Source organism: Cyrtonyx montezumae, unplaced genomic scaffold (genome assembly GCF_038088225.1).
Source record: "Cyrtonyx montezumae isolate F1298 unplaced genomic scaffold, pur_monq_1.0 scaffold_125, whole genome shotgun sequence".
NCBI lineage: Eukaryota > Metazoa > Chordata > Aves > Galliformes > Odontophoridae > Cyrtonyx > Cyrtonyx montezumae.
Window position 1 is genome coordinate 1 of NW_027071854.1, and position 69,331 is coordinate 69,331.

At 57.8% G+C, this 69,331-nt stretch overlaps 4 protein-coding genes across 4 annotated transcripts in view; 2 read left to right on the plus strand and 2 right to left on the minus strand.

Annotated features, from left to right (window-relative positions):
* The first annotated feature begins 2,557 nt into the window (after positions 1-2,557).
* LOC136044878 (ceramide synthase-like) lies at positions 2,558-9,319 on the plus strand. The gene is given in 8 exon segments (XM_065730390.1): positions 2,558-2,600; positions 3,040-3,139; positions 3,249-3,282; positions 3,284-3,457; positions 5,819-5,914; positions 9,047-9,176; positions 9,179-9,255; positions 9,257-9,319. Coding segments are annotated over 8 exon segments (717 nt in total).
* A 5,645-nt stretch (positions 9,320-14,964) lies between these two features.
* Positions 14,965-36,384, plus strand: PPP4C (protein phosphatase 4 catalytic subunit). The gene is made up of 9 exons (XM_065730389.1): positions 14,965-15,040; positions 17,225-17,324; positions 18,896-18,947; positions 20,033-20,083; positions 20,730-20,831; positions 24,474-24,647; positions 28,964-29,090; positions 33,254-33,443; positions 36,255-36,384. The coding sequence occupies exons 2-9, from the start codon at positions 17,227-17,229 to the stop codon at positions 36,382-36,384; spliced, it is 924 nt and encodes a 307-aa protein (XP_065586461.1). The 5' UTR covers positions 14,965-15,040; positions 17,225-17,226.
* LOC136044879 (uncharacterized) lies at positions 19,019-20,015 on the minus strand (the record flags this gene model as incomplete). Its single annotated transcript, XM_065730391.1, has 3 exons — positions 20,010-20,015; positions 19,490-19,552; positions 19,019-19,078 (listed from the first exon to the last, which is right to left on the minus strand). Coding segments are annotated over exons 1-3 (129 nt in total), but the record flags the coding sequence as incomplete, so codon positions are not given.
* Positions 36,385-47,976: 11,592 nt separating the features above from the next.
* The window catches only part of LOC136044880 (syntaxin-1B-like), a 25,275-nt gene continuing 3,920 nt past the window's right edge, over positions 47,977-69,331 (minus strand). Inside the window, 6 exon segments of the mRNA XM_065730392.1 lie at positions 47,977-48,080; positions 52,185-52,295; positions 65,100-65,129; positions 65,131-65,238; positions 68,951-69,024; positions 69,130-69,238. Of these exon segments, the coding sequence (XP_065586464.1) occupies positions 48,000-48,080; positions 52,185-52,295; positions 65,100-65,129; positions 65,131-65,238; positions 68,951-69,024; positions 69,130-69,238 (513 nt within the window). The 3' untranslated portion in view covers positions 47,977-47,999.

A 69,331-nucleotide genomic window follows, 5' to 3' on the forward strand; every position in this document is an offset into this window, starting at 1 on the left:
CATAGCCGCCCCATAGCTGCCCCATGGTGACCCCATAGCTGCCACATAGCTGCCCCACAGCCGCCCCCATAGCTGCCCCACAGCTGCCCCATAGCCGCCCCATAGCTGCCCCAATGGTGACCCCATAGCTGCCACATAGCTGCCCCACAGCCGCCCCATAGCTGCCCCACAGCTGCCCCATAGCCGCCCCATAGCTGCCCCATGGTGACCCCATAGCTGCCACATAGCTGCCCCATAGCCGCCCCACAGCTGCCCCATAGCCGCCCCATACCTGCCCCATGGTGACCCCATAGCTGCCACATAGCTGCCCCATAGCCGCCCCATAGCTGCCCCACAGCTGCCCCATAGCCGCCCCATACCTGCCCCATGGTGACCCCATAGCTGCCCCACAGCTGCCCCATAGCCGCCCCATACCTGCCCCATGGTGACCCCATAGCTGCCCCCATTACTGCCCCATAGCTGCTCCATAACTGCCCCAGAGCGGCCCCACAGCCGCCCCATAACTGCCCCATAGCTGCCCCATTACTGCCCCATAGCTGCTCCATAACTGCCCCAGAGCGGCCCCACAGCCGCCCCATAACTGCCCCATAGCTGCCCCACAGCTGTTCCATGGTGACCCCATAGCTGCCCCACAGCTGCCCCATAGCCGCCCCATAACTGCCCCATAGCTGCCCCATTACTGCCCCATAGCTGCTCCATAACTGCCCCATAGCGGCCCCACAGCCGCCCCATAACTGCCCCATAGCTGCCCCACAGCTGCCCCATGGTGACCCCATAGCTGCCCCCACAGCTGCCTCATAGCCACCCCATAACTGCCCCCATAGCTGCCCCATTACTGCCCCATAGCTGCTCCATAACTGCCCCATAGCGGCCCCCACAGCCGCCCCATAACTGCCCCATAGCTGCCCCACAGCTGCCTCATGGTGACCCCATAGCTGCCCCATGGTGACCCCATAGCTGCCCCACGGCTGCCCCATAGCCGCCCCATAACTGCCCCCATAGCTGCCCCACAGCTGCCCCATGGTGAACCCATAGCTGCCCTACGGCTGCCCCATAGCTGCCCCACAGCTGCCCCATAGTGACCCCATAGTGGCCCCATAGCTGCCCCAAATCTGCCCCATAGCTGCCCTATAGTGACCCCATAGCGGCCCCATAGCCCCCATAGTGACCCCCGCTTCGCCCGGTGCCGTACTTCGTGTACGACGTGTACGCCATGTTCGTTGTGCCACCGCCATCCCAGTGCTCCCAGTGCTCCCAGTATGAGTGCTCCCAGTGCTCCCAGTGCTCCCAGTCCCCCCAGTGCTCCCACTGCTCCCATTGCTCCCCAATGCTCCCAGTGCTCCCAGTCCCCCCAGTGCTCCCCACTGCTCCCATTGCTCCCCTTTACAACAGCGCCCCCAGCGGCCATAGCGGGCACTGCAGCTCCCACTGCTCCCATTGCTCCCCACTACAACAGCGCCCCCAGCGGCCATAGCGGGCACTGCAGCTCCCACTGCTCCCATTGCTCCCCATTCCAACAGCGCCCCCAGCGGCCATAGCGGGCACTGCAGCTCCCACTGCTCCCATTGCTCCCCACTACAACAGCGCCCCCAGCGGCCGCAGCCGGCACTGCAGCTCCCCAGTTTGTCCCAGTTTGTCCCAGTTTGTCCCAGTTTTGTCCCAGTTGGTCCCAGTTGGTCGCAGTCTCCCCAGCCGTGCCCGTGTCCCGGCTGAGCCGCGTGCCCCCCCGCAGGCACTGGCTGTCGGAGGCGTACCCCCGCTTCGCTCGGGTGCCCGGTACTTCGTGTACGACGTGTACGCCATGTTCGTGTGCCACCGCCATCCCAGTGCTCCCAGTGCTCCCAGTATGAGTACTCCCAGTGCTCCCAGTGCTCCCAGTATGAGTGCTCCCCAGTGCTCCCAGTGCTCCCAGTGCTCCCAGTATGAGTGCTCCCAGTGCTCCCAGTGCTCCCAGTATGAGTGCTCCCAGTGCTCCCAGTGCTCCCAGTATGAGTGCTCCCAGAGCTCCCAGTGCTCCCAGTATGAGTGCTCCCAGTCCTCCCAGTGCTCCCAGTGCTCCCAGTATGAGTGCTCCCAGTGCTCCCAGTCCCCCCAGTGCCCCCAGTGCTCCCAGTATGAGTGCTCCCAGTGCTCCCAGTCCTCCCAGTCCCCCCCAATGCTCCCAGTGCTCCCAGTCCCCCCAGTGCTCCCACTGCTCCCATTGCTCCCCATTCCAACAGCGCCCCCAGCGGCCATAGCGGGCACTGCAGCTCCCACTGCTCCCATTGCTCCCCATTCCAACAGCGCCCCCAGCGGCCCATAGCGGGCACTGCAGCTCCCACTGCTCCCATTGCTCCCCACTACAACAGCGCCCCCAGCGGCCGCAGCCGGCACTGCAGCTCCCAGTTTGTCCCAGTTTGTCCCAGTTTGTCCCAGTTTGTCCCAGTTGGTCCCAGTTGGTCGCAGTCTCCCCAGCCGTGCCCGTGTCCCGGCTGAGCCGCGTGCCCCCCGCAGGCACTGGCTGTCGGAGGCGTACCCCCGCTTCGCGGTGCCGTACTTCGTGTACGACGTGTACGCCATGTTCGTGTGCCACCGCCATCCCAGTGCTCCCAGTGCTCCCAGTATGAGTACTCCCAGTGCTCCCAGTGCTCCCAGTATGAGTGCTCCCAGTGCTCCCAGTGCTCCCAGTGCTCCCAGTATGAGTGCTCCCAGTGCTCCCAGTGCTCCCAGTATGAGTGCTCCCAGTGCTCCCAGTGCTCCCAGTTATGAGTGCTCCCAGAGCTCCCAGGTGCTCCCAGTATGAGTGCTCCCAGTCCTCCCAGTGCTCCCAGTGCTCCCAGTATGAGTGCTCCCAGTGCTCCCAGTCCCCCCAGTGCCCCCAGTGCTCCCAGTATGAGTGCTCCCAGTGCTCCCAGTCCTCCCAGTCCCCCCAATGCTCCCAGTGCTCCCAGTCCCCCCAGTGCTCCCACTGCTCCCATTGCTCCCCATTCCAACAGCGCCCCCAGCGGCCATAGCGGGCACTGCAGCTCCCACTGCTCCCATTGCTCCCCATTCCAACAGCGCCCCCAGCGGCCATAGCGGGCACTGCAGCTCCCACTGCTCCCATTGCTCCCCACTACAACAGCGCCCCCAGCGGCCGCAGCCGGCACTGCAGCTCCCAGTTTGTCCCAGTTTGTCCCAGTTTGTCCCAGTTTGTCCCAGTTGGTCCCAGTTGGTCGCAGTCTCCCCAGCCGTGCCCGTGTCCCGGCTGAGCCGCGTGCCCCCCGCAGGCACTGGCTGTCGGAGGCGTACCCCCGCTTCGCCGGTGCCGTACTTCGTGTACGACGTGTACGCCATGTTCGTGTGCCACCGCCATCTGCCGCGGCTGAAGGGGCGCGGGGGGGGGGGCGGGGCCGGGCCGGCCGCGTTCGTGCGGCGCCGGCTGCTCATGCTGCTGCATCACGTGACCATGGTGCTCGTCTGCTTCCCCGCCGCCACCGTGAGTGGGGGAGGGGGCGGGGGGGGGGGAAGGGGGGGGAGGGATTGTGGGGGTGATGGGGTTTTGGGGTTTGGGGTTATGGGGTGTTATGGGGTTATGGGGTTTGGGGTTATGGGGTTATGGGGTCATGAGGTTAATAGGGGGTTGTGGGGTTATGGGGTCATGGGGTTTGGGGTAATGGGGTTATGGGGTTATGGGGTTTGGGGTTATGGGGTTATGGGGTGATGGGGTGATGGGGTTATGGGGTTTGGGGTTATGGGGTTTTGGGGTGATGGGGTTATGGGGTTTGGGGGTTATGGGGTCATGGGGTTATGGGGTTATGGGGTTATGGGGTTATGGGGTTATGGGGGTTATGGGGTTATGGGGTTTGGGGTTATGGGGTTTGGGGTTATGGGGTGATGGGGTTTGGGGTTATGGGGTGATGGGGTTATGGGGTGATGGGGGGTTTGGGGGTTATGGGGTTATGGGGTTAATAGGGGTTATGGGGTGATGGGGTGATGGGGTGATGGGGTTTATAGGGGACTCATGGGGTGATGGGGGGTTATGGGGTTATGGGGTTATGGGGTTTGGGGTTTGGGGTTATGGGGTTTGGGGTTATGGGGTTATGGGGTTATGGGGTGATGGTGTTATGGGGTTTGGGGTTAACGGGTTATGGGGTTATGGGATTATGGGGTTATGGGGTTATGGGGTTTGGGGTTGTGGGGTTATGGGGTTTGGGGTTATGGGGTTGTGGGGTTATGGGGTGATGGGGTTATGGGGTGATGGGGTTTATAGGGGACTCATGGGGTTATGGGGTGATGTTGTTATGGGGTGATGGGGTTTGGGGTTATGGGGTTATGGGGTTTGGGGTTATGGGGTTGTGGGGTTATGGGGTGATGGGGTTATGGGGTTTGGGGTTATGGGGTGATGGGGTTATGGGGTTTGGGGTTATGGGGTTATGGGGTTATGGGGTTTGGGGTTATGGGGGTTTGGGGGTTATGGGGTTGTGGGGTTATGGGTGGTGATGGGGTTATGGGGTTATGGGGTTATGGGGTTAATAGGGGTTATGGGGTGATGGGGTTATGGGGTGATGTGGGGTTATGGGGTGATGGGGTTATGGGGTTAATAGGGGTTATGGGGTGATGGGGTGATGGGGTGATGGGGTTTATAGGGGACTCATGGGGTGATGGGGGGTTATGGGGTTATGGGGTTATGGGGTTTGGGGTTATGGGGTTATGGGGTTATGGGGTTTGGGGTTAACGGGTTATGGGGTTATGGGGTTATGGGGTGATGGGGTTATGGGGTTATGGGGTTATGGGGTTAATAGGGGTTATGGGGTGATGGGGTGATGGGGTGATGGGGTTTATAGGGGACTCATGGGGGTGATGGGGGGTTATGGGGTTATGGGGTTATGGGGTTATGGGGTTTGGGGTTATGGGGTTATGGGGTTATGAGGTTTGGGGTTATGGGGTTATGGGGTTATGGGGTGATGGGGTTAGGGGGTGATGGGGTTTGGGGTTATGGGGTTTGGGGTTATGGGGGGTTATGGGGTTATGGGGTTATGGGGGGCTGTGGGGTTGGGGGTGTGAGGGGATGGGGTGATGGGGGTTATGCGGTGATGGGGTGATGGAGTTATGGGGTTTGGGGTGATGGGGTTATGGGGTGATGGGGTGATGGGGGGGCGTGGGGGTTGGGGGGGTGGGGGGATGGGGTTGTGGGGTTATGTGGGGTTTGGGGTTATGGGGTGATGGGGCGTGGGGTTAGGGGGGGGTTATGGGGGTTATGGGGTTATGGGGGGCATGGGGGTTGGGGGGCGTAGGGTGATGGGGTTGTGGGGTTATGGGGTCATGGGGTTAATGGGGTTAGGGGGGTTTGGGGTTGTGGGGTTATGGGGGGTTATGGGGGTCAGGGGGGTTATGGGGTGTTGGGGTTATGGGGGGGTGTGGGGGTTGGGGGGGATGGGGCGATGGGGTTATGGGGTTATGGGGGTGATGGAGTTATGGGGTTATGGGGGTGATGGGGTGATGGGGGGGGCGTGGAGTTGGGAACCTATAAGTGCCCCCTATAGCGACCCTATTACCCAAACCCCCCCCCCCCCCCCCCATCCCCCGCCACCACCCCCCCCCACATCCCCCCCCCCACCCCCGCCCCCATGGCCGCCCCATCCCCCCCCCCATCCCCCCCCCATCCCCGCCCCCATGGCCGCCCCATGGCCGCCCCATCCCCCCCCCATCCCCGCCCCATAGCCGCCCCCCCCCCCCGCCCCATGGCCGCCCCATTCCCCCCCCCATCCCCCCCCCATCCCCGCCCCATAGCCGCCCCCCCCATCCCCCCCCATGGCCGCCCCATGGCCGCCCCATAACCGCGGCCGTTTCCGTGCAGCTGTGGCGCGGGGGGAAGGGCGATTTCTTCGTGGGCTGCCTGCTCATGGCCGAGCTCAGCACGCCCTTCGTCTGCCTGGGGAAGGTGCTCATCCTGGTACGGCCCCACTGCGCCGCCCCATAGCGTCCCTGCCCCACTGCGTCCCTGCCCCATAGCGTCCCTGCCCCACTGCGTCCCTGCCCCCATAGCGTCCCTGCCCCATAGCGCCACCCCATAGCTTCCCTGCCCCCACTGCGTCCCTGCCCCACTGCACTGCCCCACTGCACTGCCCCACTGCACCGCCCCATAGCGCCGCCCCATAGCATCCCTGCCCCATAGCGCCGCCCCATAGTGCTGCCCCATAGCGTCCCTGCCCCACAGCGTCCCTGCCCCACTGCGTCCCTGCCCCATAGCGTCCCTGCCCCACTGCGTCCCCTGCCCCATAGCGCCGCCCCATAGTGCTGCCCCATAGCGTCCCTGCCCCACTGCGTCCCTGCCCCACTGCGTCCCTGCCCCATAGCGTCCCTGCCCCATAGCGCCGCCCCATAGCGTCCCTGCCCCACTGCACTGCCCCCACTGCACTGCCCCACTGCACCGCCCCATAGCGCCGCCCCATAGTGTCCCTGCCCCACAGCGTCCCTGCCCCACAGCGTCCCTGCCCCACAGCGTCCCTGCCCCATAGCGCCCGCCCCATAGCGTCCCTGCCCCCACTGCACTGCCCCACTGCGCGCTGCCCCACTGCAACCGCCCCATAGCGCCGCCCCATAGTGTCCCCTGCCCCACAGCGTCCCTGCCCCGTAGCGTCCCTGCCCCCACAGCGTCCCTGCCCCCATAGCGCCGCCCCCATAGCGCTGTCCCATAGCGTCCCTGCCCCATAGCGTCCCTGCCCCATAGCGTCCCTGCCCCACAGTGTCCCTGCCCCATAGCGCTACCCCCACTGTGATGCCCCACAGCACTGCCCCACTGCATCCCTGCCCCACTTCGCTGCCCCATAGCATCCCTGCCCCATAGCGCTGCCCCATAGCGTCCCTGCCCCACTGCGTCCCTGCCCCACAGCATCCATGCCCCCACTGCGCTGGCCCCACTGCATCCCTGCCCCACACAGCACTGCCCCACTGCATCCCTGCCCCACAGCACTGCCCCATAGTGACCATGCCCCTCAGTGTCCCTGCCCCATAGCGCCCGCCCCATAGCATCCCTGCCCCATAGCGCTGCCCCATAGCACTGCCCCCACTGCACTTGCCCCCACTGCGCTGCCCCACAGTGTCCCCTGCCCCATAGCGCTTGCCCCCACTGCGCCGCCCCACAGCACCCCCTGCCCCATAGCGCCGCCCCATAGCGCCGCCCCATAGCGCTGCCCCACTGCGTCCCTGCCCCACAGTGTCCCTGCCCCATAGCGCTTACCCCACTGTGATGCCCCACAGCACTTGCCCCACTGCATCCCTGCCCCCACTTCGCTGCCCCATAGCATCCCCTGCCCCATAGCGCTGCCCCATAGCGTCCCCTGCCCCATAGCGCCGTCCCATAGCGTCCCTGCCCCATAGCGCTGCCCCATAGCGTCCCTGCCCCACTGCGTCCCTGCCCCACAGCATCCATGCCCCACTGCGCTGCCCCACTGCATCCCTGCCCCACAGCACTGCCCCATAGTGACCACGCCCCCTCAGTGTCCCTGCCCCACTGCGCTGCCCCACAGTGTCCCTGCCCCATAGCGCTTGCCCCATAGCACTGCCCCCACTGCACTGCCCCACTGCGCTGCCCCACAGTGTCCCTGCCCCATAGCGCTGCCCCACTGCGTCCCTGCCCCATAGCGCTGCCCCACTGCGATGCCCCACTGCGATGCCCCGCTGTGTCCCTGCCCCACTGCATCCCTGCCCCACAGCGCTTGCCCCACAGCGTTGCCCCATAGCGCTGCCCCCTGCGCTGCCCCACAGTGCTCCCCCACTGCGCTGCCCCACAGCGCTCCCCCACAGCACTGCCCCACAGCATTCCTACCCCATAGCGCTGCCCCACTGCGCTGCCCCCACTGCGCCGCCCCACTGCACTGCCCCACTGCACTGCCCCACTGCACTGCCCCATAGCGCTGCCCCATAGCGTCCCTGCCCCACTGCGCTGGCCCCATAGCGCTGCCCCATAGCGTTCCCTGCCCCACTGCGCTGCCCCATAGCGCTGCCCCATAGCGTCCCTGCCCCACTGCGCCTGCCCCATAGCGCTGCCCCATAGCGTCCCTGCCCCACTGCGCTGCCCCATAGCGCTGCCACATAACCACTGCCCCCACAGTGCTGCCCCATAGCGCTGCCCCATAGCGCTGCCCCATAGCGGCGGCCCCCATAGCACCCCATAACCCCAGCAGTCCCCTATTAACCCCATAAACCCCATAACCCCATAACCCCCATCACCCCATCACCCCATCACCCCTATTAACCCCATCAGTCCCCTATTAACCCCATAACCCCATAACCCCATAACCCCATAACCCCTATTAACCCCATAACCCCATAACCCCAAAACCCCATAACCCCATAACCCCATAACCCGTTAACCCCGTTGCATGCCAGCTGGGCCGGCAGCGCTCTGCCCCTCCATAAGCTGAACGGAGGGCCCCCATAACCCCATCACCCCATAACCCCTATTAACCCCTATTAACCCCATAACCCCATAACCCCATAACCCCACAACCCCATAACCCCATCACCCCATTAACCCGTTGCGTGCCAGCTGGGCCGGCAGCGCTCTGCCCTCCATAAGCTGAACGGGGCCCCATAACCCCATCACCCCATAACCCCTATTAACCCCATAACCCCACAAACCCCATAACCCCATAACCCCTATTAACCCCATAACCCCATAACCCCAAAACCCCATAACCCCATAACCCCATAACCCGTTAACCCCGTTGCATGCCAGCTGGGCCGGCAGCGCTCTGCCCTCCATAAGCTGAACGGGGCCCCATAACCCCATCACCCCATAACCCCTATTAACCCCTATTAACCCCATAACCCCATAACCCCATAACCCCACAACCCCATAACCCCATCACCCCATTAACCCGTTGCGTGCCAGCTGGGCCGGCAGCGCTCTGCCCTCCATAAGCTGAACGGGGCCCCATAACCCCATCACCCCATAACCCCTATTAACCCCATAAACCCCACAACCCCCATAACCCCATAACCCCTATTAACCCCATAACCCCATAACCCCAAAACCCCATAACCCCATAACCCCATAACCCGTTAACCCCTTGCGTGCCAGCTGGGCCGGCAGCGCTCTGCCCTCCATAAGCTGAACGGGGCGGTGGCTCTGCTGACGTTCCTGTGCTGCCGGGTGCTGCTGTTCCCGTACCTCTATTGGGAGTACGGGCGCCAACATCGGGGTCCCCCTCTGGAGGGTCCCCACTTCCATCCCCCCCCCTCTACAACGCCGCCGCCGCCGCCCTCCTGGCCCCACAGCTCTACTGGTTCGGGGCTGCTGTGCCGTGGGGCCTGGGCGCTCTTCCGACCCCCAACCCCCCCCCGCCCGCCCTGAGCCCGCCCCACACTTATGGGGTCGGAAGGGATGGGGGCGTTGGTGGGGTATTTATTGGGGGGCTGGGGGGGGATATGGGGCGGCACAGCGGCTCTGTGGGTCTCTATGGGTCCCTATGGGGTCTGTGGGGGTCTCTATGGGGCTCTATGGGTCTCTATGGGTCCCTATGGGTCTCTTGGGGGTCTCTATGGGGTCTCTATGGGTCCCTATGGGTCTCTTTGGGGTCTCTATGGGTCCCTATGGGTCTCTATGGGTCTCTATGGGATCTCTGGGGGTCCCTATGGGTCTCTATGGGTCCCTATGGGTCTCTGTGGGTCTCTATGGGTCTCTGTGGGGTCGCTATGGGTCTCTATGGGTCTCTATGGGTCCTTTTTGGGTCTCTATGGGTCTCTATGGGTCTCTGTGGGTCTCTATGGGTCTCTATGGGTCGCTATGGGTCTCTATGGGTCTCTATGGGTCCCTTTGGGTCTCTATGGGTCTCTATGGGTCTCTTTGGTTCCCTATGGGTCTCTATGGGTCCCTATGGGTCTCTATGGGTCTCTGTGGGTCTCTATGGGTCACTATGGGTCCCTATGGGTCTCTATGGGTCTCTTTGGTTCCCTATTGGGTCCCTATGGGTCTCTATGGGTCCCTATGGGTCTCTGTGGGACTCAGTGGGGTCTCTATGGGTCTCTATGGGTCTCTATGGGTCACTCTGTGTCCCCATGGGTCTCTATGGGTCCTATGGGTCCCTGTGGCCCCCACAGCTCTACTGGTTCGGGCTGCTGTGCCGTGGGGCCTGGGGCGCTCTTCCGACCCCAACCCCCCCGCCCGCCCTGAGCCCGCCCCACACTTATTGGGGTCGGAAGGGATGGGGGCGTTGTGGTGGGGTATTTATTGGGGGCTGGGGGGGATATGGGGCGGCACAGCGGCTCTGTGGGGGTGTTATGGGTCTCTGTGCGGTCCCTATGGGGTCTGTGGGGGTCTCTATGGGGCTCTATGGGTCTCTATGGGTCTCTATGGGTCTCTTTGGTTCCCTATGGGTCTCTATGGGTCTCTGTGGGTCCCTATGGGTCTCTATGGGTCTCTGTGGGTCCCTATGGGGTCTCTATGGGATCTGTGGGGGGTCTCTATGGGGTCTCTATGGGTCTCTATGGGTCTCTGTGGGTCTCTATGGGTCTCTATGGGTCGCTATGGGTCTCTATGGGTCTCTATGGGTCCCTTTGGGTCTCTATGGGTCTCTATGGGTCTCTGTGGGTCTCTATGGGTCCCTATGGGTCTCTGTGGGTCTCTATGGGTCCCTATGGGTCGCTATGGTTCTCTGTGGGTCCCTATGGGTCTCTATGGGTCCCTATGGGTCTCTATGGTCTCTATGGGATCTCTGGGGGTCCCTATGGGTCTCTATGGGGTCGCTATGGGTCCCTATGGGTCCCTATGGGTCCCTATGGGTCTCTATGGGTCCCTATGGGTCTCTATGGGTCTCAGTGGGTCCCTATGGGTCTCTATGGGTCCCCATGGGTCCCTGTGGCCCCACAGCTCTACTGGTTCGGGCTGCTGTGCCGTGGGGCCTGGGCGCTCTTCCGACCCCAACCCCCCCGCCCGCCCTGAGCCCGCCCCACACTTATGGGGTCGGAAGGGATGGGGGCGGTGATGGGGTATTTATTGCGGGGCTGGGGGGGATATGGGGGCGGCACAGCGGCTCTGTGGGGTGCTGTGGGTCTCTGTGGGTCCCTATGGGGTCCTGTGGGGGTCTCTATGGGGGTCTCTATGGGGTCTCTATGGGTCTCTATGGGTCTCTGTGGGTCCCTATGGGTCTCTATGGGTCTCTATGGGGTCTCTATGGGTCTCTATGGGTCCCTATGGGTCTCTTTGGGGTCTCTATGGGGTCTCTATGGGTCCCTATGGGTCTCTTTGGTTCCCTATGGGTCTCTATGGGTCCCTATGGGTCTCTATGGGTCCATATGGGTCTCTATGGGGTCTCTATGGGTCGCTATGGGTCTCTGTGGGGGTCTCTATGGGTCTCTATGGGTCCCTATGGGTCTCTGTGGGATCTGTGGGGGTCTCTATGGGGTCTCTATGGGTCTCTATGGGTCTCTGTGTGGTCCCTATGGGTCTCTATGGGATCTGTGGGGGTCTCTATGGGGTCTCTATGGGTCTCAATGGGTCTCTGTGGGTCCCTATGGGTCTCTATGGGTCTCTATGGGGTCTCTATGGGTCTCTATGGGTCCCTATGGGTCTCTTTGGGGGTCTCTATGGGGTCTCTATGGGTCCCTATGGGTCTCTATGGGGTCTCTATGGGTCCCTATGGGTCTCTTTGGGGTCTCTATGGGTCTCTATGGGTCCCTATGGGTCTCTATGGGTCGCTATGGGGCACTATGGGTCTCTGTGGGTCCCTATGGGTCTCTATGGGTCCATATGGGTCTCTATGGGGGTCTCTATGGGTCGCTATGGGTCTCTGTGGGGGTCTCTATGGGTCTCTATGGGTCCCTATGGGTCTCTGTGGGGTCTGTGGGGGGTCTCTATGGGGTCTCTATGGGTCTCTATGGGTCTCTGTGGGTCCCTATGGGTCTCTATGGGATCTCTGGGGGGTCCCTATGGGTCCCTATGGGCTTTTATGGGTCTCTATGGGTCCCTATGGGTCTCTATGGTCTCAGTGGGTCCCTATGGGTCCCTATGGGTCCCCATGGGTCCCTGTGGCCCCACAGCTCTACTGGGTTCGGGCTGCTGTGCTGTGGGGCCTGGGCGCTCTTCCAACCCCAACCCCCCCCGCCCGCCCTGAGTCCGCCCCACACTTATGGGGTCGGAAGGGCATGGGGGCGTTGGTGGGGTATTTATTGGGGGCTGGGGGGGGTATGGGGCGGCACAACGGATCTGTGGGGTGCTGTGGGTCTCTATGGGTCTCTTTGGTTCCCTATGGGTCCCTATGGGTCTCTATGGTTCCCTATGGGTCTCTATGGGGTCTCTATGGGTCTCTATGGGGTCTGTGGGGGTCTCTATGGGGCTCTGTGGGTCTCTATGGGTCCCTATGGGTCTCTGTGGGTCTCTATGGGTCTTTATGGGGTTTCTATGGGGGCTCTGTGGGTCTCTATGGGTCACTATGGGATCTCTGGGGGTCTCTATGGGTCCCTATGGGTCTCTATGGGTCTCTATGGGTCTCTGGGGGGTCTCTGGGGGGTCCCTATGGGTCTTTATGGGTCCCCTATGGGGTCTCTATGGGTCTCTATGGGTCTCTATGGGGTCTGTGGGGGTCTCTATGGGTCTCTATGGGGCTCTGTGGGTCTCTATGGGGTCTCTATGGGTCCCTATGGGTCCCTATGGGTCCCTATGAGTCTCTATGGGGTTCCTATGGGTCTCTATGGGTCCCCTATGGGTCTCTATGGGTCTCTATGGGTCCCCATGGGTCCCTGTGGCCCCACAGCTCTACTGGTTCGGGCTGCTGTGCCGTGGGGCCCTGGGCGCTCTTCCGACCCCAACCCCCCGCCCCGCCCTGAGCCCGCCCCACACTTATGGGGTCGGAAGGGATGGTGGGGGCGTTGGTGGGGTATTTATTGGGGGCTGGGGGTGGGATATGGGGCGGCACAGCGGCTCTGTGGGTCTCTATGGGTCCCTATGGGGTCTGTGGGGGTCTCTATGGGTCCTCTATGGGTCTCTATGGTGGTCTGTGGGGGTCTCTTTGGTTCCCTATGGGTCTCTATGGGTCTCTGTGGGTCTCTGTGGGTCTCTGTGGGTCCCTATGGGGTCTCTATGGGGTCTCTATGGGTCTCTATGGGTTTCTATGGGTCCCTATGGGTCCCCTATGGGTCTCTATATGGGGTCTCTGGGGGTCTCTATGGGTCTCTATGGGTCCCTATTGGGTCTCTATGGGTCTCTGTGGGTCTCTATGGGTCTCTATGGGTCCCTATGGGTCTCTATGGGTCTCTATGGGTATTTATGGAGGCCCTATGGGTATCTATGGGTCTCTATGGGTCTCAGTGGGTATCTATGGTATGGGGCCCTATGGGTATCTATGGGTCTCTATGGGTCTCAGTGGGTATCTATGGGTCTCTGTGGGTCCCTATGGGTCTCTATGGGTCTCTATGGGTCCCTATGGGTCTCTGTGTCTCAGTGGGGCGCTATGGGGCAGAGCGCCCCCCCCCCTCCCCCCTCCCCCCCCCCCCCCCCCATTAAAGCCGTTTCCCGCCCCCTCCATCGTCTCCCGCGTTTTTTTTGTTCCCCTTGACGTCACACGTCACGTGATGACGTCACCGTTGACGTCACGCACCGCCCCCAGACGTCGCAAAACGCTTCCGGGATTCCGTTGCTAGGCAACCGCCGCCATCTTGGCGCCTCCCGTTGCCAGGCAACCGCCGCCGTCTTGGTTTATGGGCCGGATCGGGTACTTATGGGGCACAGGGAGAACTTATGGGGCTGAGTTGGACGCTTATGGGGCACAGTGAGCACTTATGGGGCAGAGAGCGATACTTATGGGTCATAGGGAGCACTTATGGGGCAGAATTGGACGGTTATGGGGCACAGAGGGCACTTATGGGGCACAGGGAGCACTTATGGGGCAGAGTTGGGCACTTATGGGGCAGATACGGCACTTATAGGGCACAGGGAGCGCTTATGGGGGCACAGAGAGCACTTATGGGGCAGCCTTGGACACTTATGGGGCAGATACGGCACTTATAGGGCACAGGGAGCACTTATGGGCAGAGTTGGGCACTTATGGGGCAGAATTAGACAGTTATGGGGCAGATGGGGCAATTACGGGAAAGACGTGGACACTTATGGGGCACTGGAGGCACTTATGGGGTAGAGAGCGATACTTATGGGGCTGATGGAGCACTTATGGGGCAGAATTGAACAGTTATGGGGCACAGAGGGGTCCCTATGAGTCTCTATGGGTCTCTATGGTCCCTATGGGTCTCTGTGGGTCACTATGGGTCTCTATGGGTCCTTATGGGACTCTATGGTTCGCTATGGGTCTCTATGGGTTTCTATGGGTCCCTATGGGTCTCTATGGGTCTCTATGGGTCCCTGTGGGTCTCTATCGGTCCCTATGGGTCCCTATGGGTCTCTGTGGGTCCCTATGGGTCCCTATGGGTCCCTATCGGTCCCTATGGGTCTCTATGGGGTCCCTATGGGTCCCTATGGGTCTCTATGGGTCCCTATGGGTCCCTATGGGTCTCTATGGGTCTCTATGGGTCCCTATGGGTCCCTATGGGTCTCTATGGGGTCCCTATGGGTCTCTATGGGTCCCTATGGGTCCCTATGGATCTCTATGGGTCTCTATGGTCCCTATGGGGTCCCTATGGGTCTCTATGGGTCTCTGTGGGTCCCTATCGATCTCTATGGGTCCCTATGGGTCTCTATGGGTCCCTATGGGTCTCTATGGGTCCCTATGGGTCGCTATGGGGTCCCTATGGGTCTCTATGGGTCCCTATGGGTCCCTATGGATCTCTATGGGTCGCTATGGGTCGCTATGGGTCACTGTGTCACAATGGGAACCCTGTGACCGGAACCGTCCGTTCCCGGCCCGTTTCCCCCTCTCTCGGTTTCCGCGCGGACTCCGCACTGTGACACCGCCCCCCCCCCCACTCCGCCTCTCCGCGCTTCCGGTCTGTACGACCCGCTCACTTCCGGTGCTCTCGGGGCGGGAACGGCGGAAAGGGGCGGGGCGGAAGTGGCGATGGGAGCGGAAGTGGAGCGGCCCCGGGCGGAAGTGCGGCGCGGAGGAGCGGGCGGCGGCGGCGGCGCCGGGTACGGAACGGGGGGGGGGGCGGCTGTGGGGCGGCTGTGGGGCACGGCGGGGATAGGGGGCGGTTATGGGGCGGCTGTGGGGCTGCTATGGGGCATAGGGGCGGCTATGGGGCAGTTATGGGGCGGCTATGGGGCATAGGGGCGGCTATGGGGCAGTTATGGGGCTGCTATGGGCAATAGGGGCAGCTGTGGGGCACAGGTGGGGATAGGGGGCGGCTGTGGGGCTGCTATGGGGTAGTTATGGGGCATTGTGGCAGCTATGGGGCTGCTATGGGGCAGCTATGGGGCTGCTTTTGGGCACAGGGGCAACTATGGGGCAGCTATGCGGCAGTTATGGGGCGGCTATGGGGCACGGGGCAGTTATGGGGCTGCTATGGGGCACAGGGGCAGCTATGCGGCAGTTATGGGGCGACTATGGGGTACGGGCAGTTATGGGGCTGCTATGGGGCACAGGGGCAGCTATGCGGCAGTTATGGGGCGACTATGGGGTACGGGGCAGTTATGGGGCTGCTATGGGGCACAGGGGCAGCTATGCGGCAGTTATGGGGCGGCTATGGGGCACGGGGCAGTTATGGGGCTGCTATGGGGCACAGGGGCAGCTATGCGGCAGTTATGGGGCGGCTATGGGGCACAGGGGCAGTTATGGGGCTGCTATGGGGCGGCTATGGGGCACAGGGGCAGTTATGGGGCAGTTATGGGGCTGCTATGGGGCACAGGGGCAGCTATGCGGCAGTTATGGGGCGGCTATGGGGCACAGGGGCAGTTATGGGGCTGCTGTGAGGCGGCTATGGGGCACAGGGGCAGTTATGGGGCAGTTATGGGGCTGCTATGGGCACAGGGGCGGCTATGGGGCAGTTATGGGGCGGCTATGGGGCACAGGGGCAGTTATGGGGCAGTTATGGGGCTGCTATGGGGCATTGCGGTGGCTATGGGGCAGTTATGGCGCTGCTATGGGCTAGTTATGGGGCTGCTATGGGGCACAGGGGCGGCTATGGGGCAGTTATGGGGCGGCTATGGGGCACAGGAGTTGTTATGGCGCTGCTTTGGGTCGCTGTGGGTTTCAGGGTGTCCCTATGGGTCTCTATGGGTCCCTATGGGTCACTGTGGGTCTCTATGGGTTGCTATGGGTCGCTGTGGGTTCCTATGGGGCGCTGTGGGTCTCTATGGGTTCCTATGGGGTCTCTATGTGTCTGTGTGGGTCGCTGTGGGGCGCTATGGGTCCCTATGTGTCTTTGTGGGTTGCTGTGGGGTGCTATGGGTCTCTATGGGTCACTGTGGGGCGCTGTGGGTCCCTTTGGGGTGCTGTGGGTCGCTGTGGGGCGCTGTGGGGCTCTATGGGTCTCTGTGGGGCGCTATGGGTCTCTATGGGGCACTGTGGGTCTCTATGGCTCGCTGTGGGTCTCTTTGGGGCGCTATGGGTCTCTGTGGGTCTCTATGGGGCGCTGTGGGTCTCTGTGGGGTACTATGGGTCTCTGTGGGTCTCTATGGGGCACTGTGGGTCTCTATGGCTCGCTGTGGGTCTCTATGGGGCGCTATGGGTCTCTGTGGGTCTCTATGGGGCGCTGTGGGTCTCTATGGGTCTCTTTGGGGCGCTATGGGTCTCTGTGGGTCGCTGTGGGTCTCTATGGGGCACTGTGGGGCACTATGGGTCTCTGTGGGTCTCTATGGGGCGCTGTGGGGTGCTGTGGGGCGCTATGGGTCTCTATGGGGCGCTATGGGTCTCTGTGGGTCTCTATGGGGCGCTGTGGGGTCTCTATGGGGCGCTGTGGGGCGCTATGGGGCGCTGTGGGTCTCTGTGGGTCTCTATGGGGTGCTGTGGGTCTCTGTGGGGTGCTATGGGTCTCTGTGGGTCTCTATGGGGCGCTATGGGGCGCTGTGGGGCGCTATGGGTCTCTATGGGGTGCTATGGGTCTCTGTGGGTCTCTATGGGGCGCTGTGGGGCGCTATGGGTCTCTGTGGGTCTCTGTGGGTCTCTATGGGGCGCTGTGGGTCCCTATGGGGCGCTGTGGGGCACTATGGGTCTCTGTGGGGCGCTATGGGTCTCTATGGGGCGCTGTGGGGCGCTGTGGGGCGCTGTGGGGCGCTGTGGGGCACTATGGGTCTCTATGGGGCGCTATGGGTCTCTGTGGGTCTCTATGGGGCGCTGTGGGGCGCTATGGGGCGCTGTGGGGCGCGCTGTTCCAGGCATGGCGGAGCCGAGTGAGTTGGACCGTCAGATCGAACAACTGCGGCGCTGTGAACTCATCCGGGAGAGCGAAGTCAAAGCGCTGTGCGCCAAGGCCAGGTCTGTGCCGCCCCACGGCTGCCCCATAGCCGCCCCACGGCTGCCCCATAGCCGCCCCACGGCTGCCCCATAGCCGCCCCACGGCTGCCCCATAGCTGCCCCATAGCTGCCCCATAGCTGCCCCATAGCTGCCCCATAGCTGCCCCACAGCCGCCCCACGGCTGCCCCATAGCTGTCCCATAGCTGCCCCATAGCTGCCCCACAGCCGCCCCACGGCTGCCCCATAGCCGCCCCATAGCCGCCCCACGGCTGCCCCATAGCTGCCCCATAGCTGCCCCACAGCCGCCCCACAGCTGCCCCATAGCTGCCCCATAGCTTCCCCACAGCCGCCCCACGGCTGCCCCACAGCTGCCCCATAGCTGCCCCATAGCTGCCCCACAGCCGCCCCACGGCTGCCCCATAGCTGCCCCACAGTGACCCCATAGTGACCCCATAGCTGCCCCATAGAGACCCCACAGCCGCCCCACAGCTGCCCCATAGCCACCCTATAACTGCCCCATAGTGACCCCATAGAGACCCCAGAGCTGCCCCATAGTGACCCCATAGCTGCCCTACAGCCGCCCCATAGTGATCCCATAGAGACCCCATAGCTGCCCCACAGCCGCCCCACAGCTGCCCCATAGCCACCCTATAACTGCCCCATAGTGACCCCATAGAGACCCCATAGCTGCCCTACAGCCGCCCCATAGTGATCCCATAGAGACCCCACAGCTGCCCCACAGCCGCCCCATAGCTGCCCCATAGTGACCCCATAGAGACCCCAGAGCTGCCCCACAGCTGCCCCACAGCTGCCCCATAGCTGCCCCACAGCTGCCCCATAGCTGCCCCTTAGTGACCGCACAGCTGCCCCACAGCCACCGCACAGCTGCCCCATAGCCGCCCCACAACTGCCCCATAGCTGCCCCACGGCTTCCCCACAGCTACCCCACAACTGCCCCATAGCCGCCCCACAACTGCCCCGCAGCCGCCCCATAGCCACCCCACAGTGACCCCACAGCCGCCCCATAGCTGCCCCACAGCTGCCCCATAGCCACCCCATAGCCACCCCACAGTGACTCCATAGCCGCCCCATAGCTGCCCCACAGCCGCCCCATAGCCACCCCACAGTGACCCCATAGCCACCCCATAGCTGCCCCACAGCCGCCCCATAGCCACCCCATAGCCACCCCACAGTGACCCCATAGCCGCCCCATAGCTGCCCCACAGCCGCCCCATAGCCACCCCATAGCCACCCCACAGTGACCCCATAGCCGCCCCATAGCCGCCCCACAGCCGCCCCATAGCCACCCCATAGCCACCCCACAGTGACCCCATAGCCACCCCATAGCTGCCCCATAGTGACCCTACAGCCGCCCCATAACTGCCCCACAGCTGCCCCATAGCTGCCCCATAGCTGCTCTATAACTGCCCCATAGCTCTGTATCCCCCCAAATCCCCCCACATCCCCCCACATCCCCCCCCATCTCCCCCCACATCCCCCCCCATCTCCCCCCACATCCCCCCCCCCCCCCCCCCTTGGCGTTTAATTAATGCTAATTAAGGGGAGGAGTTAACGAGGGGATTTGGGGCAGGGAGATCCTGGTGGAGGAGAGCAACGTGCAGCGCGTCGACTCGCCCGTCACCGTGAGCGGGGATCTGTGGGGCTGGGGGGGATCTGTGGGGCTGGGGGGGATCTGTGGGGCTGGGGGGGGAGATGTGGGGCTGGGGGGGGATGTGGGGCTGGGGGGGGGATGTGGGGCTGGGGGAGATGTGGGGCTGGGGGGGATCTGTGGGGCTGGGGGGGATCTGTGGGGCTGGGGTGGAGATGTGGGGGTGGGGGGGATCTGTGGGGCTGGGGGGGATGTGGGGCCGGGGGGATCTGTGGGGCTGGGGGGGATCTGTGGGGCTGGGGGATCTGTGGGGCTGGAGGGATCTGTGGGGCTGGGGGAGATCTGTGGGGCTGGGGGGGGATGTGGGGCTGGGGGATCTGTGGGGCTCGGGGGGGGAGATGTGGGGCTGGGGGGGAGATGTGGGGGTGGGGGGGATCTGTGAGGTGGGGGGGATCTGTGGGGCTGGGGGGGATGTGGGGCCGGGGGAGATCTGTGGGGCTGGGGGGGATCTGTGGGGCTGTGGGAGATCTGTGGGGCTGGGGGGGATCTGTGGGGTTGGGGGGATCTGTGAGGTGCGGGGGGATCTGTGGGGCTGGGGGTGGATGTGGAACTGGGGGGGGATGTGGGGCTGGGGGGGATCTGTGGGGCCGGGGGGGATCTGTGGGGCTGGGGGGGAGATGTGGGGGTGGGGGGGGATCTGTGAGGTGGGGGAGAGATGTGGGGCTGGGGGGGATCTGTGGGGCCGGGGGGGATCTGTGGGGCTGGGGGAGATGTGGGGCTGGGGGGATCTGTGGGGCTCGGGGGGGATCTGTGGGGTTGGGGGAGGAGATGTGGGGCTGAGGGTATTCTATGGGATTTGGGGGGGATCTGTGGGGTTGGGGGGGAGATGTGGGGCTGGGGGGATCTGTGGGGCTGAGGGTGGGGAGATGTGGGGCTGAGGGTATTCTGTGGGGTTTGGGGGTGATCTATGGGGCTGGGGGTGGAATCTATGGGGCAGGGAGGGAATCTATAGGGCAGGGGGTGGAATCTATGGGGCAGGGGTGGATTCTATGGGGCAGGGATTGGAATCCATGGGGTGGGGTGGAATCTATGGGGCAGCCATGGGTCTGTGCCCCACAGGTGTGCGGGGACATCCATGGGCAGTTCTATGACCTCAAGGAGCTCTTCCGGGTGCGCTGCCCCATAAGTGGACCTCTGTGCCCCACAAGTGCCTTCTCTGCCCCACAAGTGCCCTCTAACTGACCCATAAGTCCTCCAGCCAACCCATAACTGCCCCCGTGTGCCCCATAGCAGCCCACATCTGCCCCATAAGTGCCCCAGAAGTGTCCCATAGAGTCCATCTCTGCCCCCCAAGTGCCCCATAGCGTCCATCTCTGCCCCATAAGTGCCCCATAGCGTCCATCTCTGCCCCATAAGTGCCCCATAGAGCCCATATCCGCCCCATAACGCCCATATTAGCCCCATAAGTGCCCCATAGAGCCCATATCCGCCCCATAAGTGCCCCCTAGAGTCCATCTCTGCCCCATAAGTGTCCCATAGAGCCCATATCCGCCCCATATCTGCCCCATAGAGCCCATATCTGCCTCATAAGTGCCCATATCCGCCCCATAAGTGCCCCATAGCGTCCATCTCTGCCCCATAAGTGCCCCATAGCGTCCATATCCGCCCCATAAGTGCCGCATAGAGTCCATCTCTGCCCCATAATTGCCCCCCAAGTGCCCCATAGCGCCCATACCCCCCCCATAGCCCTCCCCCTCCCTCCCCACTCGCGCCCCCCAAGCGCCCCACGGCGCCCCCTAAGTGCTGTGCCCCACAGGTGGGGGGGGACGTCCCCGAGACCAATTACCTCTTCATGGGGGATTTCGTGGACCGCGGATTCTACAGCGTCGAAACGTTCCTGCTGCTGCTGGCGCTCAAGGTGGGGGGCTGCCCCACAAGTGTGGGGCAGCAGCCAGAGGTGGGGGGCCCAGAGGTGGGGGGTGGGAGCCAGAGGTGGGGGGCTGCCCCACAAGTGTGGGGTGGGAGCCAGAGGTGGGGGGTGGGAGCCAGAGGTGGGGGCTGCCCCACAAGTGTGGGGTGGGAGCCAGAGGTGTGGGGCTGCCCCACAAGTAGGGGGTGGGAGCCAGAGGTGGGGGCTGCCCCACAAGTGGGGGGTGGGAGCCAGAGGTGTGGGGCTGCCCCACAAGTGTGGGGCGGGACCCAGAGGTGGGGGCTGCCCCACAAGTAGGGGGTGGGAGCCAGAGGTGGGGGGCCCAGAGGTGGGGGGTGGGAGCCAGAGGTGGGGGGCTGCCCCACAAGTGTGGGGCGAGACCCAGAGGTGGGGGGTGGGGTGGGAGCCAGAGGTTTGGGGCTGCCCCACAAGTGTGGGGTGAGACCCACAAGTGTGGGTTGGGAGCCAGAGGTGAGGGCTGCCCCACAAGTGTGGGGTGGGAGCCAGAGGTGGGGGCTGCCCCACAAGAGTGGGGCGAGACCCTGAGGTGGGGGGCCCAGAGGTGGGGGGTGGGAGCCAGAGGTGGGGGGCTGCCCCACAAGTGGGGGGTGGGAGCCAGAGGTGGGGGCTGCCCCACAAGTGTGGGGTGGGAGCCAGAGGTGGGGGGTGGGAGCCAGAGGTGGAGGGCTGCCCCACAAGTAGGGGGGTGGGAGCCAGAGGTGGGGGGCTGCCCCACAAGTGTGGGGTGGGAGCCAGAGGTGGGGGCTGCCCCACAAGTGTGGGGTGGGAGCCAGAGGTGGGGGCTGCCCCACAAGTGTGGGGCGGGACCCAGAGGTGGGGGGTGGGAGCCAGAGATGGGGGGTTGCCCCACAAGTGTGGGGTGGGAGCCAGAGGTGGGGGATGGGAGCCAGAGGTGGGGGGCTGCCCCACAAGTGTGGGGCGAGACCCAGAGGTGGGGGGTGGGGTGGGAGCCAGAGGTTTGGGGCTGCCCCACAAGTGTGGGGTGAGACCCACAAGTGTGGGGTGGGAGCCAGAGGTGAGGGCTGCCCCACAAGTGTGGGGTGGGAGCCAGAGGTGGGGGCTGCCCCACAAGTGTGGGGCGAGACCCACAAGTGTGGGGTGGGAGCCAGAGGTGGAGGGCTGCCCCACAAGTGTGGGGCGAGACCCACAAGTGTGGGGTGGGAGCCAGAGGTCGGGGCTGCCCCACAAGAGTGGGGCGAGACCCTGAGGTGGGGGGGCGGAGGTGGGGGGTGGGAGCCAGAGGTGGGGGGCTGCCCCACAAGTGTGGGTCTGCCCCACACTTGTGGGTCCCTATCTATGGGTCCCAGTCCCCTATCTATGTGTCCCTCCCCATGCTTATGGGTCTGCCCCTCACTTATGGGTCTGCCCCACACTTATGGGTCCCTATCTATGGGTCCCAGCCCCCTATCTATGGGTCCCAGCCCTTTATCTACGGGTCCCTCCCCACACTTATGGGTCTGCCCCACACTTGTGGGTCCCTATCTATGGGTCCCAGCCCTTTATCTACGGGTCCCTCCCCACACTTATGGGTCTGCCCCACACTTATGGGTCCCTATCTATGGGTCCCAGCCCCCCATCTATGGGTCCCAGCCCTTTATCTACGGGTCCCACCCCACACTTATGGGTCTGCCCCACACTTGTGGGTCCACCCCCCAGGTGCGCTACCCGGACCGCATCACGCTGCTCACACTTATGGGTCCTCCATCTATGAGTCCCAGCCCCCTATCTATGTGTCCCTCCCCCTATCTATGGGTCCTTGCCCCCTATCTATGGTTCTGCCCCCCATCTATGGGTCCTGCCCCACACTTCTGGGTCTGCCCCACACTTGTGGGTCCCTATCTATGGGTCCCAGCCCCTTATCTATGGTCCCAGCCCCCTATCTATGTGTCCCTCCCCACACTTCCGGGTCTGCCCCTCACTTCTGGGTCTGCCCCACACTTATGGGTCCCTATCTATGGGTCCCAGCCCCCTATCTATGGGTCCCAGCCCTTTATCTACGGGTCCCTCCCCACGCTTATGGGTCTGCCCCACACTTGTGGGTCCCTATCTATGGGTCCCAGCCCTTTATCTACGGGTCCCTCCCCACGCTTATGGGTCTGCCCCACACTTGTGGGTCCCTATCTATGGGTCCCAGCCCCCTGTCTATGGGTCCTAGCCCCCTATCTATGGTCCCAGCCCCCTATCTATGGGTCCCAGCCCCCTATCTATGGTCCCAGCCCCCTATTTATGTGTCCCTCCCCTCACTTGTGGGTCTGCCCCACACGTGTGCGTCCGCCCCCCAGGTGCGCTACCCGGACCACATCACGCTGCTCATACTTATGGGTCCCTATCTATGGGTCCCAGCCCTTTATCTATGGGTCCCACCCCACACTTATGGGTCTGCCCCACACTTGTGGGTCCCGCTCCACACTTCTGGGTCTGCCCCACACTTAAGGGTCCTCCATCTATGGGTCTCAGCCCCCTATCTATGGGTCCCAGCCCTCTATGTGTCCCTCCCCACACTTGTGGGTCCTCCATCTATGAGTCCCAGCCCCCTATCTATGGGTCCCAGCCCTTTATCTACGGGTCCCTCCCCTCACTTGTGGGTCCTGCCCCACACTTGTGGGTCCGCCCCCCAGGTGCGCTACCCGGACCGCATCACGCTGATCACACTTATGGGTCCCTATCTATGGGTCCCAGCCCTTTATCTACGGGTCCCTCCCCACGCTTATGGGTCTGCCCCACACGTGTGGGTCCGCCCCCCAGGTGCGCTACCCGGACCGCATCACGCTGATCACACTTATGGGTCCCTATCTATGGGTCCCAGCCCCCTATCAATGGGTCCCAGCCCTTTATCTACGGGTCCCTCCCCATGCTTATGGGTCTGCCCCACACGTGTGGGTCCGCCCCCAGGTGCGCTACCCGGACCGCATCACGCTGATCACACTTATGGGTCCCTATCTATGGGTCCCAGCCCCCTATCAATGGGTCCCAGCCCTTTATCTACGGGTCCCTCCCCACGCTTATGGGTCTGCCCCACACGTGTGGGTCTGCCCCCCAGGTGCGCTACCCGGACCGCATCACGCTGCTCATACTTCTGGGTCCCTATCTATGGGTCCCAGCCCTTTATCTACGGGTCCCTCCCCATGCTTATGGGTCTGCCCCACACGTGTGGGTCCGCCCCCAGGTGCGCTACCCGGACCGCATCACGCTGCTCACACTTATGGGTCCCTATCTATGGGTCCCAGCCCCCTATCTATGTGTCCCTCCCCACACTTCTGGGTCTGCCCCACGCTTAAGGGTCCTCCATCTATGGGTCTCAGCCCCCTATCTATGGGTCCCAGCCCTCTATGTGTCCCTCCCCACACTTGTGGGTCCTCCATCTATGAGTCCCAGCCCCCTATCAATGGGTCCCAGCCCTTTATCTACGGGTCCCTCCCCACACTTATGGGTCTGCCCCACACGTGTGGGTCCGCCCCCAGGTGCGCTACCCGGACCGCATCACGCTGATCACACTTATGGGTCCCTATCTATGGGTCCCAGCCCCCTATCAATGGGTCCCAGCCCTTTATCTACGGGTCCCTCCCCACGCTTATGGGTCTGCCCCACACGTGTGGGTCCGCCCCCCAGGTGCGCTACCCGGACCGCATCACGCTGATCCGCGGGAACCACGAGAGCCGTCAGATCACGCAGGTGTACGGATTCTACGACGAATGCCTCCGCAAATACGGCTCCGTCACCGTGTGGCGCTACTGCACCGAGATCTTCGACTACCTCAGCCTGTCCGCCATCATCGACGGCAAGGTGACGCCCCGGCACGCCCCGACACGCTAAGGGCACGCCCCGACACGCTAAGGGCACGCCCCGACACGCTAAGGGCACGCCCTGACACGCCACAACACGCTAAGGGCACACTAAGGGCACAACACAGCACGCTAAGGGCACGCCCTGACATGCCACAACACGCTAAGGGCACAACACAGCACGCTAAGGGCACAACACAGCACGCTAAGGGCACGCCCCGACACGCTAAGGGCACGCCCCGACATGCCACAACACGCTAAGGGCACAACACAACACGCTAAGGGCATGCTAAGGGCACAACACAGCACGCTAAGGGCATGCCCCGACACGCCACAACACGCTAAGGGCACAACACAGCACACTAAGGGCACGCTAAGGGCACACCCCGACACGCTAAGGGCACGCCCCGACACGCTAAGGGCACAACACAGCACGCTAAGGGCACAACACAGCACGCTAAGGGCACGCCCCGACACGCTAAGGGCACGCTAAGGGCACAACACAGCACGCTAAGGGCACAACAGGGCACGCTAAGGGCACGCCCCAACACGCCACAACATGCTAAGGGCACGCTAAGGGCACACTAAGGGCACAACACAGCACGCTAAGGGCACGCCCCGACACGCTAAGGGCACGCTAAGGGCACACCCCGACACGCTAAGGGCACAACAGGGCACGCTAAGGGCACAACACAGCACGCTAAGGGCACACCCCGACACGCTAAGGGCACAACACAGCACGCTAATGGCACGCCCCGACATGCCACAACACGCTAAGGGCACGCCGCCGCACGCCCCGACACGCTAAGGGCACACCCCGACACGCTAAGGGCACGCCCTGACACGCCACAACACGCTAAGGGCACAACACAGCACGCTAAGGGCACGCTAAGGGCACACCCCGACACGCTTAGGGCACACCCCGACACGCTAAGGGCACAACACAGCACGCTAAGGGCACACCCCGACACGCCACAACACGCTAAGGGCACGCTGCCGCACGCCCCGAAACGCTAAGGGCACACCCCGACACGCTAAGGGCACGCCCCGACATGCCACAACACGCTAAGGGCACAACACAACACGCTAAGGGCATGCTAAGTGCACAACACAGCACGCTAAGGGCACGCCCCGACACGCCACAGCACGCTAAGGGCACAACACAGCACGCTAAGGGCACGCTAAGGGCACACCCCGACACGCTAAGGGCACGCCCCGACACGCTAAGGGCACAACACAGCACGCTAAGGGCACAACACAGCACGCTAAGGGCACGCCCCGACACGCTAAGGGCACGCTAAGGGCACAACACAGCACGCTAAGGGCACAACAGGGCACGCTAAGGGCACGCCCCAACACGCCACAACATGCTAAGGGCACGCTAAGGGCACACTAAGGGCACAACACAGCACGCTAAGGGCACGCCCCGACACGCTAAGGGCACGCTAAGGGCACACCCCGACACGCTAAGGGCACAACAGGGCACGCTAAGGGCACAACACAGCACGCTAAGGGCACACCCCGACACGCTAAGGGCACAACACAGCACGCTAATGGCACGCCCCGACATGCCACAACACGCTAAGGGCACGCCGCCGCACGCCCCGACACGCTAAGGGCACACCCCGACACGCTAAGGGCACGCCCTGACACGCCACAACACGCTAAGGGCACAACACAGCACGCTAAGGGCACGCTAAGGGCACACCCCGACACGCTTAGGGCACACCCCGACACGCTAAGGGCACAACACAGCACGCTAAGGGCACGCTAAGGGCACACCCCGACACGCCACAACACGCTAAGGGCACGCTGCCGCACGCCCCGAAACGCTAAGGGCACACCCCGACACGCTAAGGGCACGCCCCGACATGCCACAACACGCTAAGGGCACAACACAACACGCTAAGGGCATGCTAAGTGCACAACACAGCACGCTAAGGGCACGCCCCGACACGCCACAGCACGCTAAGGGCACAACACAGCACGCTAAGGGCACGCTAAGGGCACACCCCGACACGCTAAGGGCACGCCCCGACACGCTAAGGGCACAACACAGCACGCTAAGGGCACAACACAGCACGCTAAGGGCACGCCCCGACACGCTAAGGGCACGCTAAGGGCACAACACAGCACGCTAAGGGCACAACAGGGCACGCTAAGGGCACGCCCCAACACGCCACAACATGCTAAGGGCACGCTAAGGGCACACTAAGGGCACAACACAGCACGCTAAGGGCACGCCCCGACACGCTAAGGGCACGCTAAGGGCACACCCCGACACGCTAAGGGCACAACAGGGCACGCTAAGGGCACAACACAGCACGCTAAGGGCACGCTAAGGGCACAACACAGCACGCTAAGGGCACGCTAAGGGCACACCCCGACACGCTTAGGGCACGCCCCGACACGCTAAGGGCACAACACAGCACGCTAATGGCACGCCCCGACATGCCACAACACGCTAAGGGCACGCCGCCGCACGCCCCGACACGCTAAGGGCACACCCCGACACGCTAAGGGCACGCCCTGACATGCCACAACACGCTAAGGGCACACTAAGGGCACAACACAGCACGCTAAGGGCACGCCAAGGGCACAACACAGCACGCTAAGGGCACGCCCCGACACGCTAAGGGCACACCCGACACGCCACAACACGCTAAGGGCACAACACAACACGCTAAGGGCATGCTAAGGGCACGCTAAGGGCACAACACAGCACGCTAAGGGCACGCCCCGACACACTAAGGGCACACCCGACATGCCACAACACGCTAAGGGCACAACACAACACGCTAAGGGCACAACACAACACGCTAAGGGCACGCCGCCACATGCCACAACACGCTAAGGTCACACTAAGGGCATGCTAGGGCACGCTAAGGGCACAACACAACACACTAAGGGCACGCCACGACATGCTAAGGGCACGCCATGACACGCTAAGGGCATGCTAAGGGCACAACACGACACACTAAGGGCACAACATGACACGCTAAGGGCACAACACGGCACACTAAGGGCACAACATGACACGCTAAGGGCACAACATGACACGCTAAGGGCATGCCGTGGCACGCTAAGGGCACGCTGTGACACGCTTAGGGCACAGCACGACACACCACAACACGCTTAGGGCATGCCACTACACACTAAGGGCACACCACAACATGCTAATGGCACGCTACGACACGCTAAGGGCATGCTAGGACACACTAAGGACACGCTAAGGGGGATTAGAGTGTTGAGAGCGGGTCTTTTTGGGGTCAGATTGGCACTTTTGGGTCTCTTTGGGGTCACGGGTGGACAGGACTTGGTCTTAGGATGCCTGACGGTCTTAGAACACGCTTAGATCATGCTAAGAACACGCTAAGGACACGCTAAGGGAAATTAGAGTGCTGAGAGCGGGTCTTTTTGGGGTCAGATTGGCACTTTTGGGTCTCTTTGGGGTCACGGGTGGACAGGACTTGGTCTTAGGACGCCTGACAGTCAGGTCACGCTTAGATCATGCTAAGAACACGCTAAGGACACGCTAAGGGGGATTAGAGTGCTGAGAGCGGGTCTTTTTGGGGTCAGATTGGCACTTCTGGGTCTCTTTGGGGTCACGGGTGGACAGGATTTGGTCTTAGGACGCCTGACGGTCTTAGGTCATGCTAAGAACACGCTAAGGTCACACTAAGGACACGCTAAGGGGAATAAGAGTGTGGAGAGCGGGTCTTTTTGGGGTCAGATTGGCACTTTTGGGTCTCTTTGGGGTCACGGGTGGACAGGACTTGGTCTTAGGACGCCTGACAGTCAGGTCACGCTTAGATCATGCTAAGAACACGCTAAGGACACGCTAAGGGGAATTAGAGTGTTGAGAGCGGGTCTTTTGGGAGTCAGATTGGCACTTTTGGGTCTCTTTGGGGTCATGGGTGGACAGGACTTGGTCTTAGGACACCTGACGGTCTTAGGTCACGCTTAGATCATGCTAAGAACACGCTAAGGACACGCTAAGGGGAATTAGAGTGTTGAGAGCGGGTCTTTTTGGGGTCAGATTGGCACTTTTGGGTCTCTTTGGGGTCACGGGTGGACAGGACTTGGTCTTAGGACGCCTGACAGTCAGGTCACGCTTAGATCATGCTAAGAACACGCTAAGGACACACTAAGGACACGCTAAGGGGAATTAGAGTGTTGAGAGCGGGTCTTTTTGGGGTCGAGTTGACCCCTTTAGGACTTCTTGCTCCCCACGGACATCCCGCCCCCCCCCCCCCGTGTCCCTTTGAGCACCCCGCACACGCTAAGCACACGCTAAGCACACGCGTGTCCCCGCAGATCTTCTGCGTGCACGGCGGGCTCTCGCCCTCCATCCAAACCCTGGATCAGATCCGCACCATCGACCGCAAACAGGAAGTGCCCCACGACGGCCCCATGTGCGACCTCCTCTGGTCTGACCCCGAAGGTAACGGCGCTGGGGGGCGCTGGGGGGCGCTGGGGGGCTCTATGGGGCGCTGGGGGTCACTGTGGGGCGCTGGGGGTCACTATGGGGCTCTATGGGGCGCTGGGGGGCTCTATGGGGCGCTGGGGGTCACTGTGGGGCGCTGGGGGTCTCTGTGGGGCGCTGGGGGTCACTATGGGGCTCTATGGGGTGATGGGGGTCACTATGGGGCGCTGGGGGTCACTGTGGGGTACTGGGGGTCACTATGGGGCTCTATGGGGCGCTGGGGGTCACTGTGGGGCGCTGGGGGTCTCTGTGGGGCACTGGGGGTCACTATGGGGCTCTATGGGGTGCTGGGGGTCTCTGTGGGGCGCTGGGGGTCACTATGGGGCTCTATGGGGCGCTGGGGGTCACTATGGGGCGCTGGGGGTCACTGTGGGGTACTGGGGGTCACTATGGGGCTCTATGGGGCGCTGGGGGTCACTGTGGGGCGCTGGGGGTCTCTGTGGGGCACTGGGGGTCACTATGGGGCTCTATGGGGTGCTGGGGGTCTCTGTGGGGCGCTGGGGGTCACTATGGGGCTCTATGGGGCGCTGGGGGTCACTATAGGGCTCTGTGGGGCGCTGGGGGTCTCTGTGGGGCACTGGGGGTCACTATGGGGCGCTGGGGGTGACTGTGGGGCACTGGGGGTCACTATGGGGCTCTATGGGGCGCTGGGGGTCACTGTGGGGCGCTGGGGGTCTCTGTGGGGCACTGGGGGTCACTATGGGGCTCTATGGGGCGCTGGGGGTCTCTGTGGGGCGCTGGGGGTCACTATGGGGCTCTATGGGGCGCTGGGGGTCACTGTGGGGCGCTGGGGGTCACTGTGGGGTACTGGGGGTCACTATGGGGCTCTATGGGGCGCTGGGGGTCACTATAGGGTGCTGTGGGGCGCTGGGGTTCACTATGGGGCGCTGGGGGTCACTGTGGGGCGCTGTGGGGTGCTGGGGGTCACTGGGGCTCTATGGGGTGCTGGGGGTCACTATGGGGCTCAATGGGGTGCTAGGGGTCACTATAGGGCACTGTGGGGCGCTGGGGGTCTCTGTGGGGCGCTGGGGGTCACTATGGGGCGCTGTGGGGCGCTGGGGGTCTCTGTGGGGCTCTATGGGGCGCTGGGGGTCACTGTGGGGCACTGGGGGTCACTGTGGGGTACTGGGGGTCACTATGGGGCTCTATGGGGCGCTGGGGGTCACTATAGGGCACTGTGGGGCGCTGGGGGTCTCTGTGGGGCACTGGGGGTCACTATGGGGCTCTATGGGGCGCTGGGGGTCACTATGGGGCGCTGGGGATCACTGTGGGGTACTGGGGGTCGCTGTGGGGCTCTATGGGGCGCTGGGGGTCACTATAGGGCTCTGTGGGGCGCTGGGGGTCTCTGTAGGGCACTGGGGGTCACTATGGGGCTCTATGGGGCGCTGGGGGTCACTATGGGGCGCTGGGGATCACTGTGGGGTACTGGGGGTCGCTGTGGGGCTCTATGGGGCGCTGGGGGTCACTATAGGGCTCTGTGGGGCGCTGGGGGTCTCTGTGGGGCACTGGGGGTCACTATGGGGCTCTATGGGGTGCTGGGGGTCTCTGTGGGGCACTGGGGGTCACTATGGGGCTCTATGGGGTGCTGGGGGTCTCTGTGGGGCGCTGGGGGTCACTATGGGGCTCTATGGGGCGCTGGGGGTCACTATGGGGCGCTGGGGGTCACTGTGGGGTACTGGGGGTCACTATGGGGCTCTATGGGGCGCTGGGGGTCACTGTGGGGCGCTGGGGGTCTCTGTGGGGCACTGGGGGTCACTATGGGGCTCTATGGGGCGCTGGGGGTCTCTGTGGGGCGCTGGGGGTCACTATGGGGCTCTATGGGGCGCTGGGGGTCACTGTGGGGTGCTGGGGGTCACTGTGGGGTACTGGGGGTCACTATGGGGCTCTATGGGGCGCTGGGGGTCACTATAGGGTGCTGTGGGGCGCTGGGGTTCACTATGGGGCGCTGGGGGTCACTGTGGGGCGCTGTGGGGTGCTGGGGGTCACTGGGGCTCTATGGGGTGCTGGGGGTCACTATGGGGCTCAGTGGGGTGCTAGGGGTCACTATAGGGCACTGTGGGGCGCTGGGGGTCACTGTGGGGTACTGGGGGTCACTATGGGGCTCTATGGGGCGCTGGGGGTCACTATAGGGTGCTGTGGGGCGCTGGGGTTCACTATGGGGCGCTGGGGGTCACTGTGGGGCGCTGTGGGGTGCTGGGGGTCACTGGGGCTCTATGGGGTGCTGGGGGTCACTATGGGGCTCAATGGGGTGCTAGGGGTCACTATAGGGCACTGTGGGGCGCTGGGGGTCTCTGTGGGGCGCTGGGGGTCACTATGGGGCGCTGTGGGGCGCTGGGGGTCTCTGTGGGGCTCTATGGGGCGCTGGGGGTCACTGTGGGGCACTGGGGGTCACTGTGGGGTACTGGGGGTCACTATGGGGCTCTATGGGGCGCTGGGGGTCACTATAGGGCACTGTGGGGCGCTGGGGGTCTCTGTGGGGCACTGGGGGTCACTATGGGGCTCTATGGGGCGCTGGGGGTCACTATGGGGCGCTGGGGATCACTGTGGGGTACTGGGGGTCGCTGTGGGGCTCTATGGGGCGCTGGGGGTCACTATAGGGCTCTGTGGGGCGCTGGGGGTCTCTGTGGGGCACTGGGGGTCACTATGGGGCTCTATGGGGTGCTGGGGGTCTCTGTGGGGCACTGGGGGTCACTATGGGGCTCTATGGGTTGCTGGGGGTCTCTGTGGGGTGCTGGAGGTCACTATGGGGCTCTATGGGGTGCTGGGGGTCACTATAGGGCACTGTGGGGCGCTGGGGGTCTCTGTGGGGCACTGGGGGTCACTATGGGGCTCTATGGGGCCCTATGGTTCCCTATGGGTCCCTATGGGTCCCTATGGGTCCCTATGGGTCTCTATGGGTCCCTATGGGGTCCCTATGGGTCCCTATGGGTCCCTATGGGTCCCTTTGTGTCCTTATGGGTTTCTATGGGTCCCTATGGGTCTCTATGGGTCCCCATGTATTCCTATGTGTCCCTATGTGTCCCTATGGGTCCCTATGGGTCTCTATGGATCTCTATGGGTCCCTATGGGTCTCTATGGGTCCCTATGGTTCTCTATGGGTCTCTATGGGTCTCTCTGTGGGTCCCTATGGGTCCGTATGGGTCCCCATGGGTCCCTATGGGTCCCTATGGGTCTCTATGGGTCTCTATGTGTCCCTATGTGTCCCTATGTGTCCCTATGGGTCCCTATGTGTCCCTATGTGTCCCTATGGGTCCCCATGGATCTCTGTGGGTCCCTATGGGTCCCTATGGGTCTCTATGTGTCCCTATGGGTCTCTATGGGTCTCTATGGGTCTCTATGGGTCCCTATGGGTCTCTATGTGTCCCTATGGGTCCCTATGGGTCTCTATGGGTCCCTATGGGTCCCTACGGGTCTCTATGTGTCCCTATGGGTCCCCTATGGGTCTCTATGTGTCCCTATGGGTCCCAAAGTGTCCCCCCCCGCCCCACAGACACGACGGGCTGGGGGGTGTCCCCCCGTGGGGCGGGGTACCTGCTCAGGGCTCTGTGGGTCCTGTGGGTCCCAATGGGTCTCTATGTGTCCCTATGTGTCCCTATGGGTCTCTATGGGTCCCTATGTGTCCCTATGGGTCTCTATGGGTCCCTATGTGTCCCTATGGGTCTCTATGGGTCCCTCTGGGTCCCTATGGGTCTCTATGGGTCTCTATGGGTCCCTCTGGGTCCCTATGGGTCTCTATGGGTCTCTATGGGTCCCTATGCGTCCTTATGGGTCCCTATGTGTCCCTATGTGTCCCTATGGGTCCCCATGGATCTCTATGGGTCCCTATGGGTCTCTATGGGTCCCTATGGGGTCCCTATGGGGTCTCTATGGGTCTCTCTGTGGGTCCCTATGGGTCCGTATGGGTCCCCATGGGTCCCTATGGGTCTCTATGGGTCTCTATGGGTCCCTATGGGTCCGTATGTGTCCCTATGGGTCCCTATGGGTCTCTATGGGTCTCTATGTATCCCTATGGGTCCCTATGGGTCCCTATGTTTCCCTATGGGTCTCTATGGGTCTCTATGTGTCCCTATGGGTCCCAAAGTGTCCCTATGGGTCCCAAAGTGTCCCCCCCCGCCCCACAGACACGACGGGCTGGGGGGTGTCCCCCCGTGGGGCGGGGTACCTGTTCGGCAGTGACGTGGTGGCGCAGTTCAACGCGTCCAACGACATCGACATGATCTGCCGCGCGCACCAGCTCGTCATGGAGGGCTACAAGTGGCACTTCAGCGAGACCGTGCTCACCGTGTGGTCTGCGCCCAACTACTGCTACCGGTGGGCGCTGTGGGGCGCTGTGGGGTGTCTATGGGGCACTAAGGGGTGTCTATGGGGCGCTGTGGGGTGTCTATGGGGCACTGAGTGGTGTCTATGGGGCGCTATGGGGCACTAAGGGGTGTCTATGGGGCACTAAGGGCTGTCTATGTGGCACTAAGGGGTGTCTATGGGGCACTATGGGGTCACTATGGGCTCACCGTGTGGTCTGCGCCCAACTACTGCTACCGGTGGGCGCTGTGGGGCGCTGTGGGGTGTCTATGGGGCACTAAGGGGTGTCTATGGGGCACTATGGGGTGTCTATGGGGCGCTATGGGGCGCTAAGGGGTGTCTATGGGGCGCTATGGGGCACTAAGGGGTGTCTATGGGGTCACTATGGGCTCACCGTGTGGTCTGCGCCCAACTACTGCTACCGGTGGGCGCTGTGGGGCGCTGTGGGGCGCTATGGGGTGTCTATGGGGCACTAAGGGGTGTCTATGGGGCGCTAAGGGGTGTCTATGGGGCACTAAGGGGTGTCTATGGGGCACTAAGGGGCACTAAGGGGTGTCTATGGGGCACTAAGGGGTGTCTATGGGGTGCTAAGGGGTGTCTATGGGGCACTATGGGGCACTAAGGGGTGTCTATGGGGCACTAAGGGGTGTCTATGGGGCACTATGGGGCACTAATGGCTGTCTATGGGGCACTAAGGGGCACTAAGGGGTGTCTGTGGGGCACTATGGGGCACTATGGGGCACTAAGGGGAGTCTATGGGGCACTAAGGGGTGTCTATGGGGTGTTATGGGGCACTAAGGGGTGTCTATGGGGCACTAAGGGGTGTCTATGGGGTGTTATGGGGCACTAAGGGGTGTCTATGGGGCACTAAGGGGTGTCTATGGGGCACTAAGGGGCACTAAGGGGTGTCTATGGGGCACTAAGGGGTGTCTATGGGGCACTAAGGGGTGTCTATGGGGCACTATGGGGCACTAAGGGGTGTCTATGGGGCACTAAGGTGTGTCTATGGGGCTCGATGGGGCACTAAGGGGTGTCTATGGGGCGCTAAGGGGTGTCTGTGGGGTGCTATGGGGTCACTATGGGCTCACCGTGTGGTCTGCACCCAACTACTGCTACCGGTGGGCGCTGTGGGGCGCTGTGGGGTGTCTATGGGGCACTAAGGGGTGTCTATGGGGCGCTAAGGGGTGTCTATGGGGCGCTATGGGGCACTAAGGGGTGTCTATGGGGCACTATTGGGCACTAAGGGGTGTCTATGGGGCACTAAGGGGTGTCTATGGGGCACTAAGGGGCACTAAGGGGTAGCTATGGGGCACTAAGGGGTGTCTATGGGGCACTGAGGGCTGTCTATGGGGCACTAAGGGGTGTCTATGGGGCACTAAGGGGTGTCTATGGGGCACTAAGGGGTGTCTATGGGGCACTATGGGGCACTAAGGGGTCTCTATGGGGCACTAAGGGGTGTCTATGGGGCGCTATGGGGTCACTATGGGCTCACCGTGTGGTCTGCGCCCAACTACTGCTACCGGTGGGCGCTGTGGGGCGCTGTGGGGCGCTATGGGGTGTCTATGGGGCACTAAGGGGTGTCTATGGGGCACTAAGGGGTGTCTATGGGGCACTGAGGGGTGTCTATGGGGCACTGAGGGGTGTCTATGGGGCACTAAGGGGTGTCTATGGGGCGCTAAGGGGTGTCTATGGGGCGCTAAGGGCTGTCTATGGGGCACTAAGGGGTGTCTAGGGGGCACTAAGGGGTGTCTATGGGGCACTAAGGTGTGTCTATGGGGCACTAAGGGGCACTAAGGGGTGTCTATGGGGCACTAAGGGGTGTCTGTGGGGCACTATGGGGCACTATGGGGCACTAAGGGGTGTCTATGGGGCACTAAGGGGTGTCTATGGGGCACTATGGGGTGTCTATGGGGCACTAAGGGGTGTCTATGGGGTGCTATGGGGCACTAAGGGGTGTCTATGGGGCACTAAGGGGTGTCTATGGGGCACTAAGGGGCACTAAGGGGTGTCTATGGGGCACTAAGGGCTGTCTATGGGGCACTAAGGGGCACTAAGGGGTGTCTATGGGGCACTAAGGGCTGTCTATGGGGCACTAAGGGGTGTTTATGGGGCACTAAGGGGTGTCTATGGGGCACTAAGGGGTGTTTATGGGGCACTAAGGGGTGTCTATGGGGAACTAAGGGGCACTAAGGGGTGTCTATGGGGCGCTATGGGGTGTCTATGGGGCACTAAGGGGTGTCTATGGGGTTCTATGGGGCACTAAGGAGTGTCTATGGGGCACTATGGGGCACTAAGGGGTTTCTGTGGGGCGCTATGGGTTCTATGGGTCTCTATGTGTCCCTATGGGTCTCTATGGGTCCCTATGCGTCCCTATGGGTCGCTATGGGTCCCTATGAGTCCCTGTGGGTCCCTATGGGTCTCTATGGGTCCCTATGGGTCCCTGTGGGTCCCTATGGGTCCCTATGGGTCTCTATGGGTCTCTATGGGTCCCTGTGGGTCCCTATGGGTCTCTATGGTTCTCCATGGGTCTCTATGGGTCCCTGTGGGTCCCTATGTGTCCCTATGGGTCTCTATGGGTCTCTATGGGTCCCTATGGCCTCACTATGGGTCGCTGTGGGTCTCTGTGGGTCTCTATGGGTCCCTATGGGTCTCTATGGGTCTCTATGGGTCCCTATGGGTCTCTATGGGTCCCTATGGGTCCCTATGGGTCTCTATGGGTCCCTATGGGTCTCTGTGGGTCCCTATGGGTCCCTATGGGTCTCTATGGGTCCCTGTGGGTCCCTGTGGCCTCACTATGGGTCGCTGTGGGTCGCTGTGGGGCAGGTGCGGGAACGTGGCGGCCATCTTGGAGCTGGACGAGCACCTGCAGAAGGAGTTCATCATCTTCGAGGCGGCGCCGCAGGAGACGCGCGGGATCCCCTCCAAGAAACCCGTGGCCGACTACTTCCTGTGACCCACACGCGTGTGCTTGGCGTGTGCTTGGCGTGTTGCGCCTCCGCGGGGGGAGGGGGGGGAGGGGAGGGGGGGGAGGGCGGGGACACGGAGCGTGAACCCCTTTTAGGGGATGGGGGAGGGGAGGGGGGGGGCTCCAAGGGTCCTTGGCGTGTCCTTGGCGTGTCCTTGGTGTGTCGCTGGTGTGTCGCTGGCGTGGGGGGTGACATGGTAGTGACATGTCGTAAGCGTGTGCTTAACGTGGTAGTGACATGCCCTAAGCGTGTCCTTAACATGATACTGACATGTCCTAAGCGTGTGCTTAACATGGTAGATACATGTCCTAAGCGTGTGCTTAACGTGTTAGTGACATGTACTAAGCGTGTGCTTAACGTGTTAGTGACATGTCCTAAGCGTGTCCTTAACATGTTAGTGACATGCATCAGCATTGCTCTATCTTCTTCCTGACATGCCATTAGCGTGTGCTTAACGTGTTAGTGACATGTACTAAGCGTGTGCTTAACGTGTTAGTGACATGTCCTAAGCGTGTCCTTAACATGTTAGTGACATATCCTAAGCGTGTCCTTAACATGGTAGTGACATGACCTATGTGTGTCCTTAACGTGTTAGTGACATGTCCTAAGCGTGTCCTTAACGTGTTAGTGACATATCCTAAGCGTGTCCTTAACATGGTAGTGACATATCCTAAGCGTGTCCTTAACATGTTAGTGACATGTCCTAAGCGTGTCCTTAACATGGTAGTGACATGACCTATGTGTGTCCTTAACGTGTTAGTGACATGTCCTAAGCGTGTCCTTAACGTGTTAGTGACATACCCTAAGCGTGTCCTTAACATGTTAGTGACATGTCGCTGTTGTGGGCTTCACATGTCCTTAATATGTTCGGTCCATTTTCCTGGCGTGCCCTTCACATGTTAGTGACATGTCACTGGAGTGTCCTTCATGTGTCCTTAACATGTTAGTGCCATGTCGCTGCCGTGTCCTTCACATGTCCTTAGCATGTTCCGGTTTTGCCCTTAGCGTGCCCTTAGCATGTTAATGACAGCTCCCTGGTGTATCCTTCTCATGTCCTTAGCATGTTCTGGATTTGCCACTAGCATGTCCTTAACGTGTTCGTGCCACGTCACTGCTGTGCCCATGACGTGCTCTTCACATGTTACTGACATGTCATTAGCATGTCCTTCCCGTCTTCCTCACATGTCCTTCCCGTGTGACCTTATCATGTCCTTCCCATGTTCTCTCATGTCCTAGCCATGTCCTTCCCGTGTCCTTCCCGTGTCCTTTTCCTGACCTTATCATGTCCTTCCCATGTTCCTCTCATGTCCTAGCCATGTCCTTCCCGTGTCCTTCCCGTGTCCTTTTCCTGACCTTATCATGTCCTTCCCATGTTCTCTCATGTCCTAGCCATGTCCTTCCCATGTTCCTCTCATGACCGAGCCATGTTCCTCTCATGTCCTTTTCCTGACCTTAACATGTCCTTAGCATGTTCCTCTCATGTCCTTCTTAGTGTCTTTCCCATGTTCCTCTCATGTCCTTTTCCTGACCTTATCATGTCCGTCCCATGTTCCTCACATGTCCTTCTCATGTCCTTCCCATGTTCTCTCATGTCCTAGCCATGTCCTTCCCATATCCTTTTCCTGACCTTATCATGTCCTTCCCATGTTCCTCCCATGTCCTTCTCGTGTCCTTAACATGTTCCTCCCATGTCCTTCCCATGTTCCTCCCATGTTCCTCACATGTCCTAGCCGTGTCCTTCCCATGTTCCTCTCATATCCTTCCCATGTCCTTCCCATGTTCCTCTCATATCCTTCCCATGTCCTTCCCATGTATATCCTTCCCATGTCCTTCCCATGTTCCTCCCATGTCCCTCACATGTTACTGGCGTGTCCTTGACGTGTTCTCCACATGTTCTGGATCTGTCCTTCCCGTGTCCTTGACGTGTCCTTGACGTGTCCCTGATACACCCACAACATGCTTCCGACATGTCACTGCTGTGTGCTTCCCATGTTAGTGACATGTCGCTGACGTGTCCTTCACGTGTCCTTGCCATGTTAGTGACGCGCCCCTGCCGTGTCCTTGGCGTGTCCTTAACGTGTTCTGGGGATGTCATTAGCATGCCCTCACATGTTCCTGGCTTGTCACCAGCGTGTCCTTAGCATGTTCCTGACATGTCACTGATGCGTCCTTCCCGTGTCCTTCCTATGTTCCTCCCATGTCCTTCCCATGTTCCTCCCATGTTTCTTCCATATCCTTCCCATGTCCTTCCATGTCATCCCATGTCCTTCCCGTGTCCTTCCCATGTCCTTCCCATGTCCTTCCCATGTTCCTTCCATGTTCCTCCCATGTCCTCCCATGTCCTTCCCATGTCCATCCCATGTCCCTCCCATGTCCTTCCCATGTTCCTCCCATGTCCTTCCCATGTTCCTCCCATGTTTCTTCCATATCCTTCCCATGTCCTTCCCATGTTCCTCCCATGTCCTTCCCATGTCCTTCCCATGTCCTTCCCATGTTCCTCCCATGTTTCTTCCATGTCCATCCCATGTCTCTCCATGTCCCTCCCATGTCCTTCCCATGTTCCTCCATGTTCCTCCCATGTCCTTCCCATGTTCCTCCCATGTTTCTTCCATATCCTTCCCATGTCCTTCCCATGTTCCTCCCATGTCCTTCCCATGTCCTTCCCATGTCCTTCCCATGTTCCTCCCATGTTTCTTCCATATCCTTCCCATGTCCTTCCCATGTCCTTCCCATGTCCATCCCATGTCCTTCCCATGTCCTTCCCATGTTCCTCCCATGTCCCTCCCATGTCCTTCCCATGTCCTTCCCATGTCCCTCCCATGTCCTTCCCATGTTCCTCCCATGTCCTTCCCATGTTCCTCCCATGTTCCTCCCATGTCCCTCCCATGTCCTTCCCATGTCCCTCCCATGTCCTTCCCATGTTCCTCCCATGTTCCTCCCATGTCCTTCCCATGTCCTTCCCATGTCCTTCCCATGTCCTTCCCATGTTCCTCCCATGTTCCTCCCATGTCCTTCCATGTCCTTCCCATGTCCTTCCCATGTTCCTCCATGTTCCTCCCATGTCCCTCCCATGTCCTTCCCATGTCCCTCCATGTCCTTCCCATGTTCCTCCCATGTCCTTCCATGTCCCTCCCATGTCCATCCCATGTCCCTCCCATGTCCTTCCCGTGTCCACCCCACGCTCCGACACGCCCTTCCGATCACCCCGTGACCTTTGAACTTTGAACCGCCCCTCCCCCCCCCCCCCTCACCTCCCTCCCCCTCCCTCCCCCGAACGGCGCCGCGATGTTGGGGGTCGCTTTTGGGGGGGGGGGGGGGGGGAGGGGCGATTTTTGGGGCGGGGATTTGGGGCGCGGTTCCGATCCCCAAAATCGGGGGCACTTCCGGCGCCACCGCTCCTTTTACATAAAACACAAATGCCAAAAAACCCCAAAGAGTGCTCCGTGGGGACCCCAAAAACCGGGGGGGGGGGAGGGGGGGTCTGTGGGGCGCTGTGGGGTCCTTATGGGGTCTCTATGCGTCTCTGTGGGTCTCTATGGGGACTTTATGGGTCTCTGTGGGTCTCTACGGGTCTCTGTGGGTCTCTATGGGGTCCCTATGGGTCTCTATGGGTCTCTATGGGTCCCTATGGGGCTCTGTGGGTCCCTATGGGTCTCTATGGGTCCCTATGGGTCCCTATGGGTCTCTATGGGTCTCTATGGGTCTCTATGGGGTCTCTATGGGGCTCTATGTGTCCCTATGGGGTCTTTATGGGGCTCTATGGGTCCCTATGGGTCTCTATGGGTCTCTATGGGTCCCTATGGGTCTCTATGGGTCTCTGTGGGTCCCTATGGGTCTCTGTGGGTCTCTATGGGCCCCTATGGGTCTCTGTGGGGCTCTATGGGTCTCTATGGGGTCCCTATGGGTCTCTGTGGGTCCCTATGGGTCCCTATGGGTCTCTATGGGTCCCTATGGGGTCTCTATGGGTCCCTATGGGTCCCTATGGGTCTCTGTGGGTCCCTATGGGTCTCTATGGGTCTCTATGGGGCACTGAGCGCTGCGGGCACTTCCGGCGCCACCGCTCCTTTTACATAAAACACAAATGCCAAAAAAACCCAAAGAGTGCTCCGTGGGGACCCCAAAAACCGGGGGGGGGGAGGGCGGGTCTGTGGGGCGCTATGGGGCGCTATGGGGTGCTATGGGGACTTAATGGGTCTCTGTTGTCCTTATGGGTCTCTATGGGTCCCTATGGGGTCCTGTGGGTCCCTATGGGTCTCTATGGGTCTCTATGGGTCCCTATGGGTCCCTATGGGTCTCTATGGGTCCCTATGGGTCCCAATGGGTCTCTGTGTGTCCCTATGGGTCTCTATGGGTCTCTGTGGGTCTCTATGGGGACTTTATGGGTCTCCGTGTTCCTTATGGGTCTCTATTGGTCCCTATGGGGTCCTGTGGGTCTCTGTGGGTCTCTATGGGTCTCTGTGGGTCCCTATGGGTCTCTGTGGGTCCCTATGGGTCTCTGTGGGTCCCTATGGGTCTCTGTGGGTCTCTATGGGGCACTGAGCGCTGCGGGCACTTCCGGCGCCACCGCTCCTTTTACATAAAACACAAATGCCAAAAAACCCCAAAGAGTGCTCCGTGGGGACCCCAAAAACCGGGGGGGGGAGGGGGGGTCTGTGGGGCGCTATGGAGCGCTATGGGGACTTAATGGGTCTCTGTTGTCCTTATGGGTCTCTATTGGTCCCTATGGGGTCCTGTGGGGCGCTATGGGGTGCTATGGGGTCCCTATGGGGCTCTGTGGGTCTCTATGGGTCTCTATGGGTCCCTATTGGTCTCTATATGTCTCTATGGTGTCCTGTGGGGCGCTATGGGACTTTATGGGTCTCTGTGGTCCCTATGGGTCTCTATGGTTTCTATGGGTCCCTATGGGTCTCTGTGGGTCTCTATGGGTCCCTATGGGTCTCTATGGGGTCCCTATGTGTCCCTATGGGTCTCTATGGGGCTCTATGGGTCTCTATGGGTCCCTATGGGTCCCTATGGGTCTCTATGGGGTCTCTATGGGTCCCTATGGGTCTCTATGGGTCTCTATGGGTCTCTATGGGATCTCTATGGGGCGCTATGGGGTCTCTATGGGGCTCTGTGGGGCTCTGTGGGGCTCTATGGGGACTTTATGGGTCTCTGTGTTCCTTATGGGTCTCTATTGGTCCCTATGGGGTCCTGTGGGTCCCTATGGGGTCCTGTGTGTCTCTATGGGTCTCAGTGGGTCTCTATGGGTCCCTGTGGGTCCCTATGGGTCCCTATGGGTCCCTATGGGTCTCTATGGGTCTCTATGGGTCCCTATGGGTCCCTATGGGTCTCTATGGGTCCCTATGGGTCCCTATGGGTCTATATGGGTCTCTATGGGTCCCTATGGGTCCCTATGTGTCCCTATGGGTCTCTATGGGTCTCTATGGGTCCCTATGGGTCCCTATGTGTCCCTATGGGTCTCTATGGGTCCCTATGGGTCTCTATGGGTCTCTATGGGTCCCTATGGGTCCCTATGGGGTCTCTATGTGTCCCAATGGGTCCAAATCTCTATGGGGCCGCAAGATAACCCCCCCTCCTCCCCCTCAGCCCCCTCCCGCCCCACACAGCCCCTCCCCCCTCCCGGCCCCACATCGGAGGAAGAGGAGGAGGAGGAGGAAGAAGGGGGGGGGGGAGGGGGGGCTGAAGAACGACGGAGGCGGCTGCGTTTGTGCCAATGGGTTTTGTAGCAAATACATCACAGGGATCACAACCGGGGGGGGGGGGGGGAATAAAGGCGGGGGGGGGGCGGTTATGGGGCGCCCCACATTTTGTTTTGGGGGGGGGGGGGTTGGGGGAGGGACGCGGCGGCGGCGGCGGCGGCGGTGACCCGAGTTTTGGGGGGGGGGCGTGGGGAGGGGGGGGGAAAGGGGGGGGTTCATCGGCCGGCAATGGGGGGGGGGCGTCTTCCGGTGGCGGTTGGGGGGGGGGCGTCTTCCGGTGGCGGTTGGGGGGGGAGACGTCTTCCGGTGGCGGTTGGGGAGGGGGCGTCTTCCGGTGGCGGTTGGGGGGGGCGTCTTCGGTGGCGGTTGAGGGGAGGGGGCATCTTCCGGTGGTGTTTGGGGGTGTGTGGTGTTTCTGGGGGGGGGCGGGGCGTCTTCCGGTGGCGGCTGGGGTAGAGGGGGCGTCTTCCGGTGGCGGTTGAGGGGGAGGGGGCGTTTTCCGGTGGCGGTTGGGGGTGGGAGGGGCGTCTTCCGGTGGCGGTTGTAGGGGGGGGGGCGTCTTCCGGTGGCGGTTGGGGGGGGGGGGCGTCTTCCGGTGGTGGTTGGAGGGGGAGGAGTGTTTCTGTGGGGGGGGGGGGCGACTTCCGGTTGTGGTTGGGGGGGGAGTGTTTCTGTGGGAGGAGGGGGCGACTTCCGGTGGTGGTTGGGGGTGTGGTGTTTCTGTGGGGGAGGGGGGGGGCGTCTTCCGGTGGTGGTTGGAGGGGGAGGAGTGTTTCTGTAGGGGGGGGGTCGTCTTCCGGTGGTGGTTGGGGGGGGGGTGTTTCTGTGGGGGGAGGGGGCGACTTCCGGTGGTGGTTGGGGGGGGCGGTTATGGGGGGGCAGTTTGGGGGGGGGGTTGGGGGGTGGTTAAGTTGGGGGACTGGTTAAGTTGGGGTGGTTAAGTTGGGGGGACTGGTTAAGTTGGGGGGACTGGTTAAGATGGGGGGTGGTTAAGATGGGGGCGGTTAAGATGGGGGGTGTTTAAGTTGGGGGGACTGGTTAAGATGGGGGGTGGTTAAGTTGGGGGGTGGTTAAGTTGGGGGACTGGTTAAGATGGGGGGTGGTTAAGTTGGGGGGTGGTTAAGTTGGGGGGACTGGTTAAGATGGGGGGTGGTTAAGTTGGGGGTGGTTAAGTTGGGGGGACTGGTTAAGATGGGGGGTGGTTAAGTTGGGGGGTGGTTAAGTTGGGGGGTGGTTAAGTTGGGGGGTGGTTAAGTTGGGGGGACTGGTTAAGAAGGGGGGGGTGGTTAAGTTGGGGTGGTTAAGTTGGGGGGACTGGTTAAGATGGGGGGTGGTTAAGTTGGGGGGTGGTTAAGTTGGGGGACTGGTTAAGATGGGGGGTGGTTAAGTTGGGGGGTGGTTAAGTTGGGGGTGGTTAAGATGGGGGGCGGTTAAGATGGGGGGTGGTTAAGTTGGGGGGTGGTTAAGTTGGGGGGTGGTTAAGTTGGGGGGACTGGTTAAGAAGGGGGGTGGTTAAGTTGGGGTGGTTAAGTTGGGGGGACTGGTTAAGAAGGGGGGTGGTTAAGTTGGGGGGTGGTTAAGTTGGGGGGACTGGTTAAGAAGGGGGGTGGTTAAGTTGGGGGGTGGTTAAGTTGGGGGGTGGTTAAGATGGGGGGCGGTTAAGATGGGGGGTGGTTAAGTTGGGGGGTGGTTAAGTTGGGGGGACTGGTTAAGAAGGGGGGTGGTTAAGTTGGGGTGGTTAAGTTGGGGGGACTGGTTAAGAAGGGGGGTGGTTAAGTTGGGGTGGTTAAGTTGGGGGGACTGGTTAAGATGGGGGGTGGTTAAGTTGGGGGGTGATTAAGATGGGGGGTGGTTAAGTTGGGGTGGTTAAGTTGGGGGGACTGGTTAAGATGGGGGGGTTTAAGTTGGGACTGGTTAAGTTGGGGGACTGGTTAAGTTGGGGGGACTGGTTAAGATGGGGTGGTTAAGTTGGGGGGACTGGTTAAGTTGGGGGGACTGGTTAAGATGGGGGGTGGTTAAGTTGGGGGGACTGGTTAAGTTGGGGGGACTGGTTAAGATGGGAGGGTTAAGTTGGGACTGGTTAAGTTGGGGGGGTGGTTAAGAAGGGGGGTGGTTAAGTTGGGGTGGTTAAGTTGGGGGGACTGGTTAAGATGGGAGGGTTAAGTTGGGACTGGTTAAGTTGGGGGGGTGGTTAAGAAGGGGGGTGGTTAAGTTGGGGGGGTTAAGTTGGGGGGACTGGTTAAGATGGGGGAGTTAAGTTGGGACTGGTTAAGTTGGGGGGTGGTTAAGAAGGGGGGTGGTTAAGTTGGGGTGGTTAAGTTGGGGGGACTGGTTAAGATGGGGGGTGGTTAAGTTGGGGGGTGGTTAAGATGGGGGGTGGTTAAGTTGGGGGGTGGTTAAGTTGGGGTGGTTAAGTTGGGGGACTGGTTAAGATGGGGGGTGGTTAAGTTGGGGGGGTTAGGATGGGGGGCAGGTGGTTACAGATGGGGGGGTTAAGTTGGGACTGGTTAAGTTGGGGGGCGGGTGGTTAACATGGGGGGCTGGTTAAGATGGGGTGGGTAATGGGTTGGATGGTTGGTTGGGTGATTGATGGGTTGGTCAGCCAGGCGATGGGTTGGTTAGCTGGTTAGCTGGGCAGTGAGCTGGTTGGTTAGCTGGGCTCAATGGGTTGGTTAGCTGGGCAATGGGCTGGTTGGTTAGCTAGGTGATGGGTTGGTTAGCTGGTTAGCTGGGCAATGAGCTGGTTGGTTAGCTGGGCTCAATGGGTTGGTTAGCTGGTTAGCTGGGCAATGGGCTGGTTGGTTAGCTGGGCTCAATGGGTTGGTTAGCTGGGCAGTGAGCTGGTTGGTTAGCTGGGCTCAATGGGTTGGTTAGCTGGTTAGCTGGGCAATGGGCTGGTTGGTTAGCTGGTTAGCTTGGCGATGGGTTGGTTAGCTGGTTGGTGGGTTGGTTAGGTATTAGCGTGGTTAATGAGTCGTGTACTAGGCAGATGGTTAGTTAGCTGGTTAGTCGAGCAGTCAGCTGCTTGGGTGGGTAGTGGTTAGCTGGTTGGTTGCTGAGCCGGCTGGATGGGTCACTGGTTAGCTGGCTGAGCGAGTAGTTAGCTGGTTGGGTGGCGGGTTAACTGGGTGGGTGGTTAGCTGGTTGAGGTGATGGGTTAGCTGGTTGAATGACGGTTGGTTAACCAGTCTGGTTAACCCACTGGGAGGTTGAGCATGTTCATTAGCTGGTTGGGTGGTGACTGGTTAACCAGTTGGGCGGTTAACTGGCTGGGTGGTAACTAATTAGTTAGCAGGTTGGATGGGGAGTTAACTAGTTGGATGAGTGGTTAGCTGGCTGGATGAGCGGTTAGCTGGTTGGATGGTGACTGGTTAACCGGCAGTTAACTGGCTAGGTAATAACTGGCCGGGTAATTAACCAGTTGCACAGCTGTTCGTGGTTAGCTAGTCAGATGTGACTGGTTAACCACTCAGGTGGTTGGTTAACCCGCCAGATGGGTAGTTAGCTAGTCAGATGTGACTGGTTAACCACTCAGGTGGTTGGTTAACCCGCCAGATGGGTAGTTAGCTAGTCAGATGTGACTGGTTAACCACTCGGGTGGTTGGTTAACCTGCCAGATGGGTAGTTAGCTAGTCAGATGTGACTGGTTAACCACTCGGGTGGCTGGTTAACCCGCCAGATGGGTAGTTAGCTAGTCAGATGTGACTGGTTAACCACTCAGGTGGCTGGTTAACCCTCCAGATGGGTAGTTAGCTAGTCAGATGTGACTGGTTAACCACTCGGGTGGTTGGTTAACCCTCCAGATTGCTAGTTAGCTAGTCAGATGTGACTGGTTAACCACTCAGGTGGTTGGTTAACCCGCCGGATGGGTAGTTAGGGAAGGGGGTAGAACCACCTCAGCCCCACTGCGCCCATCTCCAGCAGTGGGTCCACCCCACAACCGCTCCGTCACCCCGACCCACAACTGCCCCCGACCCCTTCCTCGGGGTCACCCCAAACTCATCCCGTGGGTCAACCCCGCCCCATAAGTGATCCCGTGGGTCAACCCAGCCCCATAAGTGATCCCGTGGGTCAACCAGCCCCATAAGTGATCCCATGGGTCAAACCCAACCCCACAACTGTTCCTATGGGTCAACCCAGCCCCATAAGTGATCCCATGGGTCAACCCAACCCCACAGCTGTTCCCATGGGTCAACCCAGCCCCATAAGTGATCCCGTGGGTCAACCCAGCCCCATAAGTGATCCCATGGGTCAAACCCAACCCCACAACTGTTCCTATGGGTCAACCCAGCCCCATAAGTGATCCCATGGGTCAACCCAACCCCACAGCTGTTCCCATGGGTCAACCCAGCCCCATAAGTGATCCCATGGGTCAACCCAACCCCACAACTGTTCCCATGGGTCAACTCAGCCCCACAAGTGATCCTATGGGTCAAACCCAGCCCCACAAGTGATCCTATGGGTCAACCCAACCCCAGAACGTCTCACCCCATCCCACTTCCCACCCCATAACCCCCCTCGGTTTTAGGACCACCTCCCTCCCCCCCCAAATCGCCCCCCAAACCCATCACCCCCCCACCCCCCGCCCCACACCTCCACCCACAACCCAACCCGGGATCCCCCTTTTTTCCCGGGATGGGGGAGGGGGGGGGATATGTGGGGTGGGGGGGAAATATTGAGGGCAGTTGTGGGGCGGAGAGGGATGGATGGCGGCCAACGAACCCCCCCCCATAGATTTACCAGCCCCACAAGTTGTGGGACGGGGGGGGGGGGGGTTGGAGGTTTGGGGGGGAGGGGAGGGGGTGCTGCGATGTCCATTTGCATGATTAATTATCTCTTAATTTATTCTTGCTTCGCTCGGGGGGGGAGGGAGGGTTTAATTACTCATTACCGGGGAGGGGCAGAGAGGGTGGGGGAGGGGAAAAGGGGGGAGGGGCGTTGATTAATTAATTAATGATGGCCCGGAGGGGAGGGGTAAAGAGGGAGAGGGGTAAAGGGGGGGGGAGGGGCGTTGATTAGTTAATTAATGATGGCCCGGAGGGGAGGGGGGGGGGGGGGTGTTGGGAGGGGTAAAGGGGGGAGGGGCGTTGATTAATTAATTAATGATGGTCCGGAGGGGAGGGGGTGGGGGAGGGGTAAAGGGGGGGAGGGGCGTTGATTAGTTAATTAATGATGGCCCGGAGGGGAGGGGTAAAGAGGGGAGGGGCGTTGATTAATTAATTAATGATGTCCGGAGGGAGGGGGTGGGGAGGGGTAAAGGGGGGAGGGGCGTTGATTAATTAATTAATGATGTCCGGAGGGGAGGGGAGGGGAGGGGAGGGGGGGTGGGGTAAAGGGGGGGAGGGGCGTTGATTAGTTAATTAATGATGGCCCAGAGGGAGGAGGGGGGGGGAAAGGGGGGGAAGGGAGGGTGGGGGAGGGGTAAAGGGGGGGAGGGGCGTTGATTAGTTAATTAATGATGGCCCAGAGGGGAGGGGAGAGGGGGGGGGGAAAGGGGGGGAAGGGAGGGTGGGGGAGGGGTAAAGGGGGGGAGGGGCGTTGATTAGTTAATTAATGATGGCCCGGAGGGGAGGGGTAAAGAGGGAGAGGGGTAAAGGGGGGGGGAGGGGCGTTGATTAGTTAATTAATGATGGCCCTGAGGGGAGGGGAGGGGTAAAGGGGGGGAGGGGCGTTGATTAGTTAATTAATGATGGCCCTGAGGGGAGGGGAGGGGTAAAGGGGGGGAGGGGCGTTGATTAGTTAATTAATGATGGCCCTGAGGGGAGGAGGGGGGGGGAAAGGGAGGGAAGGGAGGGTGGGGAGGGGTAAAGGGGGGGAGGGGCGTTGATTAGTTAATTAATGATGGCCCAGAGGGGAGGGGGGGGGGGGGGGGGGAAAGAGGGGGGGTGGGGGAGGGGACCCTATAGGCCCAAGGTGCCCCCGATGGAGGAAGCCAAGACCACCCCCAGCACCACGCAGCAAATGATGATCATGATTTTCTTCTACACGAACCCCCCCACCCCCACCCCCACCCCCACCCCCACCCCCACCCCACCCCCACCCAAAGGCCAACCCCCGACCCCCGGGGAGGGGAGGGAAACCCCACGGGGGAACAAGTTAATTGATCGGTCGATTGATAGAGAAAGAATTAATTGAGAGATAGGTAGGTAGATAGATAGATAGATAGATAGATAGATAGATTAATAGATAGATCAATAAATTAATAATAAATTAATGAATAGATAAATAAATAGATAGGTAAGTATATTAATTAATAGATAAATAGATAAAAGACATAAATAAATAAATAGATAGATAAATAAAGAGATAGGTAAATATATTAATTAATAGATAAATAAATGGATAGGTAAATATTTTAATGAATAGATAAATAGATAAAAAACATAAATAAATAGATAAATAAATAGATAGGTAAATATATCAATTAATAGATAAATAGATAAAAAGATAAATAAATAGATTAATAAATAAATAGATAATTAATTAATGGATGAATAGATAAAGATAAATAGATAAATAAAGAGATAGGTAAATATATTAATTAATAGATAAATAGATAAAAGACATACGTAAATAGATAAATAAATAAATAGATAAATAAATAGATAGATAAATAGATTAATAAATAAATAGATAATTAATAGATAAATAGATAAAGATAAATCGATAAATAAATAGATAAATAAATAAAAAGTTGATAAATAAAGAGATAAGTAAATAGATAAATGGATAAATAATAGATAAACAATAAATAATTAATAAATGCATAAGTAGATAAATAGATAAATAAATGAATAGATAAATAAATAAATACATGAATTGATAAATAATAAATAGATAAGTAAATAAATAAATAGATGAATGGATAAACAATAAATAGATAAAGAAATAAATATAGATATATAAATAGATAAATAAATAATAAACAGATAAATAGGTGGATAAATAAATATATAAAGATTAAATAAATAAATAAATAGATGAATGGATAAATAATAAATAGATAAATAAATATAGATATATGTATAAATAAATAATAAACAGATGAATAGGTAGATAAAGAAATAGATAGAGATATATAAATAAATGAATAAATAAATAGTGGATAAATAATAGATGAATAGATAAATAAATAATAAATAGTTAAATAAATAATAAATAGATAAATAGGTAGATAAATAAATAGATATAGATAAATAAATAAATGAATGAATGAATGAATGAATGAATGGATAAATAATAAATAGATAAATAAATGCATAAGTAGATAAATAAATAGATAAATAAATACACAAATTGATGGATAAATAAATATATTAATAGATGAATCGATAAACAGTAAATAGATAAATAGATAGACAAATACATAAATATAGATATATAAATAGGTAAATAAATAATAAATAGATAAATAAATAAATAATGGATAAATAGATTGATAAATAAATAGATAAGGATAAATAAATAAATAATGGATAAATAGATAGATAAATACATAAATATAGATATATAAATAGGCAAATAAATAATAAATAGGTAAATAATAGATAAATAGGTAGATAAATAAATAGATACAGATACATAAATGAATAAATAAATAAATAGATGAATGGATAAACAATAAATAGATAAAGAAATAAATAGATATATAAATAGATAAATAAATAATAAACAGATAAATAGGTAGATAAATAAATAGATATAAATAAATAAATAAATAAATAAATAAATGGATAAATGATAAATAGATAAATAAATAAATATAGATATATGTATAAATAAATAATAAACAGATGAATAGGTAGATAAATAAATAGATAAAGATATATAATAAAAATGAATAAATTAATAAATAAATAGTGGATAAATAATAGATAAATAGGTAGATAAATAAATAGATATAGATAAATAAATAGATATAGATACATAAATAAATAAATAAATAAATAAATAGATGAATGGATAAATAATAAGTAGATAAATAGATAGATAATAAATTGATGGGCAGCCAGATAAATAAATAAATAGATGAATGGATAAATAATAAATATAAAAATAAATAAATATAGATATATGTACAAATAAATAATAAACAGATGAATAGGTAGATAAAGAAATAGAGAAAGACATTTAAATAAACGAGTAAATTAATAAATAAATAGTGGAGAAATGATAAATAGATGAATAGGTGAATAAATAATAAATAGAGAAATAAATAATAAATAGATAAATAGGTAGATAAATAAATAGATATAGATCCATAAATAAATAAATAAATAAATAAATAAATAAATGGAGGAATAATAAATAGATAAATAAATAAATATAGATATATGTACAAATAAATAATAAACAGATGAATAGGTAGATAAAGAAATAGATAAAGATATAAATAAAAATGAATAAATTAATAAATAAATAGTGGATAAATAATAAATAGACGAATAGATAAATAAATAGTAAATAGTTAAATAAATAATAAAGAGATAAATAGGTAGATAAAGAAATAGATAAAGATATATAAATAAAATGAATAAATTAATAAATAAATAGTGGATAAATAATAAATAGACAAATAGGTAAATAAATAATAAATAGTTAAATAAATAATAAATAGATTAATAGGTAGATAAATAAATAGATATAGATAAATAAATAAATAAATAAATGAATGAATGAATGAATAAATGGATGAATGGATAAATAATAAGTAGATAAATAGATAGATAAATAAATCGATGGGCAGCCAGATAAATAAATTAATGGATGAATGGATAAATAATAAATATAAAAATAAATAAATATAGATATATGTACAAATAAATAATAAACAGATGAATAGGTAGATAAAGAAATAGATAAAGATAAATAAATAAATAAATAGATGAATGGAGGAATAATAAATAGATAAATACATAAATATAGATATATGTATAAATAAATAATAAACAGATGAATAGGCAGATAAATAAATAGACAAGGATATATAAATAAAAATGAATAAAATTAATAAATAAATAGTGGATAAATGATAAATAGACAAATAGGTAAATAAATAATGAATAGTTAAATAAATAATAAAGAGATAAATAGGTAGATAAATAAATAGATATAGATCCATAAATAAATAAATAAATAAATAAATAAATGGAGGAATAATAAATAGATAAATAAATAAATATAGATATATGTACAAATAAATAATAAACAGATGAATAGGTAGATAAAGAAATAGATAAAGATATATAAATAAAAATGAATAAATTAATAAATAAATAGTGGATAAATAATAAATAGACGAATAGGTAAATAAATAATAAATAGTTAAATAAATAATGAATAGATAAATAGGTAGATAAATAAATAGATATAGATCCATAAATAAATAAATAAATAAATAAATGGAGGAATAATAAATAGATAAATACATAAATATAGATATATGTATAAATAAATAATAAAGAGATGAATAGATAGATAAAGAAATAGATAAAGATATATAAATAAAAATGAATAAATAAATAAATAAATAAATAAATAAATAAATAGTGGATAAATAATAAATAGACAAATAGGTAAATAAATAATAAATAGTTAAATAAATAATAAATAGATAAATAGGTAGATAAATAAATATAGATAAATAAATAGATATAGATAAATAAATAGATATAGATCCATAAATAAATAAATAAATAAATAGGTGAATGGATAAATAATAAGTAGATAAATAGATAGATAAATAAATTGATGGGCAGCCAGAGAAATGAATAAATAGATGAATGGATAAATAATAAGTAGATAAATAGATAGATAAATAAATCGATGGGCAGCCAGAGAAATGAATAAATGAATGAATAAATAATGAAATGACGAAGGGTGGATTATTAAAAGGTAAATCCCCAATAAATAAAACGATCCGGGGCAGCGTTGGGAAAAGAAAACAAAACAAAACGAGGAACGTTAACGAGAAACAAAACCCCCCCACCCCTCCCCCACCCCCCCCATCATCGGTCGATCTATGGGTCCGCCAGCACCCCCGCCCCACTGTGACCCCCAAGTCGTCCCCCCCCCACGGTGCTCACCCTCCGGGCTTTGCTCTGGTACTTGACGGCTTTCTTGGTGTCGGACACGGCGCGTTCCACGTAGTCCACCGAGTGCTCCACGTTGTACTCGATGCGGTCGATCATTTCGCCCTATGGGGCAGAGGGGGGGGGGGGGGAAGAAGTGGGGTGTGGGGGTGTGGGGGGTGTGGGGGGTGTGGGGGGTGTGGGGTGTGGGGTGGGGGGACACACGTGTTGGCGAACTGAGGTGGATGGGGGAGGACGGGGGTGGGGGGTGTGGGGGGTGGGGGGTGTGGGGGGTGGGGGGGTGTGGGGTGTGGGGGGTGTGGGGTGTGGGGTGGGGGGTGTGGGGGTGTGGGGTGTGGGGGGTGTGGGGTGTGGGGTGGGGGGAAACGCGTGTCGGCAAACTGAGGTGGATGGGGGAGGCCGGGGGGTGTGGGGTGTGGGGGGTGTGGGGTGTGGGGGGTGGGGGGTGGGGGGTGGGGGGTGTGGGGTGTGGGGTGGGGGGTGTGGGGGGTGGGGGGGTGTGGGGGGTGTGGGGTGTGGGGGGTGTGGGGTGTGGGCTGGGGGGGACACGCGTGTTGGCAAACTGAGGTGGATGGGGGAGGCTGGGGGGTGTGGGGTGTGGGGTGTGGGGGTGGGGGGTGTGGGGTGTGGGGTGGGGGGTGTGGGGGGTGGGGGGTGTGGGGGGTGTGGGGTGTGGGGGGTGTGGGGTGTGGGGTGGGGGGGACACGCGTGTTGGCAAACTGAGGTGGATGGGGGAGGCCGGGGGGTGTGGGGTGTGGGGGGTGTGGGGTGGGGGGGTGTGGGGGGTGGGGGGTGTAGGGGGTGTGGGGGCTGGGGGGTGTGGGGTGGGGGGTGTGGGGTGGGGGGGACACGCGCGTCGGGAAACTGAGGTGGATGGGGGAGGCCGGGGGGGGTGGGGGGTGTGGGGGTGTGGGGTGGGGGGGTGTGGGGTGGGGGGTGGGGGGTGTGGGGGGTGTGGGGTGTGGGGTGGGGGGGACACGCGCGTCGGCAAACTGAGGTGGATGGGGGAGGCCGGGGGGTGTGGGGTGTGGGGGGTGTGGGGGGTGGGGTGTGGGGGGTGTGGGGTGTGGGGGGTGTGGGGTGGGGGGGACACGCGCGTCGGCGAACTGAGGTGGATGGGGGAGAACGGGGGGTGGGGGGTGTGGGGTGTGGGGGGTGTGGGGTGGGGGGTGTGGGGGGTGTGGGGGGTGTGGGGTGGGGGGTGTGGGGGGTGGGGGGTGTGGGGTGGGGGGTGTGGGGGGTGTGGGGTGGGGGGGACACGCGTGTCGGCAAACTGAGGTGGATGGGGGAGGCCGGGGGGTGGGGGGTGTGGGGGGTGTGGGGTTTGGGGTGGGGGGTGTGGGGTGTGGGAGGTGTGGGGTGTGGGGTGGGGGGTGTGGGGGGTGGGGTGTGGGGTGGGGGGGGTGTGGGGGGTGTGGGGTGTGTGGGGTGGGGGGGGACACGCGCGTCGGCGAACTGAGGTGGATGGGGGAGGCCGGAGGGTGGGGGGTGTGGGGGGTGTGGGGTGTGGGAAGTGTGGGGTGTGGGGTGGGGGGTGTGGGGTGTGGGGTGTGGGGGGTGTGGGGTGTGGGGCGGGGGGGACATGCGTGTTGGCAAACTGAGGTGGATGGGGGAGGCTGGGGGGTGGGGGGTGTGGGGGGTGTGGGGTGTGGGGTGGGGGGGGACACGCGTGTCGGCAAACTGAGGTGGATGGGGGAGGCCGGGGGGTGGGGGGGTGTGGGGGGTGTGGGGTGTGGGGGGTGTGGGGTGTGGGGGGTGTGGGGTGTGGGGTGTGGGGGGTGTGGGGTGTGGGGCGGGGGGGACACGCGCGTCGGGAAACTGAGGTGGATGGGGGAGGCTGGGGGGTGTGGAGGGTGGGGGGTGGGGTGTGGGGTGGGGGGTGGGGGGGGTGTGGGGTGGGGGGTGTGGGGTGTGGGGGGTGTGATGTGTGGGGTGTGGGGGGTGTGGGGGGTTCTAGGTGCCTCAATGGGTTCTAGGTGTCTCAATGGGGTCTAGGTGGGGTCAGGAGCTTCTTCTGGAAGGTTCTAGGTGCCTCAATGGGGTCTAGGTGCCTCAATGGGCTCTAGGTGGGGTCAGGAGCTTCTTCTGGAAGGTTCTAGGTGTCTCAATGGGTTCTAGGTGTCTCAATGGGTTCTGGGGGCCTCAATGGGTTCTAGGTGTCTCAATGGGTTCTAGGTGTCTCAATGGGTTCTAGGTGTCTCAATGGGGTCTAGGTGCCTCAATGGGCTCTAGGTGGGGTCAGGAGCTTCTTCTGGAAGGTTCTAGGTGCCTCAATGGGGTCTAGGTGCCTCAATGGGTTCTAGGTGGGGGTCAGGAGCTTCTTCTGGAAGGTTCTAGGTGCCTCAATGGGGTCTAGGTGCCTCAATGGGTTCTAGGTGGGGGTCAGGAGCTTCTTCTGGAAGGTTCTAGGTGCCTCAATGGGGTCTAGGTGCCTCAATGGGTTCTAGGTGCCTCAATGGGGTCTAGGTGGGGTCAGGAGCTTCTTCTGGAAGGTTCTAGGTGCCTCAATGGGGTCTAGGTGCCTCAATGGGTTCTAGGTGGGGGTCAGGAGCTTCTTCTGGAAGGTTCTAGGTGCCTCAATGGGTTCTAGGTGCCTCAATGGGCTCTAGGTGGGGTCAGGAGCTTCTTCTGGAAGGTTCTAGGTGTCTCAATGGGTTCTAGGTGTCTCAATGGGTTCTGGGGGCCTCAATGGGTTCTAGGTGTCTCAATGGGTTCTAGGTGTCTCAATGGGTTCTAGGTGTCTCAATGGGGTCTAGGTGCCTCAATGGGCTCTAGGTGGGGTCAGGAGCTTCTTCTGGAAGGTTCTAGGTGCCTCAATGGGTTCTAGGTGCCTCAATGGGGTCTAGGTGGGGTCAGGAGCTTCTTCTGGAAGGTTCTAGGTGCCTCAATGGGGTCTAGGTGCCTCAATGGGTTCTAGGTGGGGGTCAGGAGCTTCTTCTGGAAGGTTCTAGGTGCCTCAATGGGTTCTAGGTGCCTCAATGGGGTCTAGGTGGGGTCAGGAGCTTCTTCTGGAAGGTTCTAGGTGCCTCAATGGGTTCTAGGTGCCTCAATGGGGTCTAGGTGCCTCAATGGGGTCTAGGTGCCTCAATGGGGTCTAGGTGGGGTCAGGAGCTTCTTCTGGAAGGTTCTAGGTGTCTCAATGGGTTCTAGGTGCCTCAATGGGGTCTAGGTGCCTCAATAGGGTCTAGGTGGGGGTCAGGAGCTTCTTCTGGAAGGTTCTAGGTGCCCCAATGGGTTCTAGGTGCCTCAATGGGGTCTAGGTGCCTCAATGGGCTCTAGGTGGGGTCAGGAGCTTCTTCTGGAAGGTTCTAGGTGCCCCAATGGGTTCTAGGTGCCTCAATGGGGTCTAGGTGCCTCAATGGGCTCTAGGTGGGGTCAGGAGCTTCTTCTGGAAGGTTCTAGGTGCCCCAATGGGGTCTAGGTGCCCCAATGGGTTCTAGGTGCCCCAATGGGTTCTAGGTGCCCCAATGGGTTCTAGGTGCCTCAATGGGCTCTAGGTGTCTCAATGGGTTCTAGGTGCCTCAATGGGGTCTAGGTGCCTCAATGGGCTCTAGGTGGGGTCAGGAGCTTCTTCTGGAAGGTTCTAGGTGCCCCAATGGGTTCTAGGTGCCTCAATGGGGTCTAGGTGCCTCAATGGGGTCTAGGTGGGGTCAGGAGCTTCTTCTGGAAGGTTCTAGGTGTCTCAATGGGTTCTAGGTGTCTCAATGGGTTCTGGGGGCCTCAATGGGTTCTAGGTGTCTCAATGGGTTCTAGGTGTCTCAATGGGTTCTAGGTGTCTCAATGGGGTCTAGGTGCCTCAATGGGCTCTAGGTGGGGTCAGGAGCTTCTTCTGGAAGGTTCTAGGTGCCTCAATGGGGTCTAGGTGCCTCAATGGGTTCTAGGTGGGGGTCAGGAGCTTCTTCTGGAAGGTTCTAGGTGGTGGTGCCTAATGGGGTCGGTGGGGGTCCAGGAGCTTCTTCTGGAAGGTTCTAGGTGCCTCAATGGGGTCTAGGTGCCTCAATGGGTTCTAGGTTGCCTCAATGGGGGTCTAGGTGGGGTCAGGAGCTTCTTCTGGAAGGTTCTAGGTGCCACTCAATTGGGGTCTAGGTGCCTCAATGGGTTCTAGGTGGGGGTCAGGAGCTTCTTCTGGAAGGTTCTAGGTGCCTCAATGGGTTCTAGGTGCCTCAATGGGCTCTAGGTGGGGTCAGGAGCTTCTTCTGGAAGGTTCTAGGTGCCTCAATGGGTCTAGGTGTCCTCAATGGGTTGGGGGCTCAATGGGTTCTAGGTGTCTCAATGGGTTCTAGGTGTCTAATGGGTTCTAGGTGTCCTCAATGGGGTCTAGGTGCCTCAATGGGCTCTAGGTGGGGTCAGGAGCTTCTTCTGGAAGGTTCTAGGTGTCCTCAATGGGTTCTAGGTGCCTCAATGGGGTTCTAGGGCCTGGGGGTCAGGAGCTTCTTCTGGAAGGTTCTAGGTGCCTCAATGGGGTCTAGGTGCCTCAATGGGGTTCTAGGTGCCTCAATGGGTCTAGGTGGGGTCAGGAGCTTCTTCTGGAAGGTTCTAGGTGCCTCAATGGGGTCTAGGTGCCTCAATGGGTTCTAGGTGGGGGTCAGGAGCTTCTTCTGGAAGGTTCTAGGTGCCTCAATGGGTTCTAGGTGCCTCAATGGGCTCTAGGTGGGGTCAGGAGCTTCTTCTGGAAGGTTCTAGGTGTCTCAATGGTTCTAGGTGTCTCAATGGGTTCTGGGGGCCTCAATGGGTTCTAGGTGTCTCAATGGGTTCTAGGTGTCTCAATGGGTTCTAGGTGTCTCAATGGGGTCTAGGTGCCTCAATGGGCTCTAGGTGGGTCAGGAGCTTCTTCTGGAAGGTTCTAGGTGCCTCAATGGGTTCTAGGTGCCTCAATGGGGTCTAGGTGGGGTCAGGAGCTTCTTCTGGAAGGTTCTAGGTGCCTCAATGGGGTCTAGGTGCCTCAATGGGTTCTAGGTGCCTCAATGGGGTCTAGGTGGGGTCAGGAGCTTCTTCTGGAAGGTTCTAGGTGCCTCAATGGGGTCTAGGTGCCTCAATGGGTTCTAGGTGGGGGTCAGGAGCTTCTTCTGGAAGGTTCTAGGTGCCTCAATGGGTTCTAGGTGCCTCAATGGGCTCTAGGTGGGGTCAGGAGCTTCTTCTGGAAGGTTCTAGGTGTCTCAATGGGGTCTAGGTGCCTCAATGGGCTCTAGGTGGGGTCAGGAGCTTCTTCTGGAAGGTTCTAGGTGCCTCAATGGGTTCTAGGTGCCTCAATGGGGTCTAGGTGGGGTCAGGAGCTTCTTCTGGAAGGTTCTAGGTGCCTCAATGGGGGTCTAGGTGCCTCAATGGGTTCTAGGTGGGGGTCAGGAGCTTCTTCTGGAAGGTTCTAGGTGCCTCAATGGGTTCTAGGTGCCCTCAATGGGCTCTAGGTGGGGTCAGGAGCTTCTTCTGGAAGGTTCTAGGTGTCTCAATGGGTTCTAGGTGTCTCAATGGGTTCTGGGGGCCTCAATGGGTTCTAGGTGTCTCAATGGGTTCTAGGTGTCTCAATGGGTTCTAGGTGTCTCAATGGGGTCTAGGTGCCTCAATGGGCTCTAGGTGGGGTCAGGAGCTTCTTCTGGAAGGTTCTAGGTGCCTCAATGGGTTCTAGGTGCCTCAATGGGGTCTAGGTGGGGTCAGGAGCTTCTTCTGGAAGGTTCTAGGTGCCTCAATGGGGTCTAGGTGCCTCAATGGGTTCTAGGTGGGGGTCAGGAGCTTCTTCTGGAAGGTTCTAGGTGCCTCAATGGGTTCTAGGTGCCTCAATGGGGTCTAGGTGGGGTCAGGAGCTTCTTCTGGAAGGTTCTAGGTGCCTCAATGGGTTCTAGGTGCCTCAATGGGGTCTAGGTGCCTCAATGGGGTCTAGGTGCCTCAATGGGGTCTAGGTGGGGTCAGGAGCTTCTTCTGGAAGGTTCTAGGTGTCTCAATGGGTTCTAGGTGCCTCAATGGGGTCTAGGTGCCTCAATAGGGTCTAGGTGGGGGTCAGGAGCTTCTTCTGGAAGGTTCTAGGTGCCCCAATGGTTCTAGGTGCCTCAATGGGGTCTAGGTGCCTCAATGGGCTCTAGGTGGGGTCAGGAGCTTCTTCTGGAAGGTTCTAGGTGCCCCAATGGGTTCTAGGTGCCTCAATGGGGTCTAGGTGCCTCAATGGGCTCTAGGTGGGGTCAGGAGCTTCTTCTGGAAGGTTCTAGGTGCCCCAATGGGGTCTAGGTGCCCCAATGGGTTCTAGGTGCCCCAATGGGTTCTAGGTGCCCCAATGGGTTCTAGGTGCCTCAATGGGCTCTAGGTGTCTCAATGGGTTCTAGGTGCCTCAATGGGGTCTAGGTGCCTCAATGGGCTCTAGGTGGGGTCAGGAGCTTCTTCTGGAAGGTTCTAGGTGCCCAATGGGTTCTAGGTGCCTCAATGGTGGTCTAGGTGCCTCAATGGGCTCTAGGTGGGGTCAGGAGCTTCTTCTGGAAGGTTCTAGGTGCCCCAATGGGGTCTAGGTGCCCCAATGGGTTCTAGGTGCCCCAATGGGTTCTAGGTGCCCCAATGGGTTCTAGGTGCCTCAATGGGCTCTAGGTGTCTCAATGGGTTCTAGGTGCCTCAATGGGGTCTAGGTGCCTCAATGGGCTCTAGGTGGGGTCAGGAGCTTCTTCTGGAAGGTTCTAGGTGCCCCAATGGGTTCTAGGTGCCTCAATGGGGTCTAGGTGCCTCAATGGGGTCTAGGTGGGGTCAGGAGCTTCTTCTGGAAGGTTCTAGGTGTCTCAATGGGTTCTAGGTGTCTCAATGGGTTCTGGGGGCCTCAATGGGTTCTAGGTGTCTCAATGGGTTCTAGGTGTCTCAATGGGTTCTAGGTGTCTCAATGGGGTCTAGGTGCCTCAATGGGGCTCTAGGTGGGGGTCAGGAGCTTCTTCTGGAAGGTTCTAGGTGCCTCAATGGGGTTCTAGGTGCCTCAATGGGGTCTAGGTGGGGTCAGGAGCTTCTTCTGGAAGGTTTCTAGGTGCCTCAATGGGGGTCTAGGTGCCTCAATGGGTTCTAGGTGGGGGTCAGGAGCTTCTTCTGGAAGGTTCTAGGTGCCTCAATGGGTTCTAGGTGCCTCAATGGGGTCTAGGTGGGGTCAGGAGCTTCTTCTGGAAGGTTCTAGGTGCCTCAATGGGTTCTAGGTGCCTCAATGGGGTCTAGGTGCCTCAATGGGGTCTAGGTGCCTCAATGGGGTCTAGGTGGGGTCAGGAGCTTCTTCTGGAAGGTTCTAGGTGTCTCAATGGGTTCTAGGTGCCTCAATGGGGTCTAGGTGCCTCAATAGGGTCTAGGTGGGGGTCAGGAGCTTCTTCTGGAAGGTTCTAGGTGCCCCAATGGGTTCTAGGTGCCTCAATGGGGTCTAGGTGCCTCAACTGGGCTCTAGGTGGGGTCAGGAGCTTCTTCTGGAAGGTTCTAGGTGCCCCAATGGGTTCTAGGTGCCTCAAATGGGGTCTAGGTGCCTCAATGGGCTCTAGGTGGGGTCAGGAGCTTCTTCTGGAAGTTCTAGGTGCCCCAATGGGGTCTAGGTGCCCCAATGGGTTCTAGGTGCCCCAATGGGTTCTAGGTGCCCCAATGGGTTCTAGGTGCCTCAATGGGCTCTAGGTGTCTCAATGGGGTCTAGGTGCCTCAATGGGGTCTAGGTGCCTCAATGGGCTCTAGGTGGGGTCAGGAGCTTCTTCTGGAAGGTTCTAGGTGCCCCAATGGGTTCTAGGTGCCTCAATGGGGTCTAGGTGCCTCAATGGGCTCTAGGTGGGGTCAGGAGCTTCTTCTGGAATGTTCTAGGTGCCCCAATGGGTTCTAGGTGCCTCAATGGGGTCTAGGTGCCTCAATGGGCTCTAGGTGGGGGTTAGGAGCTTCTTCTGGAAGGTTCTAGGTGCCCCAATGGGGTCTAGGTGCCTCAATGGGGTCTAGGTGCCTCAATGGGGTCTAGGTGCCTCAATGGGCTCTAGGTGGGGGTTAGGAGCTTCTTCTGGAAGGTTCTAGGTGCCCCAATGGGGTCTAGGTGCCTCAATGGGGTCTAGGTGCCTCAATGGGGTCTAGGTGCCTCAATGGGCTCTAGGTGGGGTCAGGAGCTTCTTCTGGAAGGTTCTAGGTGCCCCAATGGGGTCTAGGTGCCCCAATGGGCTCTAGGTGTCTCAATGGGGTCTAGGTGCCTCAATGGGCTCTAGGTGGGGTCAGGAGCTTCTTCTGGAAGGTTCTAGGTGCCCCAATGGGTTCTAGGTGCCCCAATGGGTTCTAGGTGCCTCAATGGGTTCTAGGTGGGGTCAGGAGCTTCTTCTGGAAGGTTCTAGGTGTCTCAATGGGTTCTAGGTGCCCCAATGGGTTCTAGGTGCCTCAATGGGGTCTAGGTGCCTCAATGGGGTCTAGGTGGGGTCAGGAGCTTCTTCTGGAAGGTTCTAGGTGCCTCAATGGGTTCTAGTGCCTCAATGGGCTCTAGGTGGGGTCAGGAGCTTCTTCTGGAAGGTTCTAGGTGTCTCAATGGGGTCTAGGTGCCTCAATGGGCTCTAGGTGGGGTCAGGAGCTTCTTCTGGAAGGTTCTAGGTGCCTCAATGGGGTCTAGGTGCCTCAATGGGGTCTAGGTGGGGTCAGGAGCTTCTTCTGGAAGGTTCTAGGTGCCCCAATGGGTTCTAGGTGGGGTCAGGAGCTTCTTCTGGAAGGTTCTAGGTGCCTCAATGGGGTCTAGGTGCCTCAATGGGGTCTAGGTGGGGGTCAGGAGCTTCTTCTGGAAGGTTCTAGGTGCCCCCAATGGGTTCTAGGTGCCTCAATGGGCTCTAGGTGTCTCAATGGGGTCTAGGTGCCTCAATGGGGTCTAGGTGGGGTCAGGAGCTTCTTCTGGAAGGTTCTAGGTGCCCCCAATGGGGTCTAGGTGCCTCAATGGGGTCTAGGTGCCTCAATGGGGTCTAGGTGCCTCAATGGGCTCTAGGTGGGGGTTAGGAGCTTCTTCTGGAAGGTTCTAGGTGCCCCAATGGGGTCTAGGTGCCTCAATGGGGTCTAGGTGCCTCAATGGGGTCTAGGTGCCTCAATGGGCTCTAGGTGGGGTCAGGAGCTTCTTCTGGAAGGTTCTAGGTGCCCCAATGGGGTCTAGGTGCCCCAATGGGTTCTAGGTGCCCCAATGGGGTCTAGGTGCCCCAATGGGGTCTAGGTGCCCCAATGGGTTCTAGGTGCCCCAATGGGTTCTAGGTGCCCAATGGGTTCTAGGTGCCTCAATGGGCTCTAGGTGTCTCAATGGGGGTCTAGGTGCCTCAATGGGCTCTAGGTGGGGTCAGGAGCTTCTTCTGGAAGGTTCTAGGTTGCCCCAATGGGTTCTAGGTGCCCCAATGGGTTCTATGTGCCTCAATGGGTTCTAGGTGGGGTCAGGAGCTTCTTCTGGAAGGTTCTAGGTGTCTCAATGGGTTCTAGGTGCCCCAATGGGTTCTAGGTGCCTCAATGGGGTCTAGGTGCCTCAATGGGGTCTAGGTGGGGTCAGGAGCTTCTTCTGGAAGGTTCTAGGGGCCTTAATGGGTTCTAGGTGCCTCAATGGGTTCTAGGTGCCTCAATGGGGTCTAGGTGGGGTCAGGAGCTTCTTCTGGAAGGTTCTAGGTGCCTCAAATGGGGTCTAGGTGCCTCAATGGGGTCTAGGTGGGGTCAGGAGCTTCTTCTGGAAGGTTCTAGGTGCCCCCAATGGGTTCTAGGTGGGGTCAGGAGCTTCTTCTGGAAGGTTCTAGGTGCCTCAATGGGGTCTAGGTGCCTCAATGGGGTCTAGGTGGGGGTCAGGAGCTTCTTCTGGAAGGTTCTAGGTGCCTCAATGGGTTCTAGGTGCCTCAATGGGGTCTAGGTGGGGTCAGGAGCTTCTTCTGGAAGGTTCTAGGTGCCTCAATGGGTTCTAGGTGCCTCAATGGGGTCTAGTGCCTCAATGGGGTCTAGGTGCCTCAATGGGGTCTAGGGTGGGGTCAGGAGCTTCTTCTGGAAGGTTCTAGGTGTCTCAATGGTTCTAGGTGCCTCAATGAGGGTCTAGGTGCCTCAATAGGGTCTAGGTGGGGGTCAGGAGCTTCTTCTGGAAGGTTCTAGGTGCCCCAATGGGTTCTAGGTGCCTCAATGGGGTCTAGGTGCCTCAATGGGCTCTAGGTGGGGTCAGGAGCTTCTTCTGGAAGGTTCTAGGTGCCCCAATGGGTTCTAGGTGCCTCAATGGGGTCTAGGTGCCTCAATGGGCTCTAGGTGGGGTCAGGAGCTTCTTCTGGAAGGTTCTAGGTGCCCCAATGGGGTCTAGGTGCCCCAATGGGTTCTAGGTGCCCCAATGGGTTCTAGGTGCCCCAATGGGTTCTAGGGTGCCTCAATGGGCTCTAGGTGTCTCAATGGGGTCTAGGTGCCTCAATGGGGTCTAGGTGCCTCAATGGGCTCTAGGTGGGGTCAGGAGCTTCTTCTGGAAGGTTCTAGGTGCCCCAATGGGTTCTAGGTGCCTCAATGGGGTCTAGGTGCCTCAATGGGCTCTAGGTGGGGTCAGGAGCTTCTTCTGGAATGTTCTAGGTGCCCCAATGGGTTCTAGGTGCCTCAATGGGGTCTAGGTGCCTCAATGGGCTCTAGGTGGGGGTTAGGAGCTTCTTCTGGAAGGTTCTAGGTGCCCCAATGGGGTCTAGGTGCCTCAATGGGGTCTAGGTGCCTCAATGGGGTCTAGGTGCCTCAATGGGCTCTAGGTGGGGGTTAGGAGCTTCTTCTGGAAGGTTCTAGGTGCCCCAATGGGGTCTAGGTGCCTCAATGGGGTCTAGGTGCCTCAATGGGGTCTAGGTGCCTCAATGGGCTCTAGGTGGGGGTCAGGAGCTTCTTCTGGAAGGTTCTAGGTGCCCCAATGGGGTCTAGGTGCCCCAATGGGCTCTAGGTGTCTCAATGGGGTCTAGGTGCCTCAATGGGCTCTAGGTGGGGTCAGGAGCTTCTTCTGGAAGGTTCTAGGTGCCCCAATGGGTTCTAGGTGCCCCAATGGGTTCTAGGTGCCTCAATGGGTTCTAGGTGGGGTCAGGAGCTTCTTCTGGAAGGTTCTAGGTGTCTCAATGGGTTCTAGGTGCCCCAATGGGTTCTAGGTGCCTCAATGGGGTCTAGGTGCCTCAATGGGGTCTAGGTGGGGTCAGGAGCTTCTTCTGGAAGGTTCTAGGGGCCTTAATGGGTTCTAGGTGCCTCAATGGGTTCTAGGTGCCTCAATGGGGTCTAGGTGGGGTCAGGAGCTTCTTCTGGAAGGTTCTAGGTGCCTCAATGGGGTCTAGGTGCCTCAATGGGGTCTAGGTGGGGTCAGGAGCTTCTTCTGGAAGGTTCTAGGTGCCCCAATGGGTTCTAGGTGGGGTCAGGAGCTTCTTCTGGAAGGTTCTAGGTGCCTCAATGGGGTCTAGGTGCCTCAATGGGGTCTAGGTGGGGGTCAGGAGCTTCTTCTGGAAGGTTCTAGGTGCCCCAATGGGTTCTAGGTGCCTCAATGGGCTCTAGGTGTCTCAATGGGGTCTAGGTGCCTCAATGGGGTCTAGGTGGGGTCAGGAGCTTCTTCTGGAAGGTTCTAGGTGCCCCAATGGGGTCTAGGTGCCTCAATGGGGTCTAGGTGCCTCAATGGGGTCTAGGTGCCTCAATGGGCTCTAGGTGGGGGTTAGGAGCTTCTTCTGGAAGGTTCTAGGTGCCCCAATGGGGTCTAGGTGCCTCAATGGGGTCTAGGTGCCTCAATGGGGTCTAGGTGCCTCAATGGGCTCTAGGTGGGGTCAGGAGCTTCTTCTGGAAGGTTCTAGGTGCCCCAATGGGGTCTAGGTGCCCCAATGGGTTCTAGGTGCCCCAATGGGGTCTAGGTGCCCCAATGGGGTCTAGGTGCCCCAATGGGTTCTAGGTGCCCCAATGGGTTCTAGGTGCCCCAATGGGTTCTAGGTGCCTCAATGGGCTCTAGGTGTCTCAATGGGGTCTAGGTGCCTCAATGGGCTCTAGGTGGGGTCAGGAGCTTCTTCTGGAAGGTTCTAGGTGCCCCAATGGGTTCTAGGTGCCCCATTGGGTTCTATGTGCCTCAATGGGTTCTAGGTGGGGTCAGGAGCTTCTTCTGGAAGGTTCTAGGTGTCTCAATGGGTTCTAGGTGCCCCAATGGGTTCTAGGTGCCTCAATGGGGTCTAGGTGCCTCAATGGGGTCTAGGTGGGGTCAGGAGCTTCTTCTGGAAGGTTCTAGGGGCCTTAATGGGTTCTAGGTGCCTCAATGGGTTCTAGGTGCCTCAATGGGGTCTAGGTGGGGTCAGGAGCTTCTTCTGGATGGTTCTAGGTGCCTCAATGGGGTCTAGGTGCCTCAATGGGGTCTAGGTGGGGGTCAGGAGCTTCTTCTGGAAGGTTCTAGGTGCCCCAATGGGTTCTAGGTGGGGTCAGGAGCTTCTTCTGGAAGGTCTAGGTGCCTCAATGGGGTCTAGGTGCCTCAATGGGGTCTAGGTGGGGGTCAGGAGCTTCTTCTGGAAGGTTCTAGGTGCCCCAATGGGTTCTTAGGTGCCTCAATGGGGTCTAGGTGGGGTCAGGAGCTTCTTCTGGAAGGTTCTAGGTGCCTCAATGGGGTCTAGGTGCCTCAATGGGGTCTAGGTGCCCCAATGGGCTCTAGGTGGGGTCAGGAGCTTCTTCTGGAAGGTTCTAGGTGCCTCAATGGGGTCTAGGTGCCTCAATGGGGTCTAGGTGGGGGTCAGGAGCTTCTTCTGAAGGTTCTAGGTGCCCCAATGGTTCTAGGTGCCTCAAGCTGCCCTCGACCGACACCGAAACCCTCGGGAGCTTCTCCAGATCCGACGACTCGTAACCCCTCACTAACGAGCTCTGTCCCGACCCACGGCTTCTAGATCAGGGCCGCTCTAGATCCATTCCCACTCCCCCACCACTCCCACACCCCCCACCCCACACCCCCCACCCCCCAACCCCCACACCCCACCCCCCACCCCCCACCTGGCTCTCCACCAGCATGGCCATGTCGACGGAACATGTCGTGCAGCTCCCGGATGCTCGTTTCCAGCTTAATGATCTCGTTATGTCGCGTCTCGATCTCGTTCAGGGCCTGCTTGGTCATCTGCGAATCCATTTTGATCTGGAACGCAAGACGGATACGGGGGGGTGGGAGGGAAAGCGTGGGGACGGGTTGGAGGGGCAGCCCTAGAGATCCCAAAGAACCCCAAATGGGGGGCAGGTTCGGGGAGGAGGTGGCGTGGGGATTTGGTTTGGGGGTATCCGGATGGGTTCTGGATCATTCTGTGGGGTTTGGGGTCCCCGATGGGTTCTGGATCATTCTGTGGGTTTTTGGGGTCCCCGGATGGGTTCTGGATCACTCTGTGGGTTTTGGGGATGCCCCGATGGGTTCTGGATCATTCTGTGGGTTTTGGGGTGCCCCGATGTGTTCCTCCGGTGGGTTCTGGGCTATCTCAGTGGGTTCTGGATCATTCTGTGGGTTTTGGGGTCCCCCGATGGGTTCTGGATCACTCTGTGGGTTTTGGTGGTCCGCCGATGGGTTCTGGATCATTCTGTGGGTTTTGGTGGTCCCCCGATGGGTTTCTGGGCTATCTCAGTGGGTTTCTGGATCATTCTGTGGGTTTTGGGGTCTCCCCAATGGGTTCTGGATCACTCTGTGGGTTTTGGGTCCCCCGATGGGTTCTGGATCATTCTGTGGTGTTTGGGGGTCCCCCAATGGTGTCCTCCAATTGGGTTCTGGGGGACCTGGATGGGTTCTGGATCACTCTGTGGGGTTTGGGGTCCCCCGATGGGTTCTGGATCATTCTGTGGGTTTTGGGGTCCCCCAATGGGTTCCTCCGGGGAGGGTTCTGGGGACCTGGATGGGTCTGGATCACTCTATGGGTTTTGGGGTCCCCAATGGGTTCCTCCGGTGGGTTCTGGGGGACCTGGATGGGTTCTGGATCACTCTGTGGGTTTTGGGGTCCCGCAATGGGTTCCTCCCGGTGGGTTCTGGGGGACCTGGATGGGTTCTGGATCACTCTGTGGGTTTTGGGGTCCCCCGATGGGTTCTGGATCACTTTGTGGGGTTTGGGGTCCCCTGATGGGTTCTGGATCATTCTGTGGGGTTTTGGGGGTCCCCTGATGGGTTCTGGGCTATCTCAGTGGGTTCTGGATCACTCTGTGGTTTTGGGGTCCCCCGATGGGTTCTGGGCTATCTCAGTGGGTTTTTGGGGTCCCCCGATGGGTTCTGGATCACTCTGTGGGGTTTGGGGTCCCCCGATGGGTTCTGGATCATTCTGTGGGTTTTTGGGGTCCCTCCGATGGGTTCTGGATCACTCTGTGGGGTTTGGGGTCCGCCTGATGGGTTCTGGATCATTCTGTGGGGTTTGGTTCCCCTGATGGTTCTGGATCATTCTGGGGATTTGGGGTGCCCCGATGGGTTCTGGATCACTCTGTGGGTTTTGGGGGTCCCCCAATGGGTTCTGGGCTATTCTCAGTGGGTTCTGAATCACTCTGTGGGTTTTGGGGTCCCCCGATGGGTTCTGGCTATCTCAGTGGGTTCTGGATCATTCTGTGGGTTTTGGGGTGCCCCGATGGGTTCTGGATCACTCTGTGGTTTTGGGGTGCCCCGATGGGTTCTGGGCTATCTCAGTGGGTTCTGGATCACTTCCTGTGTGGTTTTGGGGTGCCCCGATGGGTTCTAGGCTATCTCAGTGGGTTCTGGATCACTCTGTGGGGGTTTGGGTGGTCCCCCGATGGGTTCTGGATCACTCTGTGGGTTTTGGGTCCCCCAATGGGTTCTGGATCACTTTGTGGGTTTGGGGTCCCCCGATGGGTTCTGGATCACTCTGTGGGTTTTGGGGTCCCCCTGATGGTTCTGGGCTATCTCAGTGGGTTCTGGATCACTCTGTGGGTTTTGGGGTATCCGGATGGGTTCTGGATCATTCTGTGGGGTTTGGGGTCCCCCGATGGGTTCTGGGATATCTCAGTGGGTTCTGGATCACTCTGTGGGTTTTGGGGTCCCCCCGATGGGTTCTGGGCTATCTCAGTGGGTTCTGGATCATTCTGTGGGTTTTGGGGTCCCCCAATGGGTTCTGGATCACTCTGTGGGTTTTGGGGTCCCCCGATGGGTTTCTGGATCATTCTGTGGGTTCTGGATCACTCTGTGGGTTTTGGGGTGCCCCGATGGGTTCTGGATCACTCTGTGGGGTTTGGGGTCCCCCGATGGGTTCTGGATCACTCTGTGGGTTTTGGGGTGCTCCGATGGGTTCCTCCGGTGGGTTCTGGGGGACCTGGATGGGTTCTGGATCATTCTGTGGGTTTTGGGGTCCCCTGATGGGTTCTGGGATATCTCAGTGGGTTCTGCGGCACTTGGATGGGTTCTGGGCTGAGTTCTAGTTAACCCAGCCGAGTTCTAGTTAACCCAACCGAGTTCTAGTTAACCCAACCGAGCTCTAGTTAACCCAGCCGAGTTCTAGTTAACCCAACCAAGTTCTAGTTAACCCAACTGAGCTCTAGTTAACCCAACAGAGTTCTAGTTAACCCAACTGAGTTCTAGGTACCCAACTGAGCTCTAGTTAACCCATCTGAGCTCTAGTTAACCCAGCTGAGTTCTAGTTAACCCAATTGAGTTCTAGTTAACCCAACTGAGCTCTAGTTAACCCAACTGAGTTCTAGTTAACCCAACTGAGCTCTAGTTCACCCAACTGAGTTCTAGTTAACCCAACTGAGCTCTAGGTAACCCAACTGAGCTCTAGTTAACCCAGCCGAGTTCTAGTTAACCCAACTGAGTTCTAGTTAACCCAACAGAGTTCTAGTTAACCCAACTGAGCTCTAATTAACCCAACTGAGTTCTAGGTAACCCAACTGAGCTCTAGTTAACCCAACTGAGCTCTAGTTAACCCAGCCGAGTTCTAGTTAACCCAACCGAGTTCTAGGTAACCCAAATGACTTCTAGTTAACCCAGCTGAGTTCTAGTTAACCCAACCAAGTTCTAGTTAACCCAACCGAGTTCTAGTTAACCCAACTGAGTTCTAGTTAACCCAGCCGAGTTCTAGTTAACCCAACTGAGTTCTAGGTCCCCAACTGTGTTCTAGTTAACCCAACTGAGTTCTAGGTAACCCAACCGAGTTCTAGTTAACCCAGCCGAGTTCTAGTTAACCCAACCGAGTTCTAGTTAACCCAACAGAATTCTAGTTAACCCAACTGAGTTCTAGTTAACCCAACTGAGTTCTAGGTCCCCAACTGTGTTCTAGTTAACCCAATTGAGTTCTAGGTAACCCAAATGACTTCTAGGTAACACAAATGACTTCTAGTTAACCCATCCGAGTTCTAGTTAACCCAACCGAGTTCTAGTTAACCCAGCCGAGTTTTAGTTAACCCAACCGAGTTCTAGTTAACCCAACTGAGTTCTAGGTCCCCAACTGTGTTCTAGTTAACCCAATTGAGTTCTAGGTAACCCAAATGACTTCTAGTTAACCCAACCGAGTTCTAGTTTACCCATCCGAGTTCTAGTTAACCCAACCGAGTTCTAGTTAACCCAACTGAGTTCTAGGTAACCCAAATGACTTCTAGGTAACCCAAATGACTTCTAGTTAACCCAACCGAGTTCTAGTTAACCCATCCGAGTTCTAGTTAACCCAGCCGAGTTCTAGTTAACCCAACAGAGTTCTAGTTAACCCAACTGAGTTCTAGGTAACCCAAATGACTTCTAGTTAACCCAACCGAGTTCTAGTTAACCCATCCGAGTTCTAGTTAACCCAACCGAGTTCTAGTTAACCCAACCAAGTTCTAGTTAACCCAGCCGAGTTCTAGTTAACCCAGCCGAGTTCTAGTCCCCCCTACCCACGTACATCGTCGGTGAAGATGGCCAACTTCCCGCTCTCCAACATATCCTCCAACTCCTCGTTCGTGGTGGTCCGGCCGGCTGTGGGGCGACGGAAAAATATATGGGGCGGGGCGGGGGAGGGTCCTGAGGGTCCCGCCCCACTGATCCCAACCCCCCCCGGCCCCACACGTCCCCGCGACCCACTGATCTCCAGCTGCCTCTGGATGCGGTCCTTGCAGCGGTCGCGGTATTTGGACTGAGTGGCGTTGTACTCCGTCATCACCTCCACGAATTTCCGCGATAGGGTGGAGTGCTGTGGGGCAGCCATGGGGCGGCCATGGGGTGAGATGTGGGGCGGGGGGACCCCCCCGAAAAAGGAGGAGGAGGGGCAGTGGGGATGAAGGCT

Bases quoted from the DNA above. Each gene is read 5' to 3' on its own strand.
- PPP4C (XM_065730389.1), top strand. From the start codon at position 17,227: ATGGCGGAGCCGAGTGAGTTGGACCGTCAGATCGAACAACTGCGGCGC. The intron at 18,948-20,032 runs GTGAGCGGGGAT...TGTGCCCCACAG, and splicing joins GCGTCGACTCGCCCGTCACC to GTGTGCGGGGACATCCATGG. The intron at 20,832-24,473 runs GTGGGGGGCTGC...TCCGCCCCCCAG, and splicing joins TGCTGCTGCTGGCGCTCAAG to GTGCGCTACCCGGACCGCAT.